The sequence below is a fragment of the Pteropus medius genome, unplaced genomic scaffold (assembly GCF_902729225.1).
Source record: "Pteropus medius unplaced genomic scaffold, Ma_sr-lr_union100, whole genome shotgun sequence".
In the NCBI taxonomy this organism is placed as follows: Eukaryota; Metazoa; Chordata; class Mammalia; order Chiroptera; family Pteropodidae; genus Pteropus; species Pteropus medius.
The window spans coordinates 4,227,142-4,297,435 of NW_024356248.1; the positions used below are offsets into that span (position 1 = coordinate 4,227,142).

The 70,294-nt window shown below is 51.0% G+C and overlaps 2 protein-coding genes across 4 annotated transcripts in view; both read left to right on the top strand.

The window, feature by feature from the left end:
• TNKS1BP1 (tankyrase 1 binding protein 1) overlaps positions 1-6,662 on the top strand; it is a 23,941-nt gene extending 17,279 nt beyond the window's left edge. For all 3 annotated transcript variants that reach the window (XM_039860376.1, XM_039860377.1, XM_039860378.1), the window contains exons 7-12: positions 3,563-3,911; positions 4,175-4,325; positions 4,428-4,564; positions 5,307-5,464; positions 5,738-5,810; positions 6,212-6,662. In XM_039860376.1, the coding sequence (XP_039716310.1) occupies positions 3,563-3,911; positions 4,175-4,325; positions 4,428-4,564; positions 5,307-5,464; positions 5,738-5,798 (856 nt within the window). In that variant the 3' untranslated portion in view covers positions 5,799-5,810; positions 6,212-6,662. The remainder of the gene's footprint in view (positions 1-3,562; positions 3,912-4,174; positions 4,326-4,427; positions 4,565-5,306; positions 5,465-5,737; positions 5,811-6,211) is intronic.
• A 35,018-nt stretch (positions 6,663-41,680) lies between these two features.
• APLNR (apelin receptor) lies at positions 41,681-43,824 on the top strand. Its single transcript, XM_039860321.1, has one exon. It carries the CDS (start codon positions 42,000-42,002, stop codon positions 43,149-43,151), a length of 1,152 nt encoding a protein of 383 aa, XP_039716255.1. The 5' UTR covers positions 41,681-41,999; the 3' UTR covers positions 43,152-43,824.
• Positions 43,825-70,294: the final 26,470 nt, after the last annotated feature.

The following is a 70,294-nucleotide window of genomic DNA, read 5'->3' on the forward strand; positions in this document are numbered from 1 at the left end:
ACAGCCCCAGTGAGGCAGGAAGGGAGTATATCTCCAGTTTGCAGGGAGGCAGTGGTGTGACCTGAGTCAGGTCACGGAGTCAGCGGTGCCTCTTTCCCACTTGATCTTAAATGCTTCAGTGAGGCGCAGCTGCTGCGTTCCGCACTCAGACCACTAAGCAGTGGGACCCACAGCCCTCCAGCTTTTTCCCCTCCAGCTGGTGTCGCTCTTCCCTTTCGGTTTCTTCGAGGTGGCAGGAGAGGCTGGCCGGATCGGGGGGATTACGAGGGGACCGGGAGGGACGGAGAGTCTGGGTGTCCTCAGCTGTCTGCGTTTTGGTCTCCGTCACAGGTTTTCTGGCTGTGCTACAAGCTTGGAAAATGCTGTGTGCTCTGTGGCCGCAGTGGCGACCAAGTGTGTGTGTTCACACGTGTGAGCCCGTTAACGCCCAGGAGTAAGAAAACAGTTACCTCTGTCTGTGGCAACGTTACGGAGACTCGCTTCACTAGAAGCTCCTGTGCCGAGCATCTGATTTAGGGAAATTCTATACTCTGGAAAGTCGCTCTCTGAAGGAAATTTTGGAGGTTCCCCTGGTAACGAGATGTCCTCGAGGATAGCTCGGAGCGGTCTGGCTGTTTGGGTCCCGATTCTGCGACCCGCTTTGTGACCCTCCGACTCCTCCTCGTCTGTAAGCTGGGAGTAACTTACTCCCCAAACTTGCAGGGTTGTTGTGTGGGTTAGAAGTTCACACACGTGAAGTGATAGAGATCTGCCCGGCACGTGGTAACCACTGAAAAAACACTCCCGACTTGTAGTTGTACCTGTTTTGCAGATTTGGGTGGATGTGTTCATAAAGCGAGGCCCTTGGGGGACATTTTTCTCATTGTTCTCATGTGAGACAAAGGTTCCTCCAGTGGTGGTCATTGGCTGGAATGCTGTCCAGCATGGGGGGGCTTGTAGGGAGAGCTCGGGCTCCCCTCCTCTGTGTAGGGCCGCCTCGTCCTGATGGGAGCGGTGTTTCTGGGTCCCCCGCGAGCTGGTGCATTGCCGCTCCCCTCTCTGGCCTCCTGGTCATTTTCCTCCCTTCCCCCTAGGCCTGTAGACTGCAGGCATTTTGGGCTCTTACAGACTCCAAGAGGCGTAGATGACCGAGGCCAGCCCCCTCGTGCCATGGGCAAGTGGCCTGAGGCCCAGCAAGGCAGTGTGACTTGCACAAGAACCCACAGCTCTGACCGTGGGGTCATACATCTGGCTGCTCTTCCTGCCTCTCTGGGTCAAGGCCAACTGCTGCTCCTTTCGCTTCATCATTCCAGCTCCAGCCCGGACCTCCCTTATTTTGAATCTTGGAGCCTGAAACAGTGGGAAGCTGATTTTTTGCAGCTCAACTGCATACCATTCCCTGGGCTTGCACCTGGAGTGGCGATGTGCGGGTGGGGTTGGATGGAGTCCAGCCCTCAGGAGACTCAATGTCCCCGTGGGGCGAGGGGCGTCCATGGTATAAGATGAGACAAGTCCTCAGGCCAGGAACCTGCATTGAGGATCATGATGATTATCCTAAAGATTTATCAAGTGTTAGCTATGTGCCTGGCACATATTTCTGTCAACAAAGTCAGCAAAGTCTAGGTGCTTCTATTATCCCCATTTTACAGATGAAGAAACTGAGGCTCAGAGCAGATAAATAACTTGGCCAAGGCCGCAGGCATCGTAGGGGACGGAGCCCAGGTCTGCCCCGAGTGGCAGCGCTCAGCATCAGCTCCTGAGCACCCTGTCTGTCTTTCGCTGCTGGGGAGGAGCGGAGGTTGTAGGTGTTCTGGGTGCTCAGAGGTAGGAAAATGCTCCTGAGATGAGGAGAAGGGCAAGTGGGGTTTAGCCGGGCAGGTAGGGTCGTGGCACACTGCATTCCCCAGCGCTCCCCCCGCCCCGCTGCCCCTGCCTCCCCCAGAGCCCTTCCTGCTCCTCCACTGTCCTCTGCCCGCTGGCTTGGGGCCAGGTGTTGCTCTGCCTGTGGATCTTTCCATCCACCCATCCGCTGTTTCACATCCCCTCAGCTCTTCCTCAGCCTGCTCTCCGCCCCACCCCGGGGAGAGGCTCGGGGCGAGGCTCGGGGCAGGGCCTCCTCCGGCTGGGTGGGATCCTGTGTCATCCCCTCCCATCCCAGTCTCCCAGATTTTAAGCAGCAGGGTGAGCTGGCTTTGGCCCCCATCCAGGGCAGCTGAACTTCTGCTGCTCCCTCTGCCTCCTCCCTCCTTCCCTCCCTCCCCAGACCTCTTTAATTTTCACCTGTCCGCAGCTTGTGGAAGGACAGGCTGACACACGCGTCCTCTCCCGACTGACCCCCTTCCGCCCTGGTACTGACTTACCTGCCTCACTCTCCTCCTCCTCCTCCAGTTGGTAGGGGACTCAAGGCTTGGCTTCCGGTGCCCAGCCAGCCTTTCCCACACCCGCCCGGATACATGGTGTGAGCGTGGGGTGCGTGCGTGTGTGTGTGTGTGTGTACGTGTTGGTAGGGAGTGACGGATTAACAGCGCATACCTTCCTGCATGAGGTGTGCCGTGAGTGTGTGCAGGGCGTGTCTGTGTGTGCCAGCAAGTGGCAGCTGAACAACACATGAACCCCTTGTGCTGTGTGTGTGCGTTGTGTTTTGAGGGAGCAGCAAGGCAGAAGACACATAAGCTGCGATGAAGTACAAGGTGACCCAACTTCTTATTCACTTGGCAAACATTTGCTTAGTCCTGCTCCCGGCCAGGCCCTGAGCCAGGTGCTGGGGGCACAGAGGCAAAAGGGGCCCTGTCTTTGTCCTTGAGTTGCTCACAGACTGGCAGTGGGGACAAGAACCTTGGACTCTGAGGCAGAAGCTGGCACAGGTGGATCCCTGGGCTTGCAGGGCTGAGGAGGGGCGGTGGCTGGGGGAGGGGAGTGGGCTGGCTTCAGAAGGGGCAGTGAATGGCAGGGAGGGCGAGTGGAAGGGTGGTGGGGAGCTGTCCAGGCACGGGAACAGGGTGTCTGGATATACAGCGGCCTGCAGCGGCCTGGGGTGCTCTGAGAGGCCCTGGCTGTTCTGTGAGGCCAGGGCACAGGAGGAGATGACATGGGCCACGGTGGGGGCTGAAGAAGGTAGACAGGCAGATCGGCCCAGCGTCTGGCTTCCCCCAGGGCGAGCAACCGCCCAAACAGTAACAATAACAACACGACCACCCAAGCAGTAACAATAGCAACAGTAACAGTAGCTGTTTATAGGGCACACTGAGCGCCAGATACTGTGTCGTGCTTTAGATTCTCTCTTCATACCCTCACTGACTCTGTAGAGAACCCCAAGGCTTTTATAGGTGAAGGGACTCATCCAGAGTCTCAGGAGATGATGGACCCGGGATTTGAACCTGCCAGGCTGGCTGGCCCAGTTTGTCTCCTCTGTGCCGTGTTGTCTGAGGCCTTGACCGTGCCCTTCCTGAAGGAGTCTGGGAAAAGCATGGAAAGGAGGGAGAAGAGGCGGTCGGGGGAGGGTGGAGACAGGTCCTAGGAAGGGGGCTTCAAGGGAGGCAGACGCGGCCTAATGGAGACTGTCCCTGGTCTGTCTCCTCTGCAGCCCTGGCGGGCGCCCAGCCCGCTCGCCACCCTCGGGCTCCCAGGGCCTGCTGGAGGAGATGCTGGCTGCTAGCAGCTCCAGGGCTGCGGCCCGCTCGGAGTCAGCAGCTTCTGGCCTCAGGCGACTATCGGAAGAGGAGGGAGCCATGGCGGGTGCTGACCGAGGGGAGGACTCTCTGCCCTCCTGGAGGCCCCAGCCTGATGGAGAAGCCAGCCGGACAGAAGAGGTGGACGGCACCTGGGACCCTGCAGGGACCGGGCGGGGAGAGCAGGGCCCGACGAGGCCCTCTCGGCGGCCCCCTCAAGGCCCTCCTCTGAGCTCCCCCAGTCAGGACTTCTCCTTCATTGAGGTCAGTGGAGGACGAGCCCAGGGCAGTGGGTGGGCTATTGGGGCGAGGAGGGGGCGCGGGTGGTGGAACCAGGGCCTGAGCAATCTCAGTCCAGGAGGCAGAAAGTGGGTGGTGGGCGAAGGGTGGTGGCCGCGTCACGTGAACAGGGGGCTCCGGGCTGCCAGAGGGGTCCGCTCACAGCTGACTGCGGTGGAGGGGCTCATGCGGGATGCGGCAGGACCACAGGACAGCAATGGCAGTGGTGTTGCCGCCGTCCCAAACAGGACACCGAGATTCTCGACAGTGCCATGTATCGGAACCGTGCCAACCTGGGGCGCAAGCGTGGGCACCGGGCCCCGGCCATCCGGCCCGGTGGCACCCTGGGCCTGTCAGAGGCGGCCGACTCGGACGCACGCCTGTTTCAGGACTCTACGGGTAGGGCCGACGTGTCGTTTGATGTCTGTGTCGGTGTCGGGGGTGTGCCAGGTCGGGGGGCCTGGTGATGCTGCGTGTGCTGACCCCGCCCTGACCTTGCAGAGCCACGAGCTGCTCGTGTGCCGTCTTCGGACGAGGAGGTGGTGGAGGAGCCTCAGAACCGCCGGACACGGATGTCCTTGGGCACCAAAGGGCTGAAAGTCAACCTCTTTCCTGGCCTGAGCCCGTCAGCTCTGAAGGTACCATCTGATCGTTCAGCAAACACATTCAGCCAGCTGGCCAGCTGGCCACCTCACGTCCAGCCTTTCTCCTCTCCGTTATCTCTTCGTTTCTCCATCCTCTTCTTCCCATTTTTCCTGTCATTCTTCTCTCTAGTGAGGGTCCTGCTGGACCCTGTGCTGTGTGCTAAGTGGGATGGAAGGAGGAACAAGGTGTGTTCCATGTCCCAGACCTCATGGGGTAGTGGGGGACACGAGCCATGTCCCTAATTAGCTCTGGTAAATGGAGACGTTTAGGGGGCCCTGGGGAGGTACACGATAGGGCTGGGCCTGTTCAGAGACACAGGTTGTTTCCTAACTAACAGTGCGGGTTGGGAGCGTAGATCGGAGGAGGCCTCCTGTAGCATTTGCTCTGAGCTTTGAGGTGTGCACAGGAGGTGGCTGTGGGGGTTGGGGCGGGAGGCCTTCCAGGGGGAGGGAACAGAGTGAGCAAAGGCACAGGGTGGGTAGTCCGCACTATTTGTCCAGCCAAATAGTCTGAATTCAGTCCAGCGGGGTCTCTTTGAGGGCCTGCTGCATGCAAGGCGTGGCCCGGCTCCTGGGGGAGGTTTGTCTTTAAGTGGTTTCCCTTCTGTCAGGCCGAAGGACTACAGAGGGGTCCAGGCCTGATTCTGGGGACTGCATGCGTTTGGGAGAAGGCCTGGCCCTCTGTGATGGTCCTCCCCATCCCTCTGACACGTCTGCATATGAACTCGTCTCTCAGGCCAAGCTGCGCCCCCGGAACCGCTCAGCTGAGGAGGGGGAGCCGGCGGAGAGCAAGTCAAGCCAGAAGGAGCCTGCGGTCCAGCGCTCCAAGTCCTGCAAAGTCCCGGGGCTGGGGAAGCCCCTCGCGTTACCTCCCAAGCCAGAGAAATCCTCAGGGTGGGTCACCTGGTCTCGGAGCATCGGCTGACCTCTCCGTGTTGGCCTGAGGAGGAAAACCCCACTTACGTGGAGGAGAGAGCCGAGGCTTGGGGTGTTAGGTGGAGATGTTGCAAACTGACTATGAAGTTGGTGGCCAAGTTCTGGTCTCCCCAGCCGGGCCGCAGGCTGCCGCCTCTGGTTGGGGGCGGCGTGGGGGGTTATTTCTACCGGTCTTCATTTCGTTCAGCTTTCTTCAGGTTTGCCTTGCGACCTTTGCCCACTGCATTCTAGGTCAGAAGGATCGTCGCCCAACTGGCTGCAAGCCCTGAAGCTGAAGAAGAAGAAGGTCTGAGGAGTCACCGCGGTGAGGACAGGCCCTGGGCCCAGCTGGGGTTGGAGAGTGGGGTTCAGGGGTGCGGAGGCCCCCTCTGCTCTCCATCCCCCTTTTGCCAGCACATGGGGCCGAGCTCGGGAGGCTTGATGGATCCCTTGGCTTCCCCTCCATTTTGTCCCTAGAATAGGACATCGTCTGGCTTGAGGTGGACGAGGAGGAGGGCTCCATCCTTGCCTTCCTCTCTGGGCTCAAGGACAGTCCCTGTGCCCTGCGGCTGTCCTGGGACCCTTGGGGATACTCACCAGGTCCCCAGCAGGGGCCGGCCTCACAGCTGAGCTCAGTCTGGGGGCCAGGATGGTGCGGGGGAGGAGGGCAAGCAGCTCCCGCGCCCACCGCCGTCTTCTCAAAATCTTCTCTCCCTCCCGGTGCAGGTCCTTCCCAGCCGGCAGTCTCAGGCAGTGCCCGTTCCCGTGGGGTCCCCAGCGAGGAGACAGCTGGAGCCTCCCCATGCCCCAGGCTGCAGCCTCTGTCCCCCTCCACCTTTGAGGAGCGTCTGGGGAGGCACATTTATGCACTTTGTGTCACCTTCCCGACTCCCCCGTCACCTTCCCTCCCAGCCCGGGTTCCCTCGTTAGTGGTCGAAGGTTCTGGTCCGCCCCCTGCCTCGCGCTCTCTTCCCGCCTCCCTCTCTGCTTCTTCCTCCAGCCTCCCCTGGGTTTTCTTTTGATACCAGTTTATAGCATTTTTTATAAAAGCCTTTGATTTTTGTAATGGGTGGAGCCCAGCTCCACTCCGGGTCTCCCTCCACCCTACCAGGTGCCCCACAGAGACCAATCACATTTTGCCACTTAAAATAATAAAGTTTTTTGGGAATTGGTGCTGCCTAGGTTGTGGTGTGTGATCATGGCGCCCGTCCTCCTGCCCCCTGCCCAAGGCCGTAGCTGGGAAATGCTGGTTTCCCACCAGGAGCTCACTCTGATAGCGAACATGTCACCACCCTTGCACTCCTGGGCTGGGTGTCCCTGAGGAGGGTAGACTGGTTGTAATAGGCTGATTGCTGATTCCAACAGCTCCCGAATCTCAGCAGCTTATTTTCTGTAAATAAACTGCCCAGTCCAGGTGGGTTGGTGGTGGGGGTGCACTGTGCCTCACAGTCATTCAGAGCCCAGGCTCCTTTCCTGTTGTGGCTCGGCCATCTGCAGGGGCCTTGGAGTCCTCCGTAGCATCTGGTAGGGGAGAAGGAATTGAATGTCATTGGCCGGCATTCAGTTCTCCTCTGCTAAATGCTGGGGAGACTGGGAAATGTGTGTAGTTTAGCTATGCAGCCAGAGGGGAGAGAGGAGCTGATATTGGTGAAAATTCACCCTTCTCACCAAGAGGTTGGTTTCTGTGAGTCTAAAGGGTCCTTAGAGCCTTTCGGGATGCATTCTGGGATGTCCCCTGGATTCTGGCCTTCCTCACCCAAAGCCCTGGCCATTGGCATCCTAGTTCCTTGTCATCATGGGTTCCCCAGACTTGCTAGCCCTTTAAGAGCAGGCATCGTCTTTCCCCGAGGTTTGGCAAAGGGAGGGGGCTCCTAGGGACTCGCCTGGGTGGGACCTGAACCATCACTGAAATGCGGCAGGTCAGATCGCAGCTGAACTTAGCGGTCATCTCATTGGCCAGAGCATCATAGCCTTTCTGTTTTTCTGGGGTTATGGGAACTATTGACTTAATCTGAGAATTTGACCAAAGCCGTGAACTCTAGAAATGTGCACGTGCGCACGATGACGCAACCCAGCCCAGAATTCCCTTCCCCGGCTTCCTCGCACTGTGGGACTTCACCTTCGCCACTGTCAGTCACAGCCTCCTGGGCAGCTGCTTAAAGATGCGCGTTCCTGGGCCCACCCGGGATTCCCATCCGGCAGGTGTACGAATACTCTGATTTTGAGAAGGCCCCTGCGGTGGAGGGGAAGGAGAGGCAGGGGGCCTCAAACGGGTGCCTGGCTGCGCCCCTGGGTGGGTCTGTGCCACATGGTGTCCATCCTCCCAGGGCCCAGCAGAGCTGAGCTGGCATGAGCCTTGTTTTGTTCTCTCCCACCCCACTTTTGGCGTAGGGGTGGGACTGGCGGGAGCCCAAGCCAAACACTTAAGACTCATTAGTGGTGTAAGCAGAGCCTGGGCTGGTCCCAGTGCCCAGGCTCTGCTTCTAGGGGAGGCAGAGCCAGGTCTGGCATGTGGGTGGGGGTGCCCCACACTCCCTCTGTCTGAGCAATGATTCAGGCCCTTCAATGGGAAGCGGGGAGCGAGGAGGGACACGCACACTACTAGCTTTGACCCTGAAGGCAGGTGTCTGGACAACAAACACAACTGAGAAAGGCCTGTTGTTCTTGGCATGGGGCCGGTTCTCAGACTGTGCCTGGGGTTCCTGGGAGTGGCCTCAGGGGAGGAGGTGTTGGTCTTTTGAACCTGTAGTTGGATTTTGGAACCTATAGTTGGATTCTGAAATCACCTGGATGCTGGGATTAAGGAATACTTTGGGCAATCGAACAGGCTGATCAGTTTGGGTAGAAAGTGGCTCCAAAAGCAATTGATAAAGAGTTGCATGAGCTCTGGAAGAGGCACTAGAATGAGTGTACGGCCTTTCAAGGGACCCCTTGGGAGGCAACAGCCCTGTATATATAAAAGAAGCAAACCCTTTTCTCGTGTGTGAGAAAGCTGAGCTGTTCTTTCTCGGAGTTGAGTTGGTAACTCAGAGAATCCGGTCCCAACCCTATTACAATTAGAAATGACTCAGTATTATTGTCTCTCCCCTATTCCTTCCTTCTGAGGCCGTCACCAAGAGCCTGTGCGTGTGTGAATTGGATACCAGATAATGGAGGAAGCCTGGAACAGGGAGCGGTTTGAGAGCCAAAGAGCCAAAACCGTCATTGACGTTTGGGATGGGATGAGCCTGACAGACTGGCCGTTGCCCATGGCCCTTGGTATTTGGGTGGTAGTGGTGGGGTGCTGTGGGAAGTCTTCTGAAGGGTGGCTGCCCAATGTTAACATGTCCTTCTAGCATCCTATTCTCCAAATGAGGTCCAGTCATCTGCCAAGGTCACAGCCCATCCCTGAAAAGGTTAGAGACAGGCAGTTCTGGTGAGCAGATTGGTTTATATTCTGCATCTGACCTTCAAGGACCCTCTCTGAGCCTCAAAGTGTAGTCATAGAGTGCAGTGGTCTCCCCTTATCCATGGGTCTCCCCTTATTCCGAGACGCCCAGTGGATGCCTGACACGTGGAGAGCTCCCAACCCTGCATATATTATGTTATGTTTTTTCCTATACATACACGCAGGCATACCTATAAAAAAGTTTCATTCATAAATGAGGCGCAATAAGAGTTTAATGACATAATAAAATAGAACAATTGTAACAATATACTGTAATAAAAATTATCTACGTGTCACTGGTCTCTCTGGAAAAAGTCTTATTGTACCGTACTCACCTTTTCACTGAAAGGATGCGCTTTAGGGCTTCTCTGTGGCATATCCAGACTGCCAGCATCACTCCTCTTGCACTTCGGAGCCATGATTAAGTAAAATAAGGGTGACTTGAACATGAGCACTGCTACCGCCCGCCCCCGCCCTCCCGCGCAATCATCTGATAGCCAAGTGAAATGCAGGCTACTAAGTGACTGATGGCTGGGAGGGCGTGCGGCGTGGAGACACTGGGCAAGGGGACAGGGTGGGATGGTGCAAGATTTCATCTCGCTGCTCAGAGTGGCGTGCGATGTAAAACTCATCAATTGCTTTCTTATGGAATTTTCCACTAAATATTTTTCAGACTGCGGTTGGTCACGGGTATCTGAAACTGTGGAAAGTGAAATTGTGGGTGAGGGGAGCTACCATATCGGCTTTATAGAACCGTGTGAGGTCTACATGATGATGAATGAATGAATGAGTGTGAACATACCTGGGACACAGCGAGTGGTCCAGGCCAGTCTTGTCTTCTGTTTGTTTGTTTATATGGTGGGAACCAAGGACCGTTTTTGGTTTTCTTGACTCCTAGGCTGGATGGCCTAGAGCAGGCTGACGCTTGGTCTGAAAGTTGGTGAACAGGCTTTTCTGATTTGCCTCTAGGCTTACCTGGGACAAATCCTTGAGCCAGTGTAGCAGCCGCCCTGGCTCCTGCCCCTCCCCCGCCAGTAAGAGCCCAGCACGGACAGAAAAAGTGCTGGCAGGTTTCAGAGGCACTCCTCCCTCTCCCAGGAGGAGTCCCTATGGCTAGAGCCTCTTGAGAGAAGAATGATAAAGTGGGTTTTAATCGCTGCCTATGGAAGGACTCTAATTATACTTTTATTTATATAGCTCTCTACCTCCAAAGGACCAAATACCCATTCATTCATTTTTTTTTCCTCAAAAAGTTTATTGAATTTGTTTTTTCTGATGACAAAAGCAAAACAAATTCAACTAGACAACTTAGAAAACACTACCTCACTACCTAGATATACAATAACATTTTTTTTTAAAGAATAGTTTTTATTTTAGAAGAGGTTTAGATTTACAGAAAAGTTGCAAAAAGAGTACAGAGAGGTCCCCTAAATCCACACCCAGTTTCTCTGAATGTTAATATTAGTATGGCACACATTGTCACAACTAATGAAACAATACTGATACGTTATAATTAATGAAAGTTTATACTTGAGTCACATTCCTTATCCTTTACCTACTTTCTCTAGGATTCCGTCTAAGATGCCATATTACATTTAGTTGTCATGTCTCCTTAGTCTCCTCTAGACTGACGGTTTTTCAGGCTTTCTTTGGGTGACCTTGACAGTTTTGAGGAGTATTTTGTAGAAGGTCCTTCAATTTGAGTTTGATAATTCTCTTGTGATTAGACAGGGGTTATAGGTTTTCGGGAGGTGGAAGTGCCATTCTCCTTATATCAAAGGTACATGCCATCGATATGACTTGTCCCTGTTCATTTTAACTTTGATCAGCTGGCTGGGGAAGTGTTTGTGAGGTTTCTCCTCTGAAGTCACTCTTTCCCCCTTCTCTGTTCTCTTTGGAAGGAAGTCGCTAACTCTGGCATTTTCATATATTTGCTTCCGGTTTTAGCCTCACCCCTTTGTCCCCTCACATGAAAGCAAAATTCCAAAGGATACTTGTCAATTATTGATACCTATAGATCTCGCTAGGAACTGGGATTTGGGATTTGACACCCTTTTTCCTTAATTTCTGGAGATCTCAGCACGTAGGCACATAGCACGGTTTTGAAAGGGGCCTGTGCCTTGGTTTCATCAATCAGAACAAAATTATCGAGCAGTTACTACTATGTGCCAGCGCTGTGCTAAGTGCTTCCCATGCCTTATTAATCCACCTTTGACCAAGGGTGGAGATGCCGCTCTCTTCCTGTTGTGGATGAGAAAACAGATTTGCGGATGTGAAGTAAGTTGCCCAGAGCCACACGTTTTGCAAGTGGCGAAGCTGGAGTTCAGACCTCGGTCCGTGATCCCAGAGCTCAGCACTAAACCATGCTTCACTGGACTGATCAAGAGCAGTCACAGAGGAGGGAGGTTCAGCATGCAGGCTCAGGAGTTGGAATCAGCATTTCCATCTATGATCTGTGTGGCCTCAGGTAAGTTACTTCGTATCTCTGTGTCTTAGTTTTCTTATCTGTTCAACGGGGACAATGACATCATCTTCCTCATGGGGCTGTTGTGAAGGTGAAATCACTTGCTTGGCTCAGGGTAGGCAGTCAATGAGAGCTATTATTGTTATTACTATGCTATGTTTTCATTTTCCCATTCATCCATTCATCTGTCTGTCCGTCCATCCATCCATCCATCCATCCATCCATCCATCCATCCATCCATCCAAGAAAAGCACAGCCTGCTCTGGGCCTTGATTTCCCCATCTACAGTGGGTGTTGAACCAGAATAGGAGTTTTTAACCCTTCTGGTGTCATGGACCCCTTTGGCAGTCTGGTAAAATAAAATACGTAGGATAACAAAGGAAACTATACTGAAATACAGTTATCAAAATATTAATGACACCAAACTTGTGATGTAGCAATGCACATGTTTATTAGTGAATTATACAAGACCTGGTGGTGGGTCCAGTCACTACCATAATGCTGAGGTACTTATGTTAATCATGTTTTGAGAATTCTGCCATGACCATAATGAGCGATGATGATACCTCTCATCATTCTTAGTGACAAAGTCTTAAGGACTCCTAATTCTACTGTGGTTCGATGCCTGTGTTCATAATAGAAGAAATGCTGAATTCCAGTTACAGATCAGTGAACGTTTTTTTTTTTTCCCCCGCAAAATTTACGAATGGCTGAATTCTTAACATGGACCTCAGATTACGAGCTGAGTGTGAGGATGCTTCTCACACTGCCGTTCAAGTCTGACCCACAAGGGTCCTGAGGGTGCTCTAAGGATATTGACCCCGGGTCAGACGTGCCACCGGGCCTTTCCAGCCTCAGCCTGGCTTTCCTGGATTGTTCTGTTCTAGATGTTTCAGAGAAACTGGTTGGCAGCTCCCCACAGAGCCTTTGCCCTCACTGATCAATGGCTGCGGCAGCAAATCTATTGATCCAGGCTTTTGTTTGTAAGAAACAACTTGCCTTTCTCTTGTTAACCCCTGCCGGCCTTGCCCCAGACAGGATGCCTTGTATGCTCCAGGCAAGACAGACATCAACAGAAGCGTCGCATGGGAGGATGAAGGGAAGCCACCAAGGACTAGGAGCCATGTGGGGTGCTCTCACTTAGATGCTCGGCTCATTTAATTGGCTGGCAGCAAAGGAGCTGGACTTCAAACCCAGGTCTGTCTGAACTTCAAATGCTGTGCTCTCTCCAGAGTACCAGGAGCCTCTATCTCTGCCTCTCCACCCAGGTGAGTATGTGGGCCTTTCTACTGCTAGATATACATTCCCACCCTCCAAAACACACACACACACACGCACGCACACACACCCTCCCTCAGATTCACAGACAGGCTAGAGCTGGTTTCACCAGCATGAGAAGGAGCCGTGACTCAAACTTTGGGGTGCTGGGAAGAAGGGAGAGGCCTCTCCTCCCCTAAGTCCGTAATGTCAGCTCCTGGCAGTCTCTTCGTCATCACTAACCACCCGTGTCTTGGGGTTAAGCACTGCCCTCCCCAGGCTTTCGTTTTAGAATATACAGTCTCTAAGGCAGTGCTAATTCTTCTGACCTTTCTTAGCGTGTGTGGAGCGAGCAGGGCAGAGGTGCCGAAGGAGAAGCCAAGGGTCTGAGGGCCAGAGACCCTGAGGAGGCCACGCTGAGATGCTCAGCAAACCCCTCCATTCAGTTCAGTCCACCAGACGTTGAATCAAGCCATCTGTCATTCTCGCTGGGGGTGTGGAACCCCAGCCTCAGGGTCCGAGTCTGGCACGGGAGGCAGCTACAGGACGTCAACAAAAATATGGTGTCATAGAGATGATCAAGGTGACATATATACGGTGCGAGACTGTCAGAGCAATTCGCTGATTCAGGGGAGCTCGGCAGGAAATAGCGCTGACCGGTCAGCAAGGCCTGGAAGGTGGAGTTTGTCAGAGGGCGGGAGGGAGAGAGAAGGAACAGCACCCCAGGCGGGTGGGGGTGAGCTTGGGCAAAGGCCAGGTATGAACGTGTGTGACAGTGATGGGGAGAGTTGTCTAGTGTGCTCCAGGCTGCCATATATCTGTGTCCTAATCTCTTTTTTATAAAGATACCAGTCATATTGAATTAGGGCCCACCCATATGATCTCATTTGAAATTAATGACCTCTTTAAAGACCCTATTTCCAAATACAGTCACCGTCTGAGGTACTGGGGATTTGGACGTCAATACATGAATCGGGTCAACACATGAATCAGGGAGATGACTGTGGAATTGGGGAGAGCTTGGCCTGGGTGAGGCGGCGGTTTCTGAGAAGGCCTTGACTGTCAGGGTTGGGCTTCACATTGTAGGACTTACAGGTGCCGGCACCTGCTCTGGCCGCAGGAGCCCAGTTGGAAAGTGAAAGCGTCTCTTCCTGCACCCAGTGCTCTGGCAGCTCAGGGAGTGGTGAGATCTCTCAGGCCTGTGCCCTGAGGGCCGGTCAGCGGTCATTGGACATGCCCCAGGGAGGAGCCAGCAGTGGCTCTCTGCCCCAGATGAGGGTCAGGTGCTCCCGCGGGATAAATCTTTTTAAGATCCTGTATCAACCTAGCGTGTCCACTGCGTGGATGTTAAGTGCAGAGCTCGCTGGACGTCTATGCACGAAGACATTCACGCGACCACCTTGGGGACCCAGATATAGAACACAGCAAAGCCCAGGAGCCTCCCTTCCGCGTCCGCCTTAGCACCGCACCTCCTGATAACCTCCGTCTGACCATCCGTTCGTTTGGTCTTTCCTCGAATGTCACATAAATGGCATCGCACGGCATGCACTCTTCTGTCTCGCTGCTTTCGCTCATCGCTACGCCAGAGAGATTCTCCCGCCGGCTTCTGCAGGAAACAGCGACGATCTGACGCAGACAACGTGGTGGACACAGACCCCCGAGCTCGCCGCCTCCCTGACGTCCCTCTCGTCACAGGGCGTCTAGGCTGAGGCACAAGGCGCAACGCAGCTTCCACCTTCCGTGCTGGGATGGGACGCTGGCGCCTGGCGTGCCGGGCCGCGGGGGAAGAAGTCCCATTCCCCCGGGGCCACACCGGTGGCGGTGGCGAGGCCACACTAGGGCTCTGTCATTAGTCTGTCTTTGAGGCTACCCAGCCGAGGCACCTGATGTGCCAGCGAATGGGCCCCAGAGGATGCCAGCCTCCAGCTGTTGAATCATATCCTGCCCTTGTGTCTTCCCAGTTGAGGCCCCAGACGTCATGAAACAGGGACAAGTCATTTGGTAAATGGTCGCCCCATTGACCAAATCCCTGACCTATGGACTACAGATACATAATAATGTGATAGTTTCAAGCTGCTAAGTTTGGGGATAATTTGTTATCCCACTAATGATTGGAACACAGGGTAAGAAGTGGCTGGACTCAGGAAGGCGAGTTTAGCCTCATCAAGGGAGGGAAAAGGCAAGAAAATCTGCCTTTTTGAGCCCACTGGCTACTTCACAGCCCTGCCTCAGCTTTATGCGGTTCCTTTCTTCGTAGCTTCTTTTATTGGTTTTAGGCCAGTTGTCAATCAATTCTCTGCCCTGCCCCCCGCTCCCTTAAGCAAAAGGCATCTCCTGGTCAGGGTGTGAGTTTACCTCATATCTTTGCTTCTCCTTTGGTGACCCCTGAAGAGGGGACACATGGACTATTTGGGAAGTGTGGTCTCTGGCATGTACACAAAAATTGGACAGCACTGTCCCAGGCACATGGTGTTCAAGAAATGTGTGTTCAAAGCGTTATCAATCCCTCTCATGGTAGGTGTTCTCTTTGTGGCCTCTGGATGGGGACCTCACTCAGGGAGCAGAACTTTCTCACCCTGGCTCTTGGAACCCTTTCCAAAGGACTCAGTTCTGGGTCAAGCTCTTTGTCTTCATTATGAAATGTCGTCCTTGCTTTATGGATGGAGTATATAGTACAGCACTTAAAATGATGGATCTGGCATAGTGGCTGTGCCACTTACTAGCTGTGTGGCAATGGAGAAGTTGTCTGACCTACCTCTTAGCCTCAGTCCCCAATTTTGTGAAAAAGGCATACTGATAAATAGTCCTAGTCTTACCCAGGGCTGCCGTGAAGACTAAAAGATATTATAATAATGCATAGACGGCATTTGCTTAAGAAATAGTAAGCCTTCCAGAAACGTTAGCCAAACAAAACAAAACAAAGCAGGAAGGAGGGGAGCTTATATGGTAGGACGTTATTATTGAAATTTTTCACAGACGAGAAAAAGGTCATGGAGCTCACAGGCGGAAGAGACGTGACGCCAGTTTGGGTCTGTCCGTCACCAAAACTCATGCTTCTTCCACTCTGTGTCTTTGTCTTTAGAGCAGGTGCCTGTGAGTCTGGAGCCCATGCATCTGTGACCTTGAGCTTCACAGCCACGTCCAAGCCTAGTTGAGCTGTGTTACTCTTCTTGGGGCAGGGCGGCAGCCCACTGCAGTGCATCCTCCAGCCACAGTGAGCCTGGCTGTGCTGGCCACTGTCATTGAATGGTTGTAGTCACTGAAGGACCCTCTGGGCCTGCCCTGCCTTCCAGAAGCCTTACTTTGTTTTGCTTTTTTTCCCTTTGAACTAGACTGGATGAAGGTGCTTGGAAACTGCCCTTACCTCAAGCTGGGGTCCAAGGAAGAATCTGGTTCATTTTTTTAAGCAATTAATTAATCAATCAATTAATTAATTTTCATTCATTTATTTATTTTAAGTTTATTAGGGTAACACTGGTTAATACAATTATATAACTTTCAGGTGTACATTATAATTCGACATCGATATATTCTATTGTGTGATTACCACTCAGAGTCCAGTTTCCTTCAGCTGTCATGTATTTGATCCCCTTTACCTACTGCCCCCCAGCCCCTATTTGACCCCTCTCATTTGTTTCTCCTCCCCTACCCTCTGGTAACCACTAGTCCATTTTGTTTTGTTTTTAAAAACAGCTTTATCAAGATATAATTCACATACTGTGTAAATCACCCGTTTAGAGAGTGTGATTCAATGGCCTTGAGTAAGAGTCACAGAGTTGTGCGATGATGACCACAATCACTTTTAGAACATTTTTATCACCCTGTAAAGACACCTTGCACCGCTTGGCCATAGCTGCTGTCCTTCCCCCACCCTCAGCCCTAGGCGACCACTAATCTACTTTCTGTCTTACAGTGTTGCCTCTTCTAGAGATACATCATAGAACTGGAATCATACAATGCGTGGTCCTTTGTGACTGGTTTCCTTCACTTAGCATGATGTTTTTAAGGTTCGTCCACGTCGTAGCGTGTACCATTCACCTTTATAGCCAAATACCATTCCTCGCATGGCTATACTGCCTTGTATTTGATAAACGCCTGAGTCGTTTTCACTTCTTAGTTTGTTATGGATAATGTTTGGAATATGTGGGAACCTGTTTTTGTGTGGAGGTAGGCTTTCACTTCTGTTGGGTACATACCTAGGAGCGAAATTGCTGGATCATATGGTAACTTTATGTTTAACTTTTTGGAAACCTGCCAGACTGTTTTCTAAGCACTTGCACCATTTTAGACTCCCTCCAGCCATGTGGGAGGGCTCTGATTTCTCCGTATCCACATCAACACCTGGCTTTTCGATTCTAGCAATCCTGGTGGGCGTGAAGTGGTATGTCTTTGTGGTCTTACTTTGCATTTCCCTGATGGCGAATGAAGTTGATTATCTTTTCATTCGTATGTTGGTCTTTGGCATATCTTCTTTAAGAAAACGTCTATTCTGACCCTTTTCCGATTCGTCTCTTTCTTATTGAGTTGGAAGAGGTCGTTGTATGTTCTTGATATAAGTTTCTTATCCTGGTTTATTTTTAAGAATCTTTAGGCAATAGAATATATAGCTATCAAATTATAATAGACACTCAAAAATTATATAATTGTATTAGCCAATGTTACCCCAAGGAACTAAAAAAAATAAAAAAGAATCTTTGGGAAAGGCCATTTTATAACTTGCCTGTTCCCCCTGTTTCCTGGCTGGAGAATTGCATCCGAAACAAAACATTGGCTCATCCTCGAGGTGAAGCTGACGCTGCTGTCTCGAAGCAACAGCTCACACGCATTCCTGGTGCCAGTGAAAACAGACGGGACCCTCCCGGTTCCCCTTCCCCTCATTTTTCTTTTCTTCAGCTTTGCCTCAATCTGTGGTTTCGAGTCGCATGGAGCGGAGGCGCATAGCAGAGTCACCTGTGACCCTGTTGCAACCCTCACAGCCTCACCTACCCCAAGAGCTGGATGTGCTTTTCCTTTTTCCCTCCATCCCATACTTTCTTTTTTGAGAACCATGGTCCTCAACGGGACACATTGACAGTAACCGTGGCATGGCGTGACATGCCCCCTGGGTGGCAGCAACACCGAGGTGAAGGTCCAATGGCCAGTGCTGATCTTCAAAGAAAACAGTATAAAAGTTCCCTCCAAAAATTAAAAATAAAATTACTATATGATCCAGCAACCCCATGGGCCGTTTCTGTACAAACAGCCAAAAGAATTGAAATCAGGATCTTGAATAGCTATCTCTACCCCCATGTTCACCGCAGCCTCATTCACAGTAACCAAGACGTGGAAGCAACTTAAAAGTTCATTGATGGATGAGTGGATAAGGAAATTGTGGTAGGTGCATACAATGGAATATTATTCAGCCTTAACCAAGAAGGACATCCTGCCATTTGCGACAACACGGATGAATCCGGAGGACATTATGCTAAGTGGAATAAGCCAGACACAGGACGACAAATACTGCATGATTTTACTTACCTCTAGAATCTAAAATAGTCAAACACATAGAAGCAGAGAGAAGAGTGGTGGTTGCCAGGGGCTATGGGGAGGGAGAAACGGAGAGATATTGGTCAAGGGATATGAAGTTTAGGTTAAACAAGGTGAATGAGTACCAGACGCCTGCTGTATGGCACAGTACCTATAGTTCATCATATTGCATTGTATACTTGAAAATTTGCTAAGAGGGTAGGTCTCGTGTCAAATGTTCTTATCACACACATAAAAATAACGAGGGCAGGAAGAAACTTTGGGAGATGATAGATATATTTATGGCATAGCATAGATTACGGTGATGTTTATACTTGTCTCCAACTCATTAAGTTGTATGCATTAAATATGTACAGCATTTTGTATGTCAATCATACCCCAGGAAAGTCATCTTCCGAAAAGAAAGAAAGAAAGTTTCCTTTTGCAGGCAGCTGTGTGGAAAGCTGGGTTAGGGGGTCAGATTGTTCTCCGCTGAAGCCAAGAGTATAATGTCGTGCCACACGATCATGCCCTGGGGAGGAAGGAAGGGACAGTGGCATTGTTTGTCTCCAAGAAAGATCTTGGCAGCATCACTGAATATTTCTGAAGCTCTAATGTTGAGGCAGACATTGTACTCAGCATTTTATATTCCTTATCTCTTTAAACCCCCACCATCACCTTATGGGTTAGGCATAGCTCACCCCTGTGTTTCAAATGAGGAAAGTGAGCCCAGACACGTTTAACTGCCAACTATCACCCAGCTAGCAGGTGGCAGAGCTGGGATTCAAACCCAGGCTGTCTGCCTTCAACACCTGCACTTCTAAATCCCTCCTCCATGCCCTGGGCACCTGAGATCTTGAATACAAACCCTGCTCATATTCATTTTCACATCATCAATTTCCATAGAAATTTGCATGGGAGGAGGCAGCTGAGGGTGGATCCCAAAAACTGGCACCCAAGAGCACTCTAGCACGCACAGCTTTTGTATGACTTTGGTCCATTACATCATCTTTCTCTAAATTTCCTTACCACACAATGGAGATAAGTACCTACGTCACAGTGTTATTGTGAGATTATGGCTGTGAGAATGAGCTGTAAACTCTAAAGTTTAAAAAGTCAAGGATTGTTATTCTTATTACATGGTTCCCTTAATTCAAGCCAAATCCTGTCATTAGCAGCCCCAAACCTAGATAACAAGAGTTCCGAGTCTTAGCCAAGGAGTTTGGCAGCGTTGGCTCATTTCTGCTGAGTAACATTCGAGACAATAGAAACGGGGCACCGCCCCCAGCACTGGATTTGGGAGTTCATGGTACTTGATTAATCACAGAATCCCTCCCCACTTCCCAACCACCAGCCTGGATGGTGGTCCTTTTGCCTTCACCCCCTTCTCCCGTCCACTGGCTGGCTGAGCTGGCTGTGTCTTTACCTTTTGCTTCCTCCTTGGCAGGTTCTCTGTGGCAGAGACAGGACGTATTCACCCAACATCCTCATATCCGTTGGTTGGGTCAATGAAATGTAAGAAGCAATGCCGTGTGTTTCTTCCAGGCGGAAGCAGTTGAGAGTCAGCTTTCCCCACTGGAGGCCGCCTGTACGGTGGAGGAAATCCACTTGACCCTCATTTGTCTGTGACGTGAACCGGAAATAAACCTTTGTTGTCATTAGCCACTGAGATTTGGGGGTCCAGTCGTTAAGCAAGGTAGCCTAGTGTTTCCCAGACAAATGCGTTTCCCACTGTCAGTCTACACAGAGGGGAGGAAGAAAGACCCCATTCTAGGCAGAGCTGTGTGAGTGAAAATACGGCATGTTAGAGGGGAATGAAGAAAGCCGTGTGGGTGGATCTGAGGTTCCTTGCCCCCAGGGCCCTAGAACAGGGCGTGAAGGTCACATGCTTTGAGTCCTGGCTCTGCGTTGCGAGCCTTGGTTTCCTTAACTATAAATCGCAGACAATAACAGTGGCCAGACCTTGGGGTTGTTGTGAAGATTAGCTCGGCACTTAAAATAAGGTAGGTGCCTGATAAAAACTAGCCATGTTAAATATCAGCCATCGTTATGATGAGGGAGGACTGGGACACTGATTTCAGGACAAAAAAAAGAAAAAAAAAGCTTTCTATTTCTTTTCTTACAGTAATCTGGAGTGGAAGATGGTAAATAGGAGAAGACAAGGAGACAGGGTTTCTTAGGGCAGCGGTCCCCAACTTTTTTGGCACCAGGGACCAAGTGCTCCTATGAGAATCTAATGCCGGATGGTCTGAGGTGGAGCTGAGGCGGTGATGCTGGCTCTGGGGAGCGGCTGCAGATACAGATGAAGCTTAGCTCTCTCACCGGCCACTCACCTCCTGCTGTGCGGCCTGGTTCCTAACAGACTATGGACCATTACTGGACCAGTACCCTGGGGGCTGGGGACCCCTGTCCTAGGGCACCTAGAATTAATTCATCCACCCTACATTCCATCCATCTATCTGTCCATCCATCCATCCATCCATCCATTCATCTGAGAAGAACATATAAGAAAAAATATCATTCTCCGAATCTGTGAGAGAGTCTCTAACCAACAGGGAGATAGAGCCTGAAACACTGGAGTTGGAGAGAAGTCTTTTTATGGTCCCGCAGCCTCCTTGATAGGCACTGGAAAAAAAATAAAGCGTCAGGAAAGGAGCCAAGGCTAATGGCATCTTGGTAGTAAAGACAGTGACAGGAAACCAGCATCAGGGCTAAGTGCCTCCCCTTGGGGCTTCGGTGGGGGGAGGCAAGGAGCCTCCATCGCAGGGCACCATGGTCCAGGGGTCTCTGGCTTGCAGTCCACAGGTCCGGGTTGGTGCAAAGAGAGCAGGATGGTGGATGGCCAGGCTCTACATCACTGAAGTTCAATCTCAGAGCCACAGAGAGGGATGGGCCACCGTGAGTCATTCTCTCCGGCAACATTTCCGGCAGCCTCATAGGCATGTTAGGCCACATCCCGATGCCATTATGCGTGAACCCCTGGATCCAACCATACCTGAAGGGTGATTGAACTCTTTGATTTTCCCCAAAGCATCATTCTCTGGACATTGTCGGGGGGGCTCTCACCAGTAAGAGGCATTTCCACTCTCCGCTCTGCCCCTCAGTCCACAGCAGGTAACTTACTCTGCACTCGCTCCTAAGCTGGGCTCCTGGGATAGAAAAATGACTAGGACCTGAGCCTTATTTTCAGCGTCACGGTCTGGAGAGGGTGACAAACATAACCGGAACAGCTGAGTGAAAGTTGTTCTGAGATAACATAAAAACTAGCTGTCCTGAGAACTAATTGGAGAAAGGGAGCCTGATTCTTAGAGAAAGGGGAGCATTGAGGAAGGCTGTTGAGAGGAGGGAGTGTTCATTCATTTCAGCAGGTATTTATCGAGCATCTGCCTTGTGCCGGGCACTGAGGATGTGGCGGTGATTACACAGATACGGTGCCTGGCCTCAAGGAGCCGATGGTCTAGCAGGAGTGGGAGCAGGATGGGGCCACGGCATTGTGAGAACACAAAACCGAGGCTCTAGACTTGGCTTTGGGGCCTGGGGGAGGCTTTCCTGAAGATGAAATGCTTGAGCTGAGAGTTGAAGGAAGAGCAGGAATTCTCAGGACAAATGGCGCGTGGGGGTGGGGAAGCACCCTGGGAAGGAGGGAACTGCGTCTGCGAAGGTTCCGGGATGGGAAGGAGCCAGGCAACCAAACAGAGAGAACAAACTATTCGGCTGTTCACTCGAGAAGTTGGGAGCCAGGACCCCCGACTCCACGGCTTCCCCACCCCAGGTGGTTTTCTTAATCACCCTGAGCATCGTTTTCCTTATCTTTGAAATGGGGGAACAACACCCACTTCGCTGGCTTGTTGGGGGATCACACGAGACCGTGTGTCAGAAGGTCGGGGGAGATGCGGGCAGTTAGGAAGCAGTAATGACCAATGGTTCTCTGTCCCTTCAGATCTGACTCCGACCGTCCCTGATGGACGGGGATTTAGGCTGTCATTTGGTTCCCAGAGTTTTCACCTTCCCTCCGTGAACCCTCCTCCCCACTCGCCAGTGCCCCACGGCTCTGCCCCCAGAACCCCGCTTCCACTGGCTTCTCCAGGCGGCCATGAGGAGAGAGGCAGGTGCGTTATGGGCTGAACTGTGTCCTCTCATGGCCACATTCACCTGTTGGAGCCCTAACCCCCAGGAGCTCAGAATGTGGCCTTGGGAGGTGGGGTCTTAAAAGAGGTAATTAAAGTGAAATGGGGCCATTAGGATGGGCCTCGACCCACATAGCTAGTGTCCTAATAAGAAGAGGAAATTTGGGTACAGGCATTGTCAGAAAGATGACCACGTGAAGACACAGGCAGAAGACGGCCACCCACTAGCCAAGGAGGGAGGCCTCAGAAGGATATACCCCTGCTGACTCCTTGATCTTGGACTTCTGGCCTCCAGAACTATTAGAAAACAAACTTCTCTCGTGTCAGCCTCTAAGTCTGTGGTATTTATTATGGCAGCCCGAGCAAACTAATCGTGAGAGGCACAGAGAGGCTCCTAGATATTTCACCTTCCACCTTTGTCCTGCAGCCCCCGAGGCTGGGAGAGGAGCCTGTGCTCGCTTCTCCTCGGACACAGGTGACAGGGAGAGAGCGTGAGAGAAAAACAGAGGTTCTGGGAACAGGGGGGGCTTTGTCCCCCTCCTGCTTCCTTCACCTGTGCTGGGATGTGGGTGAGTAAAGCGTAACATCTCTCAAACCAAGCTGGAGTCAGAAGTTCTGGGTTCTCCTGTTCTGCCTCCACTGCTTCCTGGCTGTGTGACCTTGGGAAAGTTGCTTAGCCTCTCTGTCCTTCGCGTTCCTCACCACTGAAGGGAGAATAACAAGCGTACCTACTCCACTGGGCGGCTGTGGAGGTTAAACGAGCGTTTACAACTGGGCCTGGCACAGAGCGAACGCTCTGGAAGTGCTCCCTGCTCCGACCCTCACTCTCAGAACGACAGGAACGTTTCTGGCCTCGTGAGGCTGAGCCGAGGCTGAAACAGGACATGTCATGATGTTCCAAGACATCGGACGCAAAAGAATCCACAAATGTTAGTTGTCGCATTGTTGACTTAGTTCGAGCTCTAGGTCTGCCACTCTTTCGAGAGGCCACGTGACCTCCGGTTCTATAGCGCGGCTCAGCGGCCGGCCCCACGGAGTCATCGCGAAATGCAAATGAGACGGCGGTTGTGACGTCACTCGAGCCTCGTGGCGGTGTGAATATTCACCCCCACAGATGCATGAGGGCGGATGTTTGAGTGCTTACCGCGATTTGGCATTCTTCTAAGCGTCTTACATACATATTTCTCCTTTAGTCTTTGCAAGAACTATGGGAGGGGGGGCCTGGAATGCCCTGTTATATACATGAGAAAACGGAGGACAAGTGGACGAAATAACTTGCCGAGGTTACCAGCAAATCGCGCCGCCGCTGGGATTTGCATCCACGAGGCGTCCAAGGGTGCTCACACCCTTAATTGCAAGGCAGCTGCTGTGCGGTGGATCTTTCTAGGATGATGATGTTCTCTGGCTGCCCTGCCAGATATCCAAGACACCGGCCCTGCTGAGCACTTGCAATATGGCTGGTATGACAGAGGAACTGAACTTTTAATTTAAATTAATTTTAATCCGTTAAAAATTGGATTTAAATTGATGCATTCGGCTCACGGCCACTGTATAGGATGGCACAGCACTAGGCCATACGGCCTCCTGAGTTATGGGCTGAGGCCGCAGTTCAGACAGCGGGCAGGTGAGTAAACGGGGCTGTCCAACCCTCACAGCTGCTCAGCCAGGTTGCGGGACTCCAGCTCACTGCTCCTGGCTTCAAGCCAGTCCCGGCTCTTCCGTGCTGGCCCTATGGGGGAAGGCCGTCCATTCCTGAGAGCTGACAGAGGTCAGGGGATTTTCCCATGGGAAGGACTAGACCTCCAGTTTCCCCAATGGGAGCTGGCAAAGGAGGTTGCGCACCCTTCCTTGGTCCGCCCCCCACCCCCCTTCCAAGTCTTTACAAGCTGCCAGCTCCGGGCTCTGCTTCCCCAGCAGGAGAGAGAAGAGCTGGAGGGGAAGCCCAGACAAACTCCCGCAGACTCTCTCTGAGCTGGAAGCCGACCTGGCCAGCACTCAAGGCTTAATTAGCTGAAATAACTGTGAATAATAATCTTTAAAATGATAGTGGTTAAAGCTCGGGCAATGCTGCTTCTGATTATTCAGCCGCCTGGCATGAGCGCTCGATGCCCGCTCAGCCGTGCCAAGTCGGCCAGCCCGCGTGGGACGACGCCAGTGTGCCCCGCGGAAGCCCTCTGCCTGCCACTCTCTGTGTGATGGGACGGGCGAGGCTCGGCGTCTTTGGGAGCCCCGCTCTGCATCCGTGAGATGGAGACCAGACCCAACGAGTGGGATGGTGTCGTGTGCAATGCCGGGCCCGAGGCTGGCTCACAGCAGATGCTCAGCAAATGTTGCTTCCCCTGTTCCGATTTTCTCTTGTTTCTCTGCTGGATCTTTGAAAGCGTTCGCAGGGAAGGGTGAGAGGGGGAGACTTGGTCAGGAGTTTGGAAGGAGCTGATGTTCCAGAAACTATTTTCTCCCTTAGCACCTACCAACACTTTCTCTGACGGATGTAGCACGTAGGAGCTGTGGGACTTTTGAGGTTGAGGATGAGAACAGAAGAGGCAGTGAGCAAGTGACCCCACAACAACCGGTCTTTCATGCTCTCCCCTAGCATCCCAAGCGACAGAGAGACCTCCAAAGCCAACAGATTACTTGCCATAGTAGAACGAATTAATCGAACCATAGGAAATTGCCATTTTTGTAGGTCAAAAGTTGGTTGGATGTAAACAAGACTTGTAAGATAAATAAGGTCACTTCACTTGACTTTGATTAAGTTCGCATTAAGCCATGTGCTGTTTCTATGCATCTATTTAAGGACGTGGGGAAAAAAAAGTATAAATGTTTTAACGACGAGATTTAAATAGCCCTTCAAAACACAACAGGAGAGAGGCTGTCAGGCAGGATATAACTAATTGCAGGATATAAGTAATTTGTAAGAGAATGATTGGTGTAGGGGTTGGGAGGACAGAGGGGGTGTTTCAGGGTAAGTGGGGTGATGGGCAGGTTAGCAGAAGGAGGTGGGGTTAAGTTGTGTCTGGAAGGATGGTTAGCAGCTTCGATAGGCAGAGAGGGGTCAGAACAGTGTTCTTGGCAGAGAGAAATGGCATGACCAGGATCTGGGGACTCTGAGAGTCACCAGGGCAGGGAGACTGTGTCTGGCAAACATTTCTGCATCTCATACAATCCCCAAGACAGAGTAGGTGCCAGCATATATTGGATAAAAAAAAAAAAAAGAATGAATGAACACATGAAAAGTGTGTGAAAATGAGTGAGCAAATCTGTCGTTTGGGGGGTGGGCAGTGGGAGATAGAGTCCTGAGCACAGAGGAAGGGTTTGGCTATGACTCGCAGGCAACAGGAACTCCCCTCTCGTAAATTCAACAAATACATATTCCGCGTCAAGCCAGGTTCTGGAGGTGAGGGAAAAACCCTCTAGACCTTATAATTTGCTGATTTTAAGTTCACGTGGTCCTGGAAAACAGAGACCAACCTTTGTTAGTGGGGATAAGTTAGATTATGCTGCAGTCACAAAAAACCCTAGAATTCCAGTGGCTTCAAGCAACAGAGGTTGATCTCTTACTGACTCTACAGCGCCTCCCCAGGTCAGCTGTAGCATTACCCTCCCGGATCCGGCTGATAGGGCAGCCTGTATCTTGGAATATTACTGTTCTTATAACAGAGGAAAAAGTAAACACATGATAAACCACTTGCTGAGTCTTACAACTTCTGCTGAGAAGGGATCCATTTCCTTGGCTGAAGCAAATTATGTGGCCAAGCCAGATGTCAGTGGGGTGAGGAAGCTATCAGGGAGTGATAGCAAACATTTTTGAACAACAAAACTGCCACGGTTCCTCTGTGCGATTTGCTATAATGTAATGGGAAGTAGGCTAGGGAGACAGATAGCAGGGAGACAGGTGATCTGGGGGTGCATTTTTGGGTGAATTTAAGTGCCGTATGGAAGCCGTTCATTTTCGCTCGTGCGGCCATTCTTGGCCACGTGCTCTTCGTAGGGTGGGGCAGGTTCCATAGTTTGTGGGTCCAGTGCAAAAGGAGAAGATAGAGCCCCTTGTTCAAAAATTACTAAGAATTCAGGATAGCGACGATAGTAAAGCAGAAAAACTAGCTGTTTTAAGCGTGGGGTTCGGCTGTGCGGGTCGCACGCCCACGAAGCTGGCCTTGTTAAGGTAACCCTGCTTCCAGAAAGTTCAGCCTGGCTGCAGCTTCCGTCTCCTCCGCCCGTTCATCCGACTCCGTCCTCTCTTGCAGTCTGTCCTCCTCTCTGCTTTCCAGGTCCGAATAAGGTTGTCCGTATCTCATTGGCTTGGCGACCATTTCCTCCACCCCCTCATAAATACGTGGGTTTGAGAAGCCTGTCATGAATTGCCGAGGGAGAAGCAGGAAGCGGGGGCTGCCAGAGGGCACGTGTGAGGGAGGCGACGTCAGGGCTGCCACCCTCGGGCCTGGCAATCCCGGCTCATTCTCCATCGCTGATGCTTCACAGCCTCTCCCTTCTCTTCACGCCTCTGACCTGCTACCCTCTGCCTTTCCGCTCGTCCATCAGATGAGAACAGCCATTTTCTCAAACCCAGATCTTCGGATGTCCAGCCTTGGCACCGTCCCCACCCTCTGGGGACACAGAGTTTCTGTCCTCCTGCCTAAGACGACCCCTTCCAGCTCTGCTCTGCACCCCCGCCTCGCTGACGCTGTCATTTATCCCCTTTTGCCTTCACCTGTTTTACTCTTTTTTTTCGACAGAACCCTGTTGACTTTTATTTTTAAAATAACGGCTTTATCGAGATATAATTCATGTACTACACAAGTCACCTATTCGGATGTACGATTTAATGGTTCTCAGTATATTCAGACTTATGCCACCACCGAAACGATCAATTTTAGAACACTTTCATCACCCTGCAACCCACCCCGCACCCCGCCACCCATTAGCAATGACTCCCCATCCACCTCCCGTCCCCCAGCCCTAGACAACCGCTCATATACGCTCTGTGTCTACAGATTTGCCTGTTCTGGACATTTTAAATAAGCGAAACCACACGGTGTGTGATTCTTCGTCACTGGCTCTTTCACTCAGCGTAATGCTTTGAACAGTCATCACGTCGTGGCATGTGTCACCACCCTGTGCCTTTTTACTGCCAAATAACATTCCATTGTACGAACATTCGTGTGAACTTTTGTATAGATGTTTTTGTGTGGACATATGTTTTCTTTTCTCTTGGGTACATGGTTAGGAATGGGATTGCTGGGTCATCTGGCAACTCTACGTTTCACCTTTTGAGGAACTGTTTTCCAAAGTGGCTGCGTCCTTTTGCGTCCGAGGTTCCCGATCGCTCCGCATTCTTGCCAACGTTTGCTGTCATCGGTCTTTCTGATTATAGCCCTCCTTGTGGGCGTGACACGGTATCTCATCGTGGTTTTGCTTTGCGTTTCCTTGTTGGCTAATGACGTCGCGTATCTTTTCACATGCTATTGGCCATTTGCATCTTTTTTGGAAAAACGTCCATTAAGATCTTTTGCCGTTTTTTAATTGGGTTGTTTATCTTTTTATTATTGAGTTATAATAGTCATTTAGATAGTCTACATACAATTCCCTTATAACACATACGGCTGCACATATTTTCTCCGGTTTTATGGGTTGTGTTTTTTTACTTTCCTGATGGTGTTCTCTGTGGCAAGAAGTATTTAATTTCGATGAAGTCCAGTTTATCCATTTTTTGTTTCCGCTGCTGCTTGTGCTTTTGGTGTCATACTGAGAAACTATTGCCTAATTCAAGATCGCGAAGATTTATGCCTGTGTTTTCTGTAAAAAGTGTCATAATTTTAGCTTGTACATTTGGGTTTCGGTCCATTGTGAGTTGATTTTTTCTATATGGCGTGAGGTAGGGATTCATATCCAGTTGTCCTAGCACCAGTTATTGAAAACATTTTTCTTTCCCCACGGAATGTCTTGGCATTCTTGCCAAAAGTCAATTAATTGACCGTAAACGTGACGGTTTATTTTCGGAGTCCCTGTCCTCACGCTTTGGTATACATGTCAATCCTGTCTATCTCTACGGAGCTCTTCATTCTTATTAGCTGCCTTTCCTCCTGGGCAAAATCTGAACGCTTTGTCCAGAGCCGGGGGTGGGGACAGTGGTCCACTTCTCTCGGAGCGATGCCCCTGAATTCCGAGCAGGGCACTGAGTGAAGGCGACCGCCTCCAGCCTTCGCAGCTCGCCTCTCCTGACATGGAGCCTCTGCCCTACCACCGGCCTGGGGTGAGAGCAGTCGGCCCACATATTCTTGGCCTGCTGTGCCTGGGGTTGAGCCTCTCTGATCTACGGGTGAGGACTAGGTGGGGGAAGCGAGCCCCTGATATTTTGGCCACCTTTGCCTGGAGTCTAGCCTCTGCAGTTTGGAGTTTGGGGAAATGAGGAATGCTAGTGAAATACTCCAGCCCTTGACTGGGAAGTTAGGGGAAGTGGGGGGGCATTTTCTTAATCACACTGGCTCAGATTGGCGCTTCCATTGTCTTGTTGAGATGTGGAGGGCGGGAGGGAACATGTCATGGGTCAAACCTCCCAGATTCTTGCAGTTCTTACTGAGATTTAGTTCTCGAGTGTTTCTTCATTTTCTGTACTCCCTTAGGGCAATTTCCAGAGACTTTCAATGCTGGGTTTAATCATTTTCATCAGTCCCAGTTTTAAATGGGCTCAAGTCTTTGCCACTAAAGATGTTTTCTCATCCTGCTCTAACGACTGCTTTCCTTCTTTTCGCTTTTGCCGTCAAAGTTCTGTGTTTCATCTTTTTCGACTTTCTCCTCAATCACTCGAAGCAGGTCTTCCAGGCCTGTTGGCTCTGAAACAGCAGCTTCCGCCCCAAGGTTGCCGGCGGCTTCCACTTCTCCATGGCCACCGAGCATTCTTCTCTCGTCTCATTTTCCCTGTGAGCAGCACTCCAGGGGTGTCGCCCGCTCCATCTCTAATGCACGGTCCTTTCTTGCTGGACTCTGTGACTTGACGACCCACCTGGATTGCCTTATACCTCTGGCTGCTCGCTCTTTGCTTTCTTTGAAGGCCTTTTCTCCTCATCTATCCAGAGGGTGGCTTCCCGCATGGCGGTTGATTCCCCTCAGAGCACGTGATTGAGAGAGAGGAGGCACTGGAACCGGAAGCCCGTCTTTTTGGTGACCGAATCTTGGAAGTGACAACCCCTCACTTTCCCATGTTCTATTTTTTTGGAAGTGGGTCACGAGGTTCAGCCTCCATTCAGAGGGAGACGCACAAGGGCATAAATACGGGACGTGGGGAGTTGCTGGGGCCCCTCTGTCTTCTCATGATGGGCCCTCTTCCTGGACCACCTCAGGTACATTTAGACTTCAATCACCAGCTGCACGTGAGAGAGAGAGATGATCCACAAACTTATATTTTTAATCCAGACCTCCCCTATGACTTCCGAGCTCCCATTCGACTCATCAGTGGCCGTGCCACTTGGATTTCTCAAACGCTACTTAAATATAAAATGTCTAACGCTGGATTTACGGGTTGTCTCCAGACCTGGTCTCGATCCACGTTTCCTTACACGTGAGTTATGGCGCAGGCTAAGATAGGAGCCAGATGGGTGGCCCCGCCGTCCTCCACAAGGGCTCCAGTGACGCTGCCATTCCTTCAGAGGTCGGAGGTCAGAGGTCGGAGGTCGTCTTCGGCCTGCTCGCTGGCCCCGTGTCCATGTTCCAGCGGAACGGGCAGGAGAAAGGAAGGAAGCGAAGAGTAAGCAGTTTCCTTGTAAAGGACGTGACCCGGAGAAAGCCCGTATCACTTCCACTCACACCCCGTGGGCTCGCCACGGGGCTGCGCTTAGGGAGCCGGCTATCGTGAGGACGTTCTAGTCTCCAGCCATGGAGCTCTGGGGGGTTGTGTTGCGGCCCAGACTGGATCCCCCTGGGGAAAAGTCGGAGGCAGGGGACTTACGTGCTCTTCTTTTATTAGGAAACAAAATCCCAGGGAATAGGAATCCCAAGGGGAGTGAGGCAAGGAGGGAGAGACGATGCAGGTGCGTGTTTTGACTTGCCCGGTCCGTGGACCGACTCCCCAGGTTGTGCAGACTTCCCCGAGGGCCTCCCCTCGGAGAGGGAGGGTGGAAAGCATTTCTCCACTGGCTTCGGTCTCCCCTTGGACAAAAGTTTGTCCCCCAGGGTGCTCACTTGTTTGTTTTTCTGTGTTTGCATCATGCAAGGACAGGGGCGCCAGCGAGTCCACAGGGAAGCCTCAGAGTGGGAGGCCCGTGGCCTGCGCTGGCCTGGCCTGGGCCCGAGGCGAGCAGCCCTCACACTGTACCGGAGTCAGGTCCCTCCGAGCCTTTGCAGAGCTGGGACAAAAGGCAGCAGATCTCAGGTAGCCCGTAAGAGAACCCCGATGCAGTTCCCGAAGGGAGAAGGAGAAAATGGATACTGGGCTTCACTTAGCACCTTCCGCCACACCCTGTTCCCATGGGCGACACCGCTATTCATTTAGCTGCAGCAGCGAGAAACTTAAGAGACTCCCCGACAGCTCCTTTTCCCTGGTACCTTTACTCAACCCAAAACATCTCTGAAACCTGTTCGCTGCTCTCCATTTTGACCACCCCGCTGCGAATCGAAGCTCCTATCAGCTCTGGTGGGGACCAACGTCTCCTAAACGTGCTCTCATCCCCCTTTACACATTCTCCACACACAATCAGCGTGGCTTTTCCATGCTGCCAACCGGATCTTGCCACCATACCCTGCTCGTTAAAACCCTCTGTCGGCTTTCCACGGCTTGGAAAGATGAAGGTGAAACTCCTCAAGGTGGCCCGCGAAGCTGTGTGTGGCCCTCCCCCACCCCCTCCTCTTGTAACACAGTCTCCATTGTCCCCATTGTCCTCTGCTCCAGCCTGACCCAGCCTCTTCCCAGCCTTGGCCTTCCCAACCAAGCTCCAGGCTGACTCAGGATCTTTGCGTGTGCTCCGCCTAGCATTTACTGTCATTGGCTGTCATCCATTCCCCCGACCTGCCTCCTCATCTTGAAATGCTCAGAGCACTTACCATTTTCTCAGAGAAGTCTTTCTTGATTTTCCAGCCTAGGTCAAACCCCTATTACATACATACCCGGTTCTGGATTTCCCAGGAGGCAGACTGAGTATGAACTCTGTATGTCAGGTCTTAGTAAAATAGTGTTACTCTTAGTTTTTCATTAAATGCTATTTGATTTTTTTCATATGAAATAATTTCAAAGGAGTCAGAGAGATGAGATTTTTGGGGGGGATTTCATTATGCTTTTTTCTTTTTATTCTGTGTGATTAAAGTCGATTATGGATGGGGTATTTTCAGTACTTCAAGCCTCTGAGAGTGAGACTCACAACTCTGGCTGTGGATATAGCTCTCCTTGTAATACTGTCCGCAAGTGCAGCCTTACTTTATATGTTGCTAGTTAGTAGGTGTCACTCTTATGTCATTAGTGGGACCCCACAAGGCTTGAGGTCTTCTCAGGCAGAGGCCTTGGTAGTGACTCGCCATTGGGCTTATTAACACAGGGCCTCCCACAGAGAAGAAATGCAGCAAACATTCGTCAAGTGACTGAGTCACAGGAACCTGGAACGTGAGCCTTGCCTGGGCCACCAATTAGTTCTGTCCTCTGTCCTACCCTGCCTCTCCGTGCTGAAGTTTACCTGTCTTATCAGAGTGGCTGGTGCCTTAGAAACAAAACAAACAAAAACAAAAAATGTATTTCCAGAGAGAGAAGGAGGAAAAGAGGAAAAGGATGTAACATTTAAAAAGGGGTGATTAGTTAAATCTCTCTGTGGTCTTCAAGGTCTCAGGACTAAGACTGGAATATCTCGGAAGGGTTATGAATGAAGAATATTTCTATATTCTTACTTCTTGCTTGGGCCCACTCAACTGTGTGTCCACCTTTTTCTTCCTGCTAAACTTAGTGGGTGTAGTGAGAGAAATTTTAGTGCTGATTTCACTGAGATAGGAGGTTCCGATAAATTTTCAGGGAGTCCTACGGTGAGTTGAGTGGAGGCTGGGGTCGCTGCTATGAGAGAAACCACAAGGTGGCGCTGTGTGCCCAGCAATGAGATTCTCGCCTGCAGGGAGGGCCCTATCAACTTTTTTATCAATTGTCCCCTCATTAAAAAAAAAAAAAAAAAAAAAAAATTCTTAGTCTCCTTCTAGTCCATGAGTTTCTTTAATAAAACAGAGTTACATTTCCCCCCTTTTATGTGCATCTTTTACAGAGTGACAAGAGGAAGCGACATGAATAATATAGAGGACGATTCAATGCGTCTCGGTTTTTCTCCTGCACCACCCGTAGAGAAAATGACAAGAACATTTCTTGTCCTCTATCAGTGTCATCATATGATATTGGATAATTACAGCGCAATGTAACCACCTTTCAGGAGCGAAAACGTGGCTTGAAACTCTGAGCTGGGGGTAGACGCCTAGTGTTTGAGTCTGCCAGAGATTGGGGGACGGAGCTGGGTCCTCAGAGCCGCTTGGCCTCAGATTCATCACCTTCTTGGACTGTGGCTAAGTCCCCTTTGCTAACGATTCTTAGCACAGCCCCGCAGCTGGAAGATTCTGGGGTGGGCAATTCCAGCTGCAATGGGAGCCTAGAGGATAGAGGGGTCTGGCTCCCCTCAGCCCCCTGGGGGCTCAGCTTGTGAGATGTCTGCCCCCAACACAAGGCCGAGAAGCCAACCTGGAAATCCGGCTCAGGGGAAGGTCAAGGGTGAGTTACCAGCTCTTCTCCACCAGAGGTCAGCATCACCCAGAGGTAAGAAGCACACCTGACACTAGTGTGTGTGTGTGTGTATGTGTGTGTGTGTGTGTGTGTGTGTAGGGGTAGGTGGGTAGGGGCGCAGCTTCTACCTCAGGAGGCAGCTTTGTGCTCCTGTCTGGCAGGCACTCTGGTGCCCAGTGCTTATTTCTCTCTCCCCAACCATCCCCAGGGCCCCAAGCAGCCACAAGCAGTCACCTGCCTCCTGCTGTTTTGGCAAAGGCAGATTGCGGCTGGATATCTGTGGTACCTATCCAAAGAACTACTTCTGGGCTCACCCCGAGCTGCACATTATCCATCACATTGGCTGCTAGCAAAGCCTTGGGCAGGGAGAGAAGGCACCTTTCATCCCTTAAGAAACTAAGATAGGAAGAGTCATTAAAAAAGAACAAGGAAAAAAACGTAGTTTCACAAATTGTTCAAGATCACGAACTGTGTACCACGGTGGTTAAGGCTGCAGACCCCGGAACCAGCCATCCTAGGTCGGAATCCTGCTTCCAATACTTAGAAATTGAGGGATGTAGACAAATTTCTTAATTTCTTTGTGCCTCAATTTCTGTATCTGTAAACTGGGAATGTTATCATTTCTATTTATCATATTCACTCCCCCTATCCCTCGGGGTTAGTGTGAGAATTAAACGAGATATTGTAACAGGCAATGTTTTCTGAGCATTTCCTTTGTGCCAGGAACAGAGCCGTCTTTTCATCTAGTACCTCATAATTCTGACAACCACTGTACTTTATTCACCCCGTTTTCTTGTTAATGAGCCCGAGGCCTGGAAAGGGACAATAGCATGGCCAGGGTTTGCAATCAGGTGTTTTGTCCTCAGAGCTGACTCTTTCAATGGTCGTAAAGCATGTTGGTCTTGCAAATAATCCCTGAGCTGTTGTAGCCATTGAACCCGGTGAGCCCTGGGGAACAGCCATGGGGGAATTGTTCCCCACCCAACCTCAGCAGTGCAGACAGGCTGTTGACAGCTCGCCCAGTGCTGTAGTGCAGGAGAGAGCCGGCTCCTCTGATGTCCCCCTTCTGTGAAATGCTAGCAGGTCACACTGGGTGCAGGAGCAGGGACCTTTGTTGGGAGAGAATATCTTGGTTCTCAGGCTTCTGGAATCTAAGTCCAGGGTTCAAATCCCGTTCCTTGTAAGTCATGTGCTCCAGTGGTAAAACTCTCCGAACTGTGGTTTATCACTCTGTGAATTGGGAATCATACTGTAAGTTATCTCATGAAATCTTTACAGAAAAATTTCTTATTTTTATGAAAATTATATTGGGTAGAACATTTAAATGTGCTAGGGCCATGCCTGATAAAACTTCACCTGTCAGGTATAGGCTTTACCTATTACTAATGCTTTGTTTATGTGGGGGCTCTAGCTTAGGGAGAAGAGAATTCACATCTTTTCCTGGATTCTGACTTGTGACAAAAGAAATGAGTCCTCCCTTTAATACAAGTCCAGACAACTGCTCTGTTTCCTAGCGGGCCTCCCCTTTCCAGCCCACCTTCGAAGATGCCTCCAGAGTGAATGTCTTAAATCTCTGGATCATTGATTCTTTAGCTCAGCGCTATCCAGTTAGAACTATAATGGGAACTACATGTGTCATTAAAATGTTTCTAGTAGCTACACTAAAAAAGTATAAGAAACAGGTAAAAATTCATTTTAATAATATATTATATTTACCCCAATAGATCTGAAATATATTTTGACCTGTAATCAATGTAAATGCACTCAATATATCCAAATTAATAAATGTAAATATAATCAATATATCCAAAATATAGTCTGACATGGAATCTGTGAGAAGTTGCAAATGAGGTAGCTTACATTCTTTTCTTTAGAGTCAGTCTCTGAAACCCGTAGCTCATCTGTTCGTCCCTGGCCACATTTCAAGTGCTTGATGGTCACAGGTGAGGCATGGCTAACGCCCTGGACAGTGCGGGTCCAGCTCATCCGTGTCGCTTCGGTGGCAACAAAACAGTGCTTGATTTTTCCAGGCTAATTGAATTTTAGCCTCAAGACACTTGAAGCTTTTTATTTTTTTTCCATCTCTGCACCTTTTTCCGTGTGTCATTCCTTCTATGTTGGGAACTTTACCTCTACGCTCTTGGTGACGCCACCTACCAACCCCATAAAGGTAGATACTACAACGACTCCCATTTTATGGAGGGGAAAACCGAGGCTTGACATGGCGGGGCTCCTTGCCATGGCAACGTGACTGGGGAGCGGCAGCATGCTCGGAAACCCTCCGCTCTACCGGATGTGACACCGTGGAACCAGCAGTGATGCTCCTGGCTGGAACGGGAATGCGCTGCCAGGTGCAAGCCGAGTGTCGGGTCCACAGAGCTATTCAAGAGGCCCCCGGCTGATTTTTAGACTGCGATCCAGCAGAGGAGTGGAGTGGGGTGGGGAGGCAGGCGGAAGATGCTCTTTGCAGTTGTGAGGGTCTAGGATGCGTTCCTGCTGCAGGGCAGGGTGTGCGCCAGGCTTCCTGGATGCCGCAGTGTGTCTCCAGCGCTTGCTCTGTCCCCAAGGTGCAGGGCTTCACTTCCTCCTCCAGCGGCGCTTGGCTGGCCTTCCCCAGGCTCCAGTTGCTCTGATGCAGCCTCGGCCTGATTGCGCTGGTCCTCTCCCCTGGAGGACCCACATCCTCTCATTGTTAGCGCTGATACAGTACCTCGTTAATTTAGACTCACTGTAAATATTTTTGGAAACGCCGCGTTGCTCTCTTGAAGGCTGGTAGGGCTGGGCGTGAGCGGGGCCCAGCCACCCGTCCAGCTTCTTCCTGACCTCCTTCCGGCCTCTGCTCTGCTTCCTGTCCTAGCAGCCTCCTGCCCAAGCCCCTCCTCTCTGCTTAACAAAGGCCAGTGAGCTCCAAGAAGAAAGGCTTCTTCCGGACTGATCTGTAGTGATGAGTGGTGCAGGGGGACAGGGCCTTGACCTGGTGGGGACACCTGGATGAATTCCCTTTCTCTCCTTGGGGCTCGCTTTCCAGGAAAGTCACGTTTATGAAATAGATGAGCGGCTGCAACTTTTGCACCCGCAAAGGCCACTTTGCTGACTTTCCTGTCCTCCGCCCGATTCATGAGCTGTCACTTTGGAAGGATGCTGTTGTTCTAGCTCACTCCACTTATTAAATAGTAATTAACTCGTCTGCTCAGTTTTTCTTCATCAAAGGCACTCTGAGCAGCATGGAGTAACGAGTCACCCCATCGAGCTGTGGAAATCCAAGCTCAAAATCCAAGCTCAGAACCCAAGCTGGCACTTGACATTTAGGGAAAGTGATCTCATGAAGGGGTGTGTGTGTGTGTGTGTGTGTGTGTGTGTGTGGGGTTCAACTGTGACATGTGGACGCTGGCCCATGCTACCTCCTCTCCCTCCATGACTACCTTCTAGGGCCTCGGACCTCAGCTTGGGAATCAAGGGCCTCAGTGAATTTTAGGAACCTTTCCTACTCTAAGTCATGAGAAACTGGCCCCTCTCCAGGAGGTCCTAAAGAAAAAAGCCCTGACTGCTTCCCAGGTGACAGAAATGCTCATCCTACTGCCTGCAGCCAAACGGTCCCTGTGCGTTTATTAGAGGCCAGTTATGCTTGGGGTGCTGTGCATAGAGGGGATGAGTGACGGGCGGGTATGGGGGTGAGGGAGGGGGAGGGGCGGTGAGGAAAGGCTCGCAGAACCCCGTAGCTCACAATCTAACAGAGGGCCCATCGGGTGGGGCTTGGTGCTGTGGCGGGATGAACGGGTTCCGACCTGACCCTGCCCATCCCTGACCTGCCCCCCCAAGGGAGTTTGCCTTCCTGTTTTGGCCTTTCTAGCAGAAATCCATTTCTCTAGTCACTTCTGGGAGCCACTGCTACCATTCCCAGAAGCATAGAAAGCTAGCCTCGCCCTGGCTGTTTCAATGTCCTCATGTACGGAGAGGGAAACTGAGGCTCAGGGAGGGGGAGGAGTCTTGTCTAGGGTGCCACAGCAAAGCTAGAAGGCCAGCGACACCCAAGAGGCCCCCCCCCCGATTCGGGGAGGCCATCTCGTCTGCAAACGCCCCCTTTCCATTGATCCTCTGGGTCGTTGTCCAGTTTTACATTTTTCGTAGTGCTTATCACTATCTGAGTTTACTCCGTTTACTTTTTTTTTTCTTACTCTTAGAACGTACGGGCAGATCAGGGACACATCTGAATTGTTTGCACAGTTCAGTGTGTGTCTGGTGCCTCCAACAGAGTCTGGCCCATAGTAGCTGCTCAATAAATATTTGCCGAGGGAATGAATGAGTGGCCCAGATGGAACCGGAACTCGTTTTTCCTGGTTCTCCAGCAGTTTTCCCCCACATGTGCTGGCTCCAGAGCCCAGGGAGGTTTAGGAGTTTGGAGGATGGCCTGGGAGTTTGCAGTAGCACCAAATGGACAGGGAGGAAGGAGCTGCGGATGGGGGGTCTGCTTTAATTGTCTGGCCATTTGCTTTTGGTCAGATAAGCTGCTAAAGTAGGACTTGTGGGTGTGTGATTGTGGAAGGCAGGGAGGGTTGTGTGGCCAGAGAAAGGCAGAATTCCAGAGTGGGCTGGGCACTCCGCCTGCTCCCCCCCCCCCTCAGATAACACCACCAGCTGTTAGGGACACAGCTGCTGCAGCCTCTTGGGAAGAGAGAAAAGGGCTCTGTTGCCTTGGATGAGTTCCTGGGGTTCAAAGCAGACCTGTGAAGTGAGGGGGCTGGAGCCGGGAGCTGGGAGGGAGGAGGTGGGAAGTCAAGGCTTCCAGGGGATGCCCTCCGCCCAGAGCTTGGGGTAAGGCCTGGGCAAGTCTTTATTCTCCCCTTCTCCCAGACCCTTACAGAGACCCAATTAACCGCCTTTTGCTGTCCTCTGAGGAGAATGTGTATCATATTCTTGATCACACCACATACTCACTCCGTAAAAACTGCCCCCGATGCACATGCGTGCCCCATGCACACACAAGCCCCCGTCTGCTCACAAGGGGCTGCAGGGCGCACACGAACCCTGCACGCAAATGCACACAGCTACACAGCCACACAGCCGTGGGCACAGGCCCACGCCTGTCTCTGCTTTCTGGGCCAGGAACCAGCTGGGGGTGGGGTGGGTGAGGGCTAGTGACTGACTCCAGAGGTCCCCAGCACTCTCCTCAAAGGGTCCTGGGACACATCTGGGGCTCTGTTCTGCCAGGCACTGTTCATCTCAGGCTCATCGCAATACCCTACAAAGTCACCCGGGAGACAGAGAGAAGTCCCCCAGGAAACCCATTTGGCCTCTGTAGGCAGGCCAGCCCCGGGGACACTGGCCAATAGTTCTGTCCTAGCAGCTGGTTTGCCAGATGGCTCAGGGTGGATTATTCTGGATCAATGTGGCTCAAAGGTGCCCTTGTTGATGCAGGGGAGTAGCCCGGGGGCGGGGACCCGCCTTTCCCATCCCATCCCCATCCCATCCGATCCTGAGTGCCTCCTATGGCTTTAGCTCAATAGGCATTTAAAGCAGGTTCTGCCCTGGTACCTGGTACCTGGTGAGGGCTACCTTCTGTGCTCTGGGGGCACATGACGTCTGCCTCCAGCTAGTGGTCCTGTTTACTAAACTTTTATCTTCTGTGTCTGTGGATAGGGACCTAGGTTATCAGGCTGGGTGAGAAGTGAGGCTGGATAATTCTGCTCATTTCAGGCTGCCATTGCTGGGGGCAGTCAGGCTATCAGGTTCCAGCTGGTTCTTGGCTGGAGGCTGGGTCTTATCAGCACTCCACTGCCTCGTGCCCCAATCAGAGGTTCTCTCCCAGCCTGGGTCCCCCATTCTCTCTCAGTTCAACCGGTCTAGTTCCTCTGGTGGGATTACCAACTTCTTACCCCCTGTGAGGCAGAGAGCCTAAGGCCAGAAGATTAGAGAGATGCATATCCTGTTGCTCAGGACCCAAGTGGGAACAGCTAGGGGGAGGGACCTGATCTGGGGACACTCTGAGCTCACATACTCCCTGCCACCTCAATGTTCCTAGCTGCAAAGGGGAGGGTTACCTACACCTTTCTGGGTGAGCCAGTGCAGACTCTTGGCCTTTATCCTGGAATGTCCCGAGCAGTCATTTTTTTCATTACGGGAATGTCAGCTGTGACCTGACCTGAGCCAAACTGGTTCCCGCACAGCTCCAAGGTCCCTTTGGATAGATGGAGGTTGAAGAAGTCTGACATGGTTGAAGGTTAACTGTTGCCACCAAAGCTTGCTGTGGGGTTATAATGACAGCCATCCTGCCACCCGCACAGACTTCTATTAGACAGACACGCGGGAGCAAGCAGGCCCCGGCAGTTCCTACCCAGTGGACCGTGAGATCCGTGGAGCTCCAGCTCTGGGTGTCCCAATCGCCACTTTGCAGACCGCCAGGATTCCAGAGGCTGGGTCCTGTGAACTCTCCCGCTGGCTTCAGGCAACCAGGATCCCCCTTTGGGGATGGCGGGGCACAGAGCAACTTCCAGGTCACGCTCTGGCGCTAACCCCAAGGGTGCAGTATGGACCATAGCCTGGATTCCTCTACCCTGTTCAGTCAAGAGTGGGAAATCTCTCTGAAATATTTTAGTCAATCTATTTTTAATTTCACCCAAAAGAGCTTATTTCAAAGTAAATTACAGGTATCCTAGCACTGTCTCACATTCCAGAATGCTCCACAGATAACAAATGGCTCAATTTAAAAAGGGTTGGATTTTTTTTTTTTTCCTTGAGAACATAGCGGTTTAGTCCATGGACTCAAGACGGCCTTGGTTTAGATTCTGGTTCTGACAATTACTAGCTGGGTGATCTCGGCCAATTTATTTAATCTCCCCGGGCCTCAGTTTATCTCCTCTGTAAATTAGGATTAATGAGAGGACTTCCAAAAGTTGTTTTGCTGATGAAAAGAGATAAGTACGTAGAAAATGGAACGTTTAGATGCACGCCCAGCATGTAGTAAGCGCTCACTATGTCATCCTCATGAGAAACACCGACATGTTCTCATTCTCACCTTGCCGTTGGGTCGCGGTCACCCAAGACCCTCAGGATCTTTATCTTTCTTTCCTGCCTCTTCTCCTGCATCTCCGCATTGCACCTCGAGGCTTTGGCCATGCTTGTGTTTCATTTCTCTGTCTTCGCATTTTATGTTTCTTCCTCCGAGCCGGGTCCTCCCTGTTTTTCTCTCGCCTTCTATTCTTGGCATGCTCCTGTTCAAAGAGCACCAGCTGGGGGCTGAGGACACATTTTCCTTGTCTTGCCCCCCAATGGAATCAATCTCCCAAATTTACAAATTTGGAAATTTCTAATAAAATCCAGATTTCGAAGTCATGTTAGAAACCCAGAAGGCGTGGTCATGCTAGCAAGCAGAGATGGGAGCCGAGGCGTGTGCTTGCTCTGGTTTGCCGCAGTCCCCACCATGCCTTACTGTCTCAAATCGGCTATTTTAACCACATGCGTTCTTAGCCTGGTCCTGTGGGTATTTGAGTTTGGAGTCCTGCTTTATGATCTCTGCAGAAGGTTTTCTGAACAAACCTCCCTTCATACGGAGGATTCTAGTTTTGCAAGCCCTTTGCTGGGGAGGTGGCCAAGACTAATTGGATTTTGTTTCACCTTAGCCCTCCCCAACTTTAGATGGCCTCTCCTCCATTCTTGGGGGGTGGGGTAAGTGCATATTCTTATCTTGGGCATCCCCTCCTCCTTCCTGCCCAGAGGTCCTGGAGAGGTGGGTAGACAGGACACAGGGAGTTTCTGTGGGACCGTGCCCATGGATTGACTCAGTGGCCACCCCTTTCTCTGCCTCCTCCTCTAGCTGTCGCTTCCTGTCCCCACACGGCCTTACAGAATCCTCCTGGTCCATGTAGGGCAGTAAGAACCTGAGGACTGAAATGTATCCGTGCTCTCATTACATAGTAATTCATACACTCATTCCTCTATATCTAGACTCCTTTTTTCTTTCTTTCCCTAATTCATTCATCCACTTATTCACTCAACAACCATTTAGCAACCACCTACAATATGCCAGGCACTGTGTTAGGTGCTTGGAGAAGAAGAAAAGCAAACAACAAAACCAGAACAAGACTCGTCCTGTGCCCATGGGCCTCGGTTTCCCCATAGATTTAATGACTCAGAGATCCTTTTTATCTGGGGTGTCTTTCATTCTGTGACTCTGTCTTGACTCTTTAAAACTTCCTATGCCATCTGCAAACTGCTGTAAGCCAACAGCTTATAAACATTCCCAGAGAGTGGGTCAAAGCCCAGGGGTAAAGGAGCATGACGTGAGCAGAAGAGCGGAGTGAAGTCTGGCGGGGCAGGAGAGGAGGGTAGGAGAGACGGAAGGGGCCAGACCTGCCTGCCAGGAGGTCTTGCCAGATGCTCAGACCATCCTGAGAAATCTCACACCCTCCTAGCCCCCTGCCCTCCCCTGGCTCCAGCTCAGGCTGGATTTCCATCTGCATAATTTGCCCCATTTAGAAGGGGTGGGAGGGGGTGAGGACCAGAGGGTGGGGAGCACTAAGAAAGAGGCATTCCAAAGGCCAGAGGAAACCAGAGGGACAGAGGTGGGGCCAGGAGGAGAGTGGGCTGCAAGCCACAGATAACATTCTGCCCAGCACGGCAGGGGTCAATTTGGTCCACTTGCACAGTGACAAGAAGGGAAAAAAAAAAAAAAAAGTGGGCTGTAACTGAAAGATATTAAGACTCACAAGTGAGGGGTTGGTCTGTAGGTGGGAGGAGGGAGTGACGAGCCAAGGAGGAGACAGAGACTCAGGAGGGCGCAGGAAGTGTCTCCGCTGAGGCTGGGGCAAGGCAGGAGGGTGGAGGTGTCTGCAGGAGCAGGCATCCCCCTCCTGCTGCTGCCAAGGGCTCTGGGCACCTTCAGCCCTCGGCGCCTGCCCTCCAAGGCTCAAGCCAGAAGCTCCGGGCTCTTGCTGAGTTGGTGACACAGCCACGGAGCTGGTTCCCCCTGGGGTCCCCCGCCCGTCCTCACTCTGCTCCCCAGCATGGAGGAAGACAGCGATTTCGGCAACGATTATGGGGCAGACAACCAGTCCGAGTGTGAGTACACGGACTGGAAGTCCTCGGGGGCCCTCATCCCTGCCATCTACATGCTGGTTTTCCTCCTGGGCACGACGGGCAACGGCCTGGTGCTCTGGACCGTGTTTCGGAGCAGCCGGGAGAAGAGGCGCTCTGCCGACATCTTCATCTCCAGCCTGGCGGTGGCGGACCTGACTTTCGTGGTGACCCTGCCGCTGTGGGCCACCTACACGTACCGGGACTACGACTGGCCCTTCGGGGCCTTCGCCTGCAAGGTCAGCAGCTATCTCATCTTCGTCAACATGTACGCCAGCGTCTTCTGCCTCACCGGCCTCAGCTTCGACCGCTACCTGGCCATCGTGAGGCCGGTGGCCAACGCTCGGCTGAGGCTGCGGGTCAGCGGGGCCGTGGCCACGGCGGTCCTGTGGGTGCTGGCCGCCCTCCTGGCCATGCCGGTCATGGTGTTCCGTGCCACCGCGGCGGTCCCCAGCCTGGACAACACCACCAAGGTGCAGTGCTATATGGACTACTCCATGGTGGCCACCTCCAGCCTGGAGTGGGCCTGGGAGGTGGGCCTGGGGGGCTCGTCCACGGCCCTGGGCTTCGTCGTGCCCTTCACCATCATGCTGACCTGCTACTTCTTCATCGCGCAGACCATCGCCGGCCACTTCCGTAAGGAGCGCGCCGAGGGCCTGCGGAAGCGGCGCCGGCTGCTCAGCATCATCGTGATGCTGGTGGTGACCTTCGCCCTGTGCTGGACGCCCTACCACCTGGTGAAGACGCTCTACATGCTGGGCAGCCTGCTGCGCTGGCCCTGCGGCTTCGACCTCTTCCTCATGAACGTCTTCCCCTACTGCACCTGCATCAGCTACGTCAACAGCTGCCTCAACCCCTTCCTCTACGCCTTCTTCGACCCCCGCTTCCGCCAGGCCTGCGCCTCCATGCTCTGCTGCGGCCGGAGCCGGTGCGGGGGCGCCGCGCACAGCAGCAGCGGGGAGAAGTCGGCCAGCTACTCCTCGGGGCACAGCCAGGGGCCCGGCCCCAACTCCGGGAAGGGCGGGGAGCAGATGCAGGAGAAATCCATTCCCTACAGCCAAGAGACCCTCGTGGTTGACTAGGGCTGGGGTCCCGGGGCAGCCTGGCGCTCTCCGCCCGGCCCCTGCTCCCCGAAGTCAGCCCAGGGCACCTTCTTTCTTGCACTTGACTTCCTTCCCTGCTCCCTGCCTCCCGCCTCCTTCTCGTCCTTTCTCCTTTAGTTTCGCTCGGAGGCGTGTGGTTTCCTGGAAGGAGGCTGAGCCCCGCAGACCCACGCCGACGTCTGTGAGACTGACTGTGCACGCGTCTCTTCTCTGAGCCTCAGTTTCTCCGTCTGTATAAAACGGGGATGTCACAGGGGCGGTGAAATGACGTTTGCGTCTGGCTCCAGAAACGCTCCTTCCCCTCCCCCTGCCCTTGTCCTGCGTCTCCATCTCTTTTCTCTCCCTTCTTTCCTGTTACTTTTCTCTCCCTTCTTCCTCCCTCTGTTTCTCACTCTGTCTCTGCAATTTTTACTCTGCATCGTTCCTCTGGCTCGCGCCCCCTCCCGCAACCCCTTCTTCTTCCCGTTATCATCTCCTTGTTCAAAGGGCTCCCAAGGGTTAAGAATCCCGAAGCGTGTAAACACTGCTCCTTGTCCAGGCTCTTTGTCCTGTTCCTGAGGCCCGGGGCGTGGGTGGGCTGGGTGCCGGCACGGAGTTAGAGCTGCAGTCTCCAGAACTTTCCCGCAAATCGGATCCGCGCGCCGTGATTGCAGGCACGGGTGGGGGCTGGGGGGTGGGACGGGTTCCGACGATTCCAGAAGGGGCCTCCCTTCCTGCAAGCCCTCCACGGCGCCAGCCAGATGTGCCTCTGCAGATTTCCTCAGACCCTGTGCCTCATCCTCTGCTTTCTGCGGGACCTGGAAGGCAGTGGGGTTGATGAAACGGCGGGTTCCTGGGTTTCACGGTGCGAATGGGGAGTTTGCAAGGAAAAGTGGAGAAAGCGGGCCGGGGGGCGGGGCGGGGGGACAGTCTGCGTCTATTCTACATGCTACTTGGCTTTCCTCCCCAAACCCTCTCCCCTCAAGCTTCCTCCAGAGCTGAGCTGCCGGTCACCCTCAGGGCAGACGCTTTTCTTGGGCACTGCTGCTACTCAGTGCCAGGAGCCACTTTGGCGGTGGCGGACACCTTGCCGTGTGCGCGTGCGTGTCAGCCTAATGAGCATAGCGTGAAGAGCAGTGTGCCTGTGTCACCTGTCACTCAGATGAACAAACCCCGTCCTCTCCAACACATATCCACTTCTCACAATATCCTCGAGGGAAGAAGGGACATATTGAAGCAATGGAGAATAAAAGCGAGTCCACCCCCACTGGATTGGGGGCTCCTACGGCTGGCCCGTGTTTTAAGAGAGAAGTCTGTTTGTGTTCGCTCCTGGCTCCCTGTAGGGAGACTTTTCCCCAGAGCAGCTGGCGCCCAAGGTTTGGGGACGTCCTCTGTGTTGGGTACCCCGCTTCCCTAGTTCCGTGGGGGAGCCAGGAGGCTGGTTAAGAGCTTCCTGGCCCCTTTCCCATGCCCCACCCCACCCCCCACTTTGAGTTTATGAATGTCCCCTTCAGCATGCTTTCCTTTCCAAGGTCTGTGCTCCTCCTCTAAGGGGGCACCTGCTTGCCATGGGGTGAAGAGCACTGGTGGGTTTTTTCTCACCTCACTATTGGCATCAGATCCCTTGGCTTCTCCTGCTGGGTTGGGGGGCTGGGAGCAGTGACTGGAGCAGCCAGCAGTAGCTGGGCTGACAGCGTTATGTCCACACCGCCAGAGAGACCTCAAGGGCAGAATTGACGGCGGGGCCTAGGTGAGCTGGAAACGGGGCGTGTGCGTTCCAAGTTTTGTTCTTGGGGGACTCTGGACGTGGACAAGACATGCGTCATGGAGACAGGAAGAGCCTGGCTTGGTGTACATGAACAGTGTGGCCATTGCTGGGGTGGAGCCAACTCTGGGAGCGGGGTTGGTGGAGGAGAAGGGAGAGGGGTCCCCATCGCAGGCCAGAATCTTCCACAGACTTGCTTTCTCAGCCAAGGACTGTCCTCAGAGCATCCAGTCAAGGCTGCAAAAAGCTTCTAGAAGGAAAGAGGATGCCCCTTTGAGGCCCTCCTTCCTTTGTGACCTGCAGAGACCTCCTGCCTGGAAATCATCAGTAGTCCTGGACAGAGGCGGAAGGGGCTGCCTGCTGTGATGCTCCCTCATCCCCGACTCACCCCTTCTTCGCAATATTTGTGCTATTTTCTGACCTTGCTGGTCACTGTGGTTCATCAAATAAATCTGTTTTGTGTAGCTATGGTGTTCGAAGCCTCTTCTCACACAAGCGTCTTGGGATGAGGAGAGGACCCCCGATTTCCAAGTGTTACCGTGGGAGGTGGTGGAGTGGGAGCTGAAAGGACTAAGGTGGGAAACTGGGCAGGGCGTGGGGGAGGTGGTGAGAACACGGAGGAAGTGGGGGGTGAGATCGGGGGAGGCAGAAGAGGTAAAGGGTCACGGCAGTGGCTGAGTCTTTGTGCTCTGATAAGCTGTGGAACAAGTAGGCGTGTATTTTGGGGTACGGAGCACAGGTCTGGGAGAAATATTAACATTTCTTCCTGTACAGGTAGACCTGTCATTCATTCATTCATTCATTCATTCAGTATCACGTGAGCATCCATTCAGTTTAGACTAGGGGTTGCAAAGCTTGTTCTCCAGCCAGAGCCACTCTGGTGGGCTTCGAAAATACCCATCCTGAATGTCACCCAGACTGATGAATCTGGACCTCCTGGACTCGCTCCAGATGTTCACAGTCACCGAAAGCTCATCGGATGATTTTGGGGTGAGGCCAGGTTTGGAGGTGCCTCCTTCTAAATGAATTCTGCCCAAATTCATGTGGGCACAAAAGACTAGAGAGAGACACAGGAAGCTGGGCTCTGGATGGTCATGGATTTGGGGGAAAAAGGGGCTGGAATGATCCTTAGAAGGAAATATTCAATCTGGAGATGTTCACCATCTTCCGTGAAGACTTCTGGGCACTAATGATGTCTGCAGGTGACACAGAAGCAGTCGCCATTGTAGGACGGACGGTTACGAGAGAGCTCACGCTGACTGCGTTTTACCGCTGTGCTAGCATTTTCCAAGCGTTATCTCATGTAGTCCTTGCAGTCTTCCGAGAGGGGCATTTTCATCTGCTGATAAGGAAGCTGAGGTTCAGAGACATTAGTTAGGTATCTCGATGATCTCAGCAGGTACTGCAGGGAGTTTGACGCTAACAAGCCCTGAGCCAGTGGGCGCAGGTCTTCTCAGTTAGGACCAAAATGCTTATAAAGTCACTATCAGCAATGTCAAGTACATGAAAGAGCCAGGCCTAGAATCAGCCAAGTCTAAGTTCAAAGCCCACACTCTTGCCCACTGTTCCTTCCAAAGCACAAATGAGGCAGTCCAGGTGGCTGGGAAGGAAGGGGAGATGTTGTCTGTCAGGCGCCCGGCACAGGTAGGGAGTACTTCACGAGTGGGTGGGGTTGGGGCAGGACCGGGGTGGGAGCAGAATGGTGAAATGTGCATTGGTTGGGGTTGGGAGAGAGAGAGAAAGAGAGACAGAGAGAGAAAGAGAGGGAGAGAGAATGAGACAGAGAGAGAGAGAGAAAGAGAGAGAGAGGAGAAGAAATTGGGAGGCAGGGAGGAGCTGGAGGACGAGGTATCTATCAGGGCTTGTTTTCAATCTTCTGAAACACACCAGGGAAAACCCTGCAGGAATTTACTTTTTTTTTTTTTTTACAAATGCTATGAAATAAACCTCACCAACTCTCCATGGAAATTTGAAATAAGTTACTTAAAAAATCGTAAGATTATAGTGCACTTAATAATCCATTTGTTCACACGTTTCTTCATTTATTCACTTACTCTCTTTCTCACTCAGCTGTTTATTCAGCAAGTCCTTATTATAAATAAGGACCCGGTGGCTCCAGCCTGATGGTGAAGACAGAGAGCTGGATGAATGACTGTAATCGAATGTGCTTCGAAGGGATGTACAAGGGCCTAACCTGAACAATGGAATGAGTCTGTGTGGGTGTCAGGGGGACCTTAGACACGGTGTATGCTAGGAGCCCGCTCTCTAAGCTGTTATTTGGGAAACTGTTCTGTACAGAAGAAATATCCAGAGATAAGAGGGGGTGCAGCCCCTTCGAGGAACCGAGAAGAACGCTCATTCTCGTCTCCCCGATGCCCCATCTTTGGGGAGGGGAGCCAGGCAGAGGCACAGAGCAAAACGTGCCCAGGTCTCAGAGTGTGGATGACAAGCAGATTGGGGCCTGGGACTAAAATCTGGGTTTCTAGACAACTTAGAGCGGAGTGGCAGAGATTTTTTATTTGTTGGTGACTTCCAGTGTCTGTCTTTTCTGGGCTTGAGCTGTCTTCCTCCGAAATATTTGCCAGAGTCTCCTAAACAGAGGCCTGGAGTTCTGGGCCCTCTCATACTAGGCTTGTTGAAGAAAGATACTAAGAAGGGGCAGATGGAGCCCTTGGGAAGAACACCCCCAGAAGCAGGAATGACAGGGTCTAGCTATGGTGGCCCCGCCATCTCAGGAGGTACTCCGGGGGGTGTGACCAATGGGCGCAAGTCTTCTCAGTTATCAAAAATGCTCATGCAGTCGCTATGAGCAATGTTGGAGTCACAGAGATATGACTCAGGGAGCTTAAAATCAAGGGCACAAGAAAGGAGATTTGGAGACATCGGGCTGATTCTAGAAGTTTCAGTGTGTGGTTAGAGTGTTAGAGCCTCAGGCAGTGTTTATTGATTTATTCATTCGACAAACTTTTATCTAGTGCCTACTAAGTGCCTGGGGTTGTCTTAGAAGCTGGGGATACTGAGGAGAATCGGATACCATCCCTGGCTTCATGGAGCAACTTGAAGAGTCTTCTTGTCTCATCTTCCCATTGAGTAGATGGGTAAACTAAGTCCCACGAAGGGTAATGATTTATACAAGGTCATATGGTGGAACGATGGCTTCTCACTGCCAAGCAAGAGCACGTCCCATGGCTCCAGGCTTAGAAAGGAGAGACGGTCTTTTATCGAGTCAGAAGGGCAAATGACAGGGTCAGAGCAGAGATGGACCGCTAGCTGGCCAGGGGAAGGGCACAAAGGCGCTTGAAGACGATTATCCATATTTTCGTCAACATATCTTTTATTTTAGAAGAGTTTTAGATTTAGAGAAATGTTGCTGATCTAGTAAGAGTTCCCATCAATCCCGCATCCAGTTCTCTTAGTTATTAACATCTTACATGAGTATGACACACTTGTCACGATTAATGAACCGATATTGACACATTACTACTAAGTCCATATGTTATCCAGACTTTCTAACTTTTTACCTATTCTCTTTTTCTGTTCTAGGATCTTATCCAGGAGACCTCATCGCATTTAATTATCCTGTCTCCTTAGGCTCCTCTTGGCTGTGACGGTGTTTCAGACTTTATTTTCGTTGGCCCTGACAGTTTTGAGAAGTAGTGGTCCACTATTTTGTTCCATATGCTTTTTTTTTTTTTTAACGATATTTTTCTTTCCATAGACCAGGCACGTGCTAGATGATAAGGATAGAGCAATAAATAATATACAAGTGATTCCTGCTCTTTCGGAGTTTAACAATGAATAATAAAGTATAGTAAACGTCATTGCACAGGAAGCACAGGATGTCGTGGACGCACACACCCACCTTTCGGTGTGTATCGGTGAGGGATCACAGACAGGGCTAATACCCTGGCTGAGAGCACAGCACGGGACCACCTACAGTTCCACCAGGGTGTAAATGTCTCACATTCTCTCCCACCTCAAAAGCCACTCGAGGGCTCATTTTCTCGCTTGAATAGCTGGAAACCTGGGGACGTGAGATAAAAGCATATTGTGTTCGATGGGCATCTTACCCTATATTGTTCTGTACTTTATTATTTAGTCACGTGGCACAACTCTTGCCTAACTGAAGATGCCTCCTACATGGACAGAGGATAATCAGAACTGGGTTCCCCAAATCTGCTCGAACTATCCTCGGCTAGCACCCCACTCGTCCTCCACTTCATGTCCCCTGAGCCCTGGGAACAAGCCGATAGAAGAACCTAGACTGGCCATACTGTAACGGCTCTGCATGCTTGTCTGTCTCCCCTGCTTTTTGGACAGTTTCTTTGGTTGGGGTTGCATTTACACGTCTCTGCACCCCCAGTGCCTGGAATGAGGCAGGTGCCCAAAGCATGTTCGCTTAAAGGATTGGACAACTGGATAAAGAAAGTACAGGAGGAAAGGTGAGAAAAACTGATTTTTGCTTAAAGCAAACAAGTTGATTGTTTTTTCAAAAGAACCCAGAAAGATGAAGTCAAGACTGACGTCAGAAGAGATGCAGACGTTTGTGAGTACTAACGTCCCTAACCACTGACTCGATTGAACCAAATAGCCTCATCCTCTCTGAGCCAGAACACAGAATTAGTTAAACTATGTTCTTGGGAGTGGGGGACACTTCTGATATTCTTGTAAGTAGAAGTCCTCAAGTTACAGCTTTGCAGTGGCCAGTTCAGTGTTCATGCTGAAAGTGATGTTTTCAGGTCTCCTTGGCTGGATGATGGTGTGTGAGGCTGGTTGGCTTCCTGGGGAAGTTATCGGTGAGCCAACTGGAGCTGGCACTGACTCAAACGGTTTCTGGGAATCTATGTTTGGACTTCCACTGTTCATGGAGGAAGGACTCCCATGATGGTAGAGATGTACCAATTGAGTAGAAAATAAAATCTCGGACTTCCCCTCCTCTATAAAAATACTCAGGGAAAACTTCTCTTCCGGTCCCTAAGAAAATGTGGGCCAGGTTTAAGGACATCCAAGGTTGGGCTGTCTTTCTTCTGGGTCTGGAATAGTCCCATAAGTTCAAGATGTCTTCCTGTATGATGGGGATGAAGCGATCTCTGATGATAAAAGGGAGAGCCAGGCTTCACACTAGGTGGGCTGGGTCTAGTTTCTGGCAGAGAAAGTATTTCAGTGACCCAGAGTTTGGGGACTGTCATCCCAAAGTGCCAGGATCAAAGAGCATGGATGTGAACTTTGCCCTTAGGAAAAAGGAGGCACCAATGTGGTGGTTATTTAGTTTCCAGGATAAGACCTGGAAGTCCCTGAGTGTCCTTGGGATCCAGCTGGCTGAAAGCTCCGTATTGCGGGTCTCATTAGGCTGTCGGAGTCCCTGGAAGGTGGTAGTTATTTGCTGTGTTAATAATAAGTTATTTTTCAATGTTTGGGAAAAGAAATACAGTAATTACCAAAGGAGTTGACTAAAGACAGGTGTTGCAGGCTGGGGATGGAAGTGGTTTCCATCTGATTGTATCGGGAGCTCAGGCACCCCAACACGTTGGCATGAAAAACAGAACAATTGAGCTGGAAATAATTGTTCTTACCTTCCCACTTCACTAGGCAAAAGTGAGGCCTTGGGAGAGTCAATGACTTTCTTAACATTATTGTTAAATGGTGGCTGAGTTGGTTGGCTTGATTCTCTTGATTCCCATGCCCGCTTGTTTTTCCTGTCACCAAATTGACTCTTTTCTATACTGTGGATGGTTTGGAAAGGGTAGACAGGCAAACAAACGTAATATTGATGTGTCTAGCTTGTGTTAGCGATGATTTAACTTGTTTTCTTCAAAACTGTGGTGTTCGTGTCTCTGCAGTTCATTCCACTAAGAGCACAGGTATATTAGTTTTTTAAAGTTAAAATTCACAATCCTGGTAGTCTTTCCAGTCTGTGTGAGTCTCAGCTTCTCTGCCTGAGAGTGTAGAAAAGGCAGCTGGACAGAAATCCATATCAGTGGCCCAGAGATACAAGTTCTGTTCTCAGCGCTGCCTCTAAGTGTTTCCCATGGAAAGTCACCCCACCGGCCTGAAAATCAGTCTCCCCATCTGTTACATGGATGGCATTTGGGGCTTAGACCTCAGAATCACACTTAAGGAAGCACTCTGGGCAGTTCAGGTGGCAAATGCAATTTCAAACCACCATCTCCAAAAACCAATGTTCTAGGATTCCAAGAATCGTTAATGGCGGAATCGCAGTATTAGAGTTGAAGATGGGCCTTGAAGGATGTCTGAGATCTTGGCCACATGAAAGTGGAATGGGGGTGGTAGGAAGGTACCCAGACTGAAGGGACAGTGTGAGCACAGGCAAGAGGTCAGGGAAGGGCATGAGAAGTTTGAGAAACAGGCCTGGCAAACTTGTGAGTAGGGTAAAGATATAAGGGAGCATGGGATAATGTGGGACAGATTAGACAAAGGACAAATCACAATGATTCATTTAGTCACTCGACAAATATTTATTGAACATTTACTACATGCCAGTCATTTTGATATACACTGGGATTATAGAGGATGAGACAGACATGGTCCTTCCTTTATGTAAATTATCATTTTTGTGGGGGTACAGGTGATCGACAGGTACTCAAGCAAACATATTAAATGGCAGATTACAGAAGAAAGTAACGTTTCAGATAGAAAATAATGCTGAGGGAATTTCAGACAAGGTGCTCAGAGAAGGTCTTGCTGGAAGGCAACCTTTCAGTTGACACCTGAAGGATAAAATTGAGTCCACGGTGTAAAGGTCTTGCTGAGAGAGTTCCAGATGCAGGGGACAGCAAATGCGGAGACTTCAAAACAGAAAAAAGAGCTCAGTGGGTTCTCAGAGCTATTGTCAGGGCCAGTGGGTAGGAAGCCAGGGAAAATGTGTCATGAGTTGAAGTTGGACAGCCAAACAAGGGCCTTTGGAAGTCGTGGTGAGGCATGCGACTCTTTTTTAAGTGCAATGAAAAGCCATCGGAAAAATGACATGATCTAATTTGCATTTAAAAGGATCCCTCAGGCTGCCGCATAGAGAATGAATTGAAGGGGAGTGGGAGGAAAAGCAGAGCGACCAGTTAGGTGAGACTTCACAGGCCAAGATAAGAAATGATGGTGGGTCCCATCAGATGGGATCCATAGAGACTAAAGAGGGAGGAGGCAGATTCGAGCCATAGTTTGGATGCAGAAGGAGTAGGACTTCTGAGGGCCTGGATGGTTGAGTGGGTGGAAAAGATGATGAGAGAAGGGGGAGGTAGGGGGGAAGGAGAGAGAGAGAGAGAGTAACATGTCAAACCCAAGATGTTAATAAGACATCCAAGTGAAGATGTCAAGAAAGTAGTTTGATATGCAAATCTGGAGTTCGGAAGAGAGGTCCAGACTGGTGATAAGAATCTGAGCATGGTGGAGATGGAGCTGTGAGGAGACGTACTGAGAAGCCAGGTCAGAGGAGACCAGAAAATCGTCCCCTGGATTTGGTGACATGCAGGTCATTGGTGGCAGGGACTAGCGTAGTTACAGTGGATCGTGTTGGTAGAAGACAGAGCATTGAAGAGTGAATGGGATGTGGGTCGCTGGAGAATGCTTATAGAAACAACTCTTGGAGAGGTTTTGCTGGGAAGGTGAGCAGAGAAAAGGGCACTATCTAGAGAAGGATGTGGGGTGAAGGGAAAGCCTTTGGAAAATCAGAGATTCAGGAGCATGTTTGTGTGCTGGTAATGGTCTGAGAAGGACCAAGCCTGTGAGCGAGGGTGAGAGCAAGAGCAAGCCATTAGGAGGATGGCACTTCAGCAGAGAGGGGTGAGTTGAGGAGAAATGCCTTCGAGAAGGAACACACGGACCGGGCTTTGATAAGAGAGAACATCTCTTCTGTAAGGTAAGAAGGAAGTAGGAGAAGATGAGTAAAGAAGCAGGTAAGTTGATAGACTCTAGTGGTGGGAAGATGAGAGAGTCCTGGTTTTTTGACTTCCGATTTCTAAGTGAATTATAAAACGAGGTTCTCAACTGTGCAAGAGGGAGCGAAAGGGGCATAGAACGTTTTGAAGGCTTAAAGTCTGATCTTGGGCAAAGAAAAAATAAAACTCCAGGGAAGCGTACTATGCTGATACTCCACTTTGAGATTTGTGTCCGTGAATTTAAAGTGAGATCGCTTAGCCAGGTTGTGTGATTTTCTCTGGCATTTAGCTGCTGCGGTTATAGGTACAGAAAAGGTGCCCAGCAGGTGTTAGGCTTTGCAAGGTGACTGTGAAGGAGAGAAAGAGGAGAGGTGTCTGGGTTGTATGCAAGAGAGTTAATCATATAGGAGGACAGTGGAATTTAATTTGTGTGAGGGAGGAAGCAAAGGCAAGAAGTGGCTGCTGGATGGTGGACAGGCAATGAGATCAATGGGTTAGTGCTCAGGAAAAGAGCTCCCACTACAGCCTGTGAACTCTGGAAGGACGAGAAAGCAGAGGTCAAAGAACAGCATTTCAAAAGAGAGATTTCCAGTAGTGATGTGGTTCATGGCGTGGCTGTTGAGTGGGTGGCCCTGAGGGAGTGGAGAATAAGATTGTTGGGCTGGAGAACATCAAGGAACGGAGAGGCCAAGCTGCTGGGTGGGTTGCCTAGGTAGATGTCAAGTTTTGAGAATTATTGTAGGAAGAGGACAGTGAATATGATTGTACCCAGGAGCTCAAGTCTGCAGCGAGGAGGGATAATGACGAAGAGGAGGGGGAGAAGCCCAAAGAAGAGGGCCGTGGCTAGCCCGTGTGACATCTTCGTGCAGATTGGGGAAAAAAGAGTCCATCCTCCAGGAGGAAATAGCTAAATCCTAGGATGCATAGCTGGGGAGTGGGCGTTGAATTTTACTCACCCTTCAGGAGGGTGTCCTTGGCCAGGACACACTCTACTTATACAACCTGCATAGCCATGCCTGGTGGCCCTGGTCTAATGGCACAGGCATCAAAGGAGTCAGCCTTTTGTAGGAGAAAAGTCCTAAAAAGCAATGGGGGCAAAGGTTAACTCCTTAATTGTGAACAGAAACTGAGGCCAGAGAAGGAAAACAAGCACAAGGAGCAATTGGAACAAACTGTTCTCCGCCTGGTGTTTTCTGCCACACCCGTCACGGGGACGTGACGTTTTAATCTCCAGAATTGCAAAATCAAAAAAAAAAAAAAAACATGTTGTCCCTCAAAGTCGCCTCTGTGGGAGGTGACAGACATTTTTTCTAGTGGTGCTGCCATTGTTCCAAACCATTTCTGGAAACAACTTTGGAGAAATGATCTTCAGAGCCAGCTTCTGAGTCACAGACGGCCCCTTATTGAATGCATGGGGTGTTCTCCTTGTCCTTCTCCAGCATTGGGTCTTAGAGCCCGAGAGGCAGCCTCTCCATCTTATTTCAAGGTGTATATGTATTTTGCACTCAGCATGTCCCAGGCCCATGGTGTCCCCATTGAGCTCGGAGGTCAGCTATTGCTGGGAGGCATGTTCGGTCTGAGCAGGCTTTGTTTCACAAGGCTGGCCGCACGAGGTGTGCACCCTTCTGGCGTCTTGCGTGCAAACGACAGAAACTTCTCTGCCTATTTACGCAGAAAATGAATTTAATAAAGACTATCAGGGAGCTCACAGCATCTCTGGAGAATTAGGCTTCAGGGAGGGGCCGTCCTCGAACGACCTCGTTCTGGTAGAGACCGCACTGCCCACACCGTGAAGTTCTGCCTGGGACTGGACGAGTGTTTCCACCACTGCTCACTCAACTCCTGCTGACTCCACCTGAGCCAGAAAACAGGCTTCACGCAGCTCCTGGGTCCTCAGGTTGTTCCCTTTCAAAGCGACTTCTCCCACGTGCCTGGAGCCCAGGCCCCACGCTGACACTAGCAGCCAAGGAGGCCAGGAAAGGAAGATTCCAGCTTCTAACCTGGAACCCGGTGCTCAGATCCCCAAGCAAAACAAACAAAACAAACAAACAAACAAAAAAAACAAAAAAACTGGCGAGTGCTGCAGATGTGGCAAAGTTGTCCACTAAGCCAGGCTTCCTTGGGCCCTTACGTGTAGAATTTGGGAACGCTGTGCCTAGGCGCACCGTGGTGACCCGGCCATTGTCCTTCCTGGTCCACAGGCCCCATCTTCACAGAGTATGATCAGCAGCTCAGAGATCACGACACAGCCCGACTTTTTGTACTGAAAATTTAGACTTTTCTTTAAAACAAATGTAGTTAAAAGAGGAACAGGAAGTTGTTTCTCCAAGGCCCTGCAAACCGGTGGTTGTCAAGGTCAAATCTTCCTGCCAGCGAACCCGTGTTCTTGGAGGGTGCCGAGACCATCTACCTGGAAAAGCTGTCCCTCAGTGATCCACAGTCCCTGCCCTCTGGTCTCTGTGAAGAACAGAAAGACGGCCCAGCAGCATCCCGCGCATGTGGGGGTGAGGATTCACCTGACAAATATTTACTGGGAGTTTACTAGGTTTCAGGTGCTGGGGCTTGAGCCTGGGCTGAGGGGCGAGGAAGTTTCAGAGATGAGTAAGACATGCGCTTTGTTTACAAGAAATGCAGTCAGGTGTCGGAGACAGGCCCACTATGTTTGGGTGTTAGTGGGGTGGAGAAAAGGGTCTTGTGGTCTCTCAATCTGGGGACCATGTCCTGGGCCTTGTGAACTAGATTTTCCTGTTTTAAGTGGGGATAATAAGACTTAGCTCAGGTGGTTGTTTGAAGGAGTAAGTATCTCCTTTCCTCTTTTCGATATAAAGTGTGATGGGGCCATAGAGATGGTGGAGTTAGTTTTACTTGATGACTTCTGGCTGGGCTCCTAATGACAAGGGATCTTGAGGTGAGAGGTGAGGAAGATGCTTCAGGCCATGATCAAAGCCTCAGAATTCTGTGTTTAGGGGCTGGTGGACTGAACAGCTGGTTGGGGGTGTGTAAGTGGGGGAGGACTCTGGCTGAAAGCAGGCTGGGGGTGGGGCGGGGTGGAGTTAAGGGGCTCTGTGAGTCACCCTGGGGGTCTGAACATTCTCCTGTAAGCCTGAGTGGTCAATGAAGGGATTTAAGGCAGAGGTCTATTCTCAGAAAATCAGAGCAGCTGCTCTTAGGCTGTTGAAAATCTCTCTCTCTTTTTTAAGACTTGCCCTGAATTTGCAGTTCTCCATATCTCTGCTTTGAGAGATAAGGATGGAAGGGCTGGGCTGTTTCTTGGCCCCATTCAGCCTGGGGATGTGTATAACAATCGGATGCCTTGGAGAGCTTCTTAATACCATTAATAATTCAAATAAGAAGCTTAACAATACTATTTGTTGACTATCACGCTCAATGCAATGTTAGATATTTTACATAAAAAAATCCCAAATCCTTTTAATACTCTGGAAAGGCAAATATTATCATCTCCATTTTGCAGAAGAGGACACCGAAGCTCAGAAATGTTAGTCACATTGCTCGAGGTCATGAGTATACTGCCAGGACTCAAAGAGGGGTTGGCCTAATGGCAAAACGCTGACTCCAGCATGCCATGCTCCTCAGCCCCATTGGGTTGTTTCTAATTGACATGAAAACTTGTGACATGAAAACTCTCTCTTTCTCTCTCTCTCTATATATATTTATATCAATACCTTTTTTATCTATCATCTCTCTATCTACCTAATGGAATGACAGATATTTACCTGATATCTCAAAACCTCTTGCCTTTCCTTCCTTAAATCTCTGGGAATTTAAGTGCAGTCCCCTTTCTGGATGGAGAAACTGAAATGTGGTTAACTGTTGTCACCGAAGGTGTCCTAGAGGGTGAGTGTCTTGCCTGCCACCTCAATCATGGACAGACCCAGAACTGGTTGCAGGAGAAGGAAGCTTTGAAAGTGACCTAGAGCAGCAGTCTCCAACCTTTGTGACACCAGGGACCGGTGCTCCCATGAGAATCTAATGCCTGATGATCTGAGGTGGAGCTGAGGTGGTGATGCTGGCGCTGGGGAGCAGCTGAAAATACAGATGAGGCTTGGCTCGCTTGCCCGCTTGGCTCACCTCCTGCTGTGTGGCCTGGTTCCTAACGGCCAGGGTCCCCGTGGCCCCAGCAGGGGTGGGGAGTTTAGGGACCCCTGATTTAGAGGGTGTGATAGATTTGTCAAATGTTGGCCTCTTCCTGTAGATACTGTCAATCTCTTAGCAGTGCCAGAAATCCCTTTGTGTTTTGATCTGTCTTGGTGTGGTGAAGCGCAAACAACTCGTAGAGACCTGAGTTAAAATATCAGCTGTGTCTTCACCAGCCACTGGGGCTTTGGCTGAGTTATAGAATTTCTCTGAGCCTCAGCCGTCCAGTCGTCGGGCAAGTGGGGATGGTCATTGTATCTGTTTACAGGCTGTTGCGAGATTAAAATGAGATGTTCGTAAACTTCTGGGCACACAAATGCTTACTGGGTCTTTTCTTTAAGCTTTTTTTTTTTCCCCCTCCGGGGTAGAAATGTATTAAGTCATACACTCCTGGCGTGGAAATGTATTAAGCCACATTAGATGGTCATTTTGACTAATTACCCTCAGTCTCATCTTTGAAAAGACAAAATGGGATTCGATTGTAAGCCTACTTGGCCATGCAGATAAGTCTTGGGTGGGATACAGAGGTAGAAGACAAGGAGAAAGAACAAAGAAAAGCAAACTTCAGTACCTCTGTAATTCATTCAGGATCCAGGCCAGGTCTGCCCACGAGAGCAGGAGCAGATGGGCCTGGGTGGGCCCCTTTGATGCTGACTGTGTCCGTAAAAGGTTGGATGAAATCTTCATCAAACCATAAATCTGTTCTGGGCTCCAAACATAACCTTTCCTTAAAGGGCAAAATGCTCTCTGGTGGGGAGGTGACTTTATTTGGGTGTCCTTGGGGTGGGCAGCAGCTCGCTGAAGGCTCCTGGCAGGAAGCAGCCCTGGTGGCTCCTGGCCAGGCCGGTGGAGACCTCTGACCTTCTCACTGGCCCTCAGGAACTTCTGCTTCCCCAGGAGGAGGAAAGGGGCAGGGAGGGGCAATTGGGAAAAAAGGCGCTTTTCCGGAAAAAAAATTGGCTGTCAGGGAAACAAGGTGAGAGGAAGGACCCCGCTGAATTGTGAGCCTTAGAGACTCCTTGGTGCTTTTTGTTGCCATTTGTTTCTTTTGTTTGTGACCCTTCCTTCTTGAGTATATCTCGAAGCCACTGAGTGATCAAACGTCATATGGTCTCATCTCTCCATTTAGCTTTATGTAACAAAGGCCCAGAAAGGGGAAGTGAGTGTCCAGGGTCAGTTGGACACTTGGCACCACCCCTCACTGCTCTACGGTGTTATTTTGTAATCTAATTATTCCAGAATCGGATGGATTGATAATAATGACAATAGCCACAGGGGAGGCAGCCACAACCAAAGTTAATTGAGCACTTCCTAAAGTAGGTATTTCCTGAGCTCCAGTGTTTTGTGGGCTTTATCTCATTCAATCCTGGGAGGGGTTGGAGCTATTGTGATCAGCTCCATTTTCTAGATGAGAACTCTGAGGCTCAGAAGGATGAAATAACCTGCCAAACAAGAAACGACAGCCAGCAGGGGAGAGTTGGGATTAAAACCTGGGTGGACGGGACCCAGAGAGAGGGTATGTCCACCCCTATATGCTACTTCTGCTTGGTGACCACTCTGTTTTACTCATCCCCTGTTTTATTTTGTTCTTTTTTTTGTTTTGTTTTTTTTTTTGCAAGACTTGGTATGCAGAGGTTAAATTGCTTAGTTAATTATTTTTATGTAAGCGATGATAAAATTTTTTTCATTTTACATTTCTGCTTGGGTCTTGGTTGCCGAGACTACATATTAGGCACTCAAACTGTGTAGTTCAAAATTAATTTCCAGGGGTAAGGAGAGTCTGGTTCAGAGAGACTAGGCGTTAATGTGGATATAAGAGATCTATTGCCTCCTTGAGATAAAAAATATGGCGAGAGATCAGAGATGAGATTATTTCCCATTTCTCCGGCGCACTGAAGAGGGGTAACTTGCACTGAACACGTGGTAGGCATTTTAGCATCTATAATCTCATAATAGCTGCAGCTCTTTTGGGGGAGGATGCTGTGTTATTGTGCCCATTTTACGGATTAGAGTTTAGCTTTCCCAGGGCTACACTATAAACGGAAGGGTCAGGTTAGGAACTGTTGTAGCCACCGGCCCCTGAAAGACACACGGACCACCAGAACTCAGTGAGTTATAGGAAACACGCTCTTTATTCAGCCAGCAGGGTCTGCCAGGGGTACGCAGACCCCAAATTAAGCAGCCCCGAAATGTAGAGGTACAGGGTTTTTAAGCCCCAAATCCCATTCTTCATTCTGTCTGAACACAAAGGTCTATTATTCTTCTATTCGCTACCTGTCGACCCACAGGTCAGGTGTGCAAGCGGGGGTACAGAAGCAGAAAGCTTATGGTTAGAATGTTACGTTCCTATGGGTGACAGCCTATGTTCCCATGGGCAATAGCCAAGCAGTAATTTTCCAGCCAGCACAGAACCTCGAAGAGTCAGAACCCGGAGTCCACTATGCCAAGTTACTCTGCAGGTGTTGGACGAATAGTTTAAATGGAGGGAGAACCAGACTGACATTCCACTCCACATGCTGGGGGTGAGATGTAGGCGGAAGAAAAGAGGGCTCTCTTGTCTGTTTTTCCTCCGAAGGGTAGAGGGCTAATGCAAGCTGGAGGGAGTGAACTCAGTCAAGACTTTGGGCGCAAAGTCTTGGGCTCAACATAAGGCAGGAATCAGGGGGCCTGGGCCAATGGCCCTGAGGTTTCTCCACCAACGAAGCCTTTGGGCTCAGCCAGGCAGACTGTGCTGAATGAGAGCGGATCCCTAGATTGCCTCACTGACCAAAAAAGGAAGCTGAAACAACTGAACTACCCACCGGAATTCTAGGCTGCCTCCTGGTGGCTGATGAGAACAATCTGGGCTCTTGTCACACGTCCCTAAGACAGAGGCTGCATGCCTTCACTCACCTGGGCTGCTCGGTGAACTATTGCGAGTACTTGGGGATCCCTCTCCAACCTGAGTACATCCCAGTGATCTGGATTCTGAGCGGGGACTCATCAAAGCGGGAAACGACGTATTTCTCTCCCTTTCTCATTTATCATTTGTCCACTGTCCTTTGTCATTTTGAGCAGGATTGATGGCTTCTGCTGGGGTCCTCATAGGACAGCCTGAAGAGCTGCCCGCCTGCAGCTTCTGTGACTCTCCTGTCAACCAGGCCTTTAACGGGGCTGAGAAGCTAGTTCCCAATCAATGAGTCTTAAAGCCAGAGGGCTTGAGGGTCTAGGCGCTGAGGGCTCCCGAGGGCATGGCAGCTCTGGCAGGTCACCAAAGGGCTTCTACCTGCTGGGAACGGACAGTTGTTCTAAGTGCAGGATCATCTTATGGGAGGTTTGTTTTGTTAGCGGACTGAGCCCAGCGGTATTGGGGAAGGCGGGGCTGGTGAGTGTGTGTTTGTGTGTTTATGTGTGAGTGTCTGTGCGTATGTGTGGATATTGGAGTGTTTGTCCATATGTGTGTGTGAGTGCATGCATGTGTATGAGTGTGTGCATGAGTGTCTACGTGAGTGTGCGTGCGTATGTGTGTGTTCCTTTAGGGCTGCAGGCCGGGGTTGGGTTTAAGTGAGCAAAGCCCCTTTGAAGTGGAAAGCAGAAAGCTCAGGCCCTCTGTCCTCCTAAACCAGAGCGATTACGTGGCTGCCTGGCAGGGAAGGGAGGCATTTATCAGCTATTTTCTCATGTTCACGCTGTCTCCTCCATCCCAAATGGTGTCACAGTGTATTTGTGAGAGACCCCTGGCTGCTAGGTCTCCCTGGTTTCCATGGAAACCATAGAGCCCATTTGAAGAGGGGGTTAGAGGGAGGAGGGGCAGAGAAAGGGGTGAGCCTGGGGTGGGAGGCTTCCTCTCCAGACAAAGGGGACAGACAAAGGCTGGGGGAAGCGGAGCAGGGGTGCCAATAAGGACGATTTATTGTATTTCATCGTCTTGTGACTTTCCAAATTGATTACAGGATAATGGAGCCTCAGGGCCTGGAGAACGTTGAAAGGGACTGAGAGACGACCTGAGCATGATCCAAAGGCTGGGGCAAAGGGACAGGAAGGAGAACCCTCCCCACCAATTGCCTGCAAGATAAACCCTAAATTCCCTGGACCACCATTCAAGGCTTTCAGTATCTAACTGCACCAGAGCTGTCCACTTTTCGTGATTTCCTCCTCGACAGCCCCACAGAACAAGGGTTGGCCTTGCTGCTGTAAGTTCCTCCAGGGCAGCGGCCTTGTCTTATTTATGTCTGTGTCGCTAGTGCTTGGCCCCCTATTTGAGCTTTATGAATTGATAAAAAGCCACACTTACTCTAGAACCCAGAGCCTTTGCTCGGACGGAGCTCCCTGCCTGGAAAGTTCTAATTTTTCCCTCCCTCCCTCCCTGGCAAGTGTACTCTTCCTTCCATGTTTAACTCGAGTCCCTCCTCTGTGAAGTTTCCACAGCCCACGTTCATTACCAAGGGCTTCAAAGAGAAAACCACTCATATCGTTTCTTGTCTTGCAAGTGCATCTTACTAACTGGTTTCTCTGAACACCTTTGTCTGTGTTTAATCACAGTCTGTTTGTCTTTAAAATGTAGGCTCCTTCCCTCCTCCTACAAGGAGTGTGGAATTCGGATCAGATAATCCTAATCTGTAATTTAGTTCCTACCACGAGTGCTTTGCATGCAAAGTATCCCTCGAAGTAGAAACCAGTGTGAGTGTGAGGCTTGGCTCTGCATCTCTTTGTGAACTCGAGAAGACACGTCCACTCTCTGAACCTCAGTTTCCTCATCTGGAACACGGGAATGAGAATAACAATGAACATGTTTTCTTCGCAGGGTCGTTTCGAAGATCTTAAGAGCTATTAGCCAGGACGGTGCTTTGAAACCTGGAAGATGCCCTGGGGATGCCTGGGGCATGTGTGTTATTGTCACCGGGAGTTTTCTGAGTGCGGGAGTGTGTCTTACGGATTTTATGCCCCACTCCATAAGTGCTCAGTCACCATACTGGGGAAACACACGGCAAATGTTTGGTGGGCTGAGCTAAAAGTTTGTAGAGTAAATAACAGTGAGAGGGGCCACTGAGTCCAGGTGGAGAATCCTGCAGAGTGTGGCCCCCTGGGGCTTGGGTATTGTTGGGGTATTTGGGGCATATTCTTAGGGTAACAAGTCTACAGGGGCCAGAGGAAATTTAGGGAAAGGGCAAGGTGAAGTTTGGGGGGATAAGGAAGTTTAGACTTTAAAAATACTTGGGTACCCGCTTCCTGCCAGTCATTTTTATTTAGTGATCATCTTCTGGCTTTGTTCTTCCAACCACCTTGCGAAGTGGAGGTTACCGTCCCCATTTTAGGGGTGAAGAGACTCTCCCAGACCCAGCACTTCCTCTACCTTCCATATTAGCTCCCTGACCCTGGCCTGAGGTCTCGAGGTTGAGGCCACGAGGTCCCATGCCCTAATGGACCTAGAGTAAGATGACTCCTGGAAAGACTCGCTAAGTGTTCCCCAGGGAGAGAAAACCAATAAGTGTGGTGACTGTAGGAAAACATTTGGTTGGAAATCACAGCTTGTCATCCAGGAGCGAGCTCACACCAGGAAGAAGAAATACAACAGAACTTCCTGTGTTGTGGCCCCGGGTGGTCCAGTCCCTGTACCCCCTCCCTGCCTGTATGTCCACTTACCTCTCAAACATCCATCACCGCAGGGCACAGAGCGGGGTGACAGGAGAAGCCGGGAGGATGGAGGCTGATGATGGGAAAGTCAGCCGGTCATCACCAACAGCTGGTCTCCCTCTGCCCCTCCCCCCAGGCCTCAAGGTTCCCCGGGGGTGGGGGCAGGGGTGAGTCTGATTAAGAACCTCCAGTCAGGACGTGCCCGCCAGCTGCCAGGTGACCTCAGAGGCTGTTTAATGTCCAGCAACACAATGTCAGTCGCAACCTTTGCCCTGTCTGCGCCACTGGAGGATGGAACTTATTCCAAAGAGGAAAACATCTTTAAAATAGAAGCTGGCCTCCTCGGTCTGCCCCAGCCGCCTCCCCTACCACCCCAGCTTTTCCTGCAACCTCAAGGCTCTCTTTGGGAGCCTGGAGGGGGCTGTTTTCCTTCTCTGTTGAGCCAAGAAAGGGCCAGGTGGGAAATTTACCAAATGGAACAGACCACTGGGACCAGTTACTGTCTTGGACCTCCTGAAAATGTTTTGATTTTCAAGGAAATGTCTCAGAGAGCACCCCCCCCGCCCCCGCCACCTTTTGTGAGATGGGAAGGACCCTTCTTATTTTCATTTCTCGGCCCCTGCCTGTCACCCAGAGGGTGATGTGCATTCTCAGGTCTAGCTAGGGCCACGGGCCACGATATAGCAGTCGCTGGTCCCCATGTCACGGTTCAAATGAAACTTACATTATTTAAAATTACTACTTCAGGTTTTCGGTCACATGAGCCATATTTCAAGTTTGTAATAGTCACTCGTCACGGGTACCCATCAGGCCTGGCAGTGCAGATATAGCTCCATCCTTGCAGAAAGTTCTTTTGGGGAACACTGGCCTCGACAATGGTTCTCCACTCCGGCTGCTTATGGAAGTTACCCAGGAGCTTCTGGAAAGCCCTGGTGCTGGGTTGGGGCTGACCCCCAAGTCTCCGAGTCAGTAGGTCTGGATTGGAGTCTGGCATGAAAACTTCTCAAAAGTTCTCCAAGTGATTCTAACGTGCAGCTGGCACTGGACAACTGAGTCCCAAACTTGCCTTGTTAGAAGGATCTTGGGAGTTTTTTTCTTTTTTCTTTTTAATACAGATTTCTGGGAAACTCCCTAAGAATTCTGGGTCAGCAGGTGTGGGACAGGTCTCAGGAATCTGTGTTTTTATTAAGCATGCCAGGTAATTGCTATGGTGGAGCAGGTTTGGAAAAAAATTGATGTAGATTGGAGACAGGAAGAATATCACTCACCGGGCACCTGTTAGGTCAGGCACTGTGCTGGGGCCATGGCCATAAGGCCCCAAAGCCACAACAGTCCAGCAAGATGAGTTTTATCTGTACGACGTCACAGGTAAGGAAGACAGAAATTCATGAAAGGCAAAGTCCTTTCCCAAAGTCACTCAGCCAGTAAGTGGTGGCATTGGCCTTTAGGCCCGATCTGAGCATTCAAGAAAGTGGGCTCTGGAATCATTTTGGGGTTTAAATCATGCCACTAAGTGTGTGACTGTGGACAAGTCACGAAACCTCTCAAAGTCAATTTCCTTTGTAAACTGGGGATCACAACGGTACCTACCATCTCCTTGGGACGCGGTGGCAATCGAATGCGGTACTGGGATAATGTATGGTACCGTAGGCATCACGGTCTCCAGGAGATAAAGAGCATGCCACTCCAGGCAGGTCTGTTCTTTTCATCATATCTTATTCCAAGAGAATCTTTTATGCCTCTCTCACTCTCTCCCTGTCTGTCTCTGTCTGTCTGTCTCCCTCTCTGTTTTATTCTATGGCAGCGGGGTGTTGGTTCTGTTCCTCCAAGCTGTGTGGCTCTAGCTGCTGGGTGTGGGGGTTGGGAAGCCTCCTCGCTGTTGACTAGGTGTGCCCAGGCTGCCAGCTTGCCTCAGGTGTGCTGCAGGACAGCAAATGCAATTTCAGCAGAAGAAACAAGACGGGAATAGAAACAGTAATAATAATTGAAATAAAGTAGCAGCTGCCTTTTACTGAGAGCATGAACTCCAGCTGCTGGGCAAAGCATGTGTCAGTGTGTTTAATCATTTCAGCAAACCCGTGAGGCAGGTATTATTGCTCTTCCCCCCACTCCCCCCCGCCCCACCGCGCGCCGCTGCCCCCCATACTAAGAAACAGAAGCTAGAGTCCTTAAAACACTCATCTGTCATCAGTAACTAGCATAGAACTGAAATCTGAACAGGTTCGGGCCCCAAACCTGTTACTCTGGGTTGTTGTACCCAGAGAAAAAAAAAAAAAAAAAAGGAAAAGAAGAAACATCCACATAATGGAAGTAGAGTTGTGTGTTTCACTTTACAAGGTGCTTCGATGCACATAAGGTCATTGCCCCGTGCGGTGGGGCAGTTATCCCAATTCCCGGAGTAGGAAACCGAGACCCCTGGAAGCTGTGATATACCCAGACTGCCCTGTTAGCAGGAGTAGGATGTGCAAGAAGCCACGGTCTATTGGCTGCCACGTTTCTGCTCGTGCAGTCACTCAGGAGAGCTTACACTGGTTAGCGTTTCCAGTTTTTGGGCATCCTCATCTTCCTTCGGCCTAGTCCGTGGGTGATGAAGAAACTTTCTCTTCCAGGGATGGAAGAGCTTGCGCAGACACAAGATGTAGGTTACCATCTCAGTTCTAGTTCCTGCCCAGGGATGAAGGGAGGCCCGTGACCTCTAGATTCCCTGCAGGGAAATGCTGGCTCCTGGGACGGCCTTTAACCCTCAATCATGGCAGGTCTCTGTTGACACAGAATGACAGCCAGCTCATGGGCTAGGTAGGTGGCAAGGGGGTCGGCAGACCTGGATCTGAGCCCGTTCTGTTGCCTTCTTGCCGTATGATCTTAGGTGCATTGTTTAACTCTCGGAGCCCCTGCTCGCCCTACTGTAAAAGTGAGATTAATAATAAAGTCTGCATGGTTGAATTACACAATGGCCCTTCGTGCCTGGCACTGCCTGAGGCAGGAAGGCATCCCAGTGGGTGCTATTGTCATCTACAGGCTCATAGTTATCAGCCAGCTAAGTAGAGAAACAGAGAGAGGGAGGAGGAGGAGCTGTCACGCTACACCTGGAGCTGCCCCGGGGGCCCTTTTCTCTCCTTGTTGACTGGGGACAGAGGAAAAGGGGGCTGGTCCTGGAGAAAGGACAGAGGCCCTTTAATGAGTTCAGGAAAGCCCATCTCCTGACAATAACAGCCAGGGACTGTGCAATAACATCCTGCCAGGAGAGGCAGCGACAGGATATGTGCTGGCGTGGGAGCGTGTGGCAGCCCCATGCCCGCCCGCCCGCCCGTCCTCCGGTCCCTGAGCCCTAAGGAGGCTCAGGAAGTAGCAGCCGGGATCAGAGGGAGGTGAAGCCCTCCCTCTCCACATGCATCTGGGACTGACAGGGAGGCTGGACCAACACTCCTGCAGGGAGGACCCTTAGCACTTTGTGACCTGCTCCTGCCCCACCGCTGCCCCTGTTTCGGCTGGAGCTGCCCTCTGGGTGCCTGCTCAGGGGCCTCCTGTGGTTCCACTGAGTCAAGGAGCGGGACCGATGAAGGGGGGTTGGTTCTTAGCTGCCCATCGAAACACCAATATTAGTTGAAGGTCTTCTGTGTGCTGTGGACACAGCTTGTCGGCGGAAACACAATGACGATGGGGAGGGATACCATACCAGTCCCTGGGAAGTTTACAGTTGGGTGGGGTAGAGAGATGATGAGCAAATATAGTGAACTAAATGCAAGTTCCCAAAGTCCAGGGCATTGGGGGTTGGGTGAGGGGTAGGAGAGGACCAGGGACGGCTTCGTGGCCGAGGACGAGCAGGAGGTGGCCAGGTGAAGAGGTGGACACAGGTGGAGTGAGAGCTGGCGAGGTGTGAGAGAGGATTAAGGAGTGCTGAGTCGGGACCGTGGCTGGAGAGAACGCCAGGGCCAGCGGCTTTGAGGACGGGTGACACCAAGGAGGAGCTTCCTCTGCGGGGTGGTGGGAACCTACAGACACCTTTCAAGCAGGCAAGCGATACGATCGGGTTTGTGGTTCGAATCTTTTCATGTCCCCTCCCACCAGGGAGCAAAACTTCGCGGGGACCTGCTCTGCTCTCAAGCCTGGAAGGGATCCAGGGAAGTGACTTGTCAGAGCCAGAGTCCAGCCAGTGGAGGAGAGAGGTCTGCTTGGGGCACAGCCCTGTCAGCTATTCACACCGTGACATGGGCAAGTCACTTTTGCCCTCTGTAACCCATTTCTCAGGTATACAAATGAAAAAAAAAAAGAAACTAGGTGAATCCAGAAGACCCTTTCAGATAATATAGTCTATGATCCAAACCCAAGATAAGTTTCCCTGCCCTCAAGAAGCTCATGGTCTGGGGTGCATGGCCTCACGAGACAGCTTGCTTGGTAAATGCCGGCTGGTTCTTGGAAAGCATCTTGTCGGGACTTGGGGATGGAGAGAAGACCATAAGTCTCTGTGTCCTGGAAAATGGATTTTATGCATGCAGAGAAAGGAGGGGTCTCTGTCGCCCTGTGTCCCATGCAGATCTCCTCCACTTGGCTGGACTCTGGCTCTGACAATGTGCTCGCTGCCCACTAAGATGAGTTGGATTCTCCATTAATCTTGGCCCTGAGTGAGGTCAGCCTCTCCAGCTGGTGGGCAGAGGACACGGCAGGCCACAGCTCCCCTCATGGGACAGTTCAGGGATACTGCGTTAAGGACTCTCCTGATAGAGGGGTGACTAGCCATCTCGAGTCTTTGGAGGTCCTGGTCTCATGATTGGGACTCATGAATAGAGTCATAAATAGGACTCATCCCTGCGAAGGCAGAGGCAATGGGGAAAGATGTCAACTTGAAGCAGGAGACCTGGGTTAAATGCCTGGCTCTGCCAATGAGTGACAGGTCTAGCAACCTTGAGGACATGTCACTCTTCCTCGCAGGGATTTAGTTTTCTCAGCTCTGCAATGACAGGGTTTCCCCAAGTGACAGCTATGTTCTGGGCACTGGGTGTCGGTGATAAAAGATGAAAAAGACTCCGTCGCTTCCCTCAGGCAGCCTTCGGTCTGGTGGCGAGACATACATGGAAACATGTGCTTTCCGTGTAGTGTACTGAATACAATGCTAAAGGGATGCCTGGCGGTATAGACACATAGGCATGGGCCACCAGTCCAGCTGGGGAGATGTGGGAAGGCTTCCCGGAGGAGGAGGCTACATTCACACTTGAATGATCAGTGCAAGTCAGTTGGAAGAAGGTGGTGTGTGTGGTGGGGAAGGCACTTTAGACATTTCTGAAGAAGGACTCTATCTAGTCATCTAGCTTTTGCAGCATCAATTCCTCTCCCTGCCCCCCACCCCCACCCCCCTTCTGACGGATGCGCTAGAGCCATCCCTCTGTGCACCCAGCTGGGAGGGCAGCCAGAGCCAAGGTCTCTGGGGTGGACTTCTGAGCACCTCCTGCTGGAATGAACTCCGAGCACAGCCCACAGTTGACTTTAAGTCACAAGCTGGAAAACTGGGCAGAGTTTTCCAGCAGTCGGCAGGATGTCTCCTGAGGAGACTCAAAGTCTTAGATCGGAGGCGAGGCAGCCTTGGTTTCTGCCAGAGTTTGTTGAAAGGGATGCCATCCATCCCTCAGGGGCTTCCTAAGGGCAGAACACCCAGTACCATCTGTGCATCTTGGGAATATTCGTTGAGTGCAGACTAGGGGCCAGTAGAAGTAAGAGAGAAACAATCTCATCAATACACACGTGCACGGAAGAGAAAGAGAAGAGAAGAGAGAAGAGAGAAGAAAGAATGCTGTGCAGGAAAGGTATGGTGCACTCAAAAGGTAGGAGAGCGTCTGAGCTGGCTGGGCAAGTACCTGGAGGGAGAACTGAGTGAGGTGAGGTCTAAAGGGAGAGAAACTTGCTAGTTGAAGGAAGGGGTGGGATAGAGAGGGAGCAGATCAGCATTCCAGACAAAGGAATAGCACGAACAAAGACTCTGGGGCTGTAGGACGTTTTGCTCATTAAGGCGGTAAAAGAAGGCCGAGTGGCAGGTGAGCAGAGGGAAAGGGAGGGTGATGTGACACCAGGCTGGAGGGTTGGCCTCCGTTAGCCCTGTGGGCCCTTTGGGCTGCACTGAGGTTTTTGTTCTTTATCCTAAAAGCAATGGGAATCCACATCAGCAGGGGGCCGATGATATAGCAGATTCGTGTTTTGAAAAGAAACATCGCTGTGGATGCCTGGAGGAGAATGGATGGGGGAGGAGGTGGTGGGTGTTGCTGGACCACTTGGGAGGCTACTGGCAGCTGATGGTGGACGTGCAGAGGTGGCATCGGTCTTGGAAGTGCGGTAGAGTGCATGCAGGTGGCAAGGGAGCGGTGTGTCAAGGACGTCTTCTGGTTTCTGAAATGACAGAGCTGTGGAGGACTGCGAGGTCATCTAGCCCACCCTCTCTTCTAACTACATAAGGGAACTGAAGCTCGGAGGTGGAGAGGGACTTGGCCATCGCTGGCCCTGGAGCTAACCCCTGTGTTTTTCCTGTTCTTTTACAGTAGAATCCCAGAATCCGAAAGAGTCAGAGCAGGAAAAAGCCTTAAAAACCAACCAGTCTAATTCTTACATTTTATAGATAAGGAAACGGAGGCCCCAAGCAGTGATGCTTTAGGGGGCAAAGGACACCCAGTGAGTTAATTAATCAACTGACTGCTCTAGGCATAGGTAAACATGGTTTGGGTGACCCCTAGATCGTGGGGCATGTGTTTGTTCAGGAGGGACACAACTTGGCAGAAGTCCCTCCAAATGCTTTCCCAAGCTTCCTTGCGCCCGCTGGCTCCTCTCAGCTGGCTGCCTGGGGTTCGGGAATCCAGATGTCCGTGGCCACCGAAGACAGCCGGATTTTCCCACGTCATGGGTTCCCAGTGTTTGGACTCAACAGCTCGGCAGCTATGCCGCAGGGGGGGTCAGGGGGGTGGGGGGTAGGTGACAGGGAAGGAAATCTAAGCTGTTCTTCAGTGAGTTTCCCAGCATTTGAGTTTAGGGAGAGGGCTGATTTCCTTGGGTGACTGGGATGTGTCCCCTCCAGCTAGGCAAAGCCCTGGAGCTAAAGCCAGAACTTGCCCGTTGCCACCTTGTGCCTAAATATAGGGATCTTGCTCTTTAGAATCAAATGTTGCGATAGAGTCTGACAGAAGTCATCAAATACTGGGCTGCATCCAGATGTGAGACATCATGAAGAGATGTGTTGGTGTGGACGCCAACATTTTCACTTTTTTTTTTTTGAGAGAAGCAGACTGAATATTTGAGATTGGGATTGCGTTAGGGAATTCGACAACATACTTTTTGGCAGCTGTCTGAGTAGCTCACTGTCAGTGTAACCTGGCTTTGTCCCTGAGGAATTCTTGGTCCTAGAGGGACTTGGAGTGTCAATTCTCTACAGCTGCCCCCTTGAGCCCTCAGGAACGTTCAGGCATGGGGGACAATGCCACCAGCTTTTGAGAAAGCTCAGATGGCTGGGAAAACGGCATGTGGAAAAGCAGAGGCCTTGGAACCCTTCAACCCTCTGCTTGAGAGCGGGGTGGGGGGTGCAACTGTGTTCTAATTTCACTGACTACCTGTGTGAGGCTGATATTCATCTCTCTGAACCTGTTTAATGTTTTGCTAAGTGCAGATGAGGACACCTGCTTCACAGCGTCATCATGAGTGTGAAATGTGGTAACTGATGAAAAGCACTTAACATATTGTCTAGTATC

Excerpts from the sequence above, each read along its gene's own strand:
- APLNR (XM_039860321.1), top strand. The coding sequence starts at position 42,000 with ATGGAGGAAGACAGCGATTTCGGCAACGATTATGGGGCAGACAACCAG.